General features: G+C 37.0%; 4 protein-coding genes across 4 annotated transcripts; 1 reads left to right on the forward strand and 3 right to left on the reverse strand.

Moving 5' to 3' along the window:
* Window positions 1–20,187: 20,187 nt before the first annotated feature.
* On the forward strand, window positions 20,188–23,108 carry LOC145224902 (uncharacterized). The gene has a single exon (XM_080091514.1). The coding sequence runs from the start codon at window positions 20,742–20,744 to the stop codon at window positions 22,266–22,268; it is 1,527 nt and encodes a 508-aa protein (XP_079947640.1). The 5' UTR covers window positions 20,188–20,741; the 3' UTR covers window positions 22,269–23,108.
* Window positions 23,109–26,067: 2,959 nt separating this feature from the next.
* Window positions 26,068–38,030, reverse strand: LOC145223692 (NACHT, LRR and PYD domains-containing protein 12-like). Its single transcript, XM_080090088.1, has 12 exons — window positions 37,884–38,030; window positions 37,669–37,827; window positions 37,437–37,578; window positions 36,735–37,316; window positions 35,632–36,659; window positions 34,712–34,873; window positions 33,182–33,343; window positions 31,738–31,899; window positions 30,294–30,455; window positions 28,851–29,012; window positions 27,407–27,568; window positions 26,068–26,244 (listed from the first exon to the last, which is right to left on the reverse strand). Exons 1-12 carry the CDS (start codon window positions 38,028–38,030, stop codon window positions 26,068–26,070), a joined length of 3,207 nt encoding a protein of 1,068 aa, XP_079946214.1.
* Window positions 38,031–46,781: 8,751 nt separating this feature from the next.
* Window positions 46,782–52,689, reverse strand: LOC145223693 (ribonuclease inhibitor-like). The gene is made up of 4 exons (XM_080090089.1): window positions 52,621–52,689; window positions 52,081–52,242; window positions 49,744–49,905; window positions 46,782–47,396 (listed from the first exon to the last, which is right to left on the reverse strand). The coding sequence occupies exons 1-4, from the start codon at window positions 52,687–52,689 to the stop codon at window positions 47,229–47,231; spliced, it is 561 nt and encodes a 186-aa protein (XP_079946215.1). The 3' UTR covers window positions 46,782–47,228.
* A 334-nt stretch (window positions 52,690–53,023) lies between these two features.
* On the reverse strand, window positions 53,024–55,412 carry LOC145224431 (protein NLRC5-like). The gene is made up of 3 exons (XM_080090920.1): window positions 55,167–55,412; window positions 54,862–55,111; window positions 53,024–54,748 (listed from the first exon to the last, which is right to left on the reverse strand). Exons 1-3 carry the CDS (start codon window positions 55,278–55,280, stop codon window positions 53,025–53,027), a joined length of 2,088 nt encoding a protein of 695 aa, XP_079947046.1. The 5' UTR covers window positions 55,281–55,412; the 3' UTR covers window position 53,024.
* Window positions 55,413–72,089: the final 16,677 nt, after the last annotated feature.

A 72,089-nucleotide genomic window follows, 5' to 3' on the forward strand; every position in this document is an offset into this window, starting at 1 on the left:
TAAAGTAAGTATAAGAAAACCGCTCCCGTACTGCACAAAGTACGTTTGCAGCCTTGTGGATATTTAAATGTTGATCGCTTGTTACATTTAAATTGTTGCGATGTCGGACAATGTGGGGGAAAATACTAGTCTGCTAGCTACATGTGCTTTAGTGCTCTTCAACCGGTGTGCACGGTGCACCCTAGGTTGCACCAAAATATGCATGTGGTGCACCAGTACGAAAGGGTATACAAGGGTGCATCACAAACTTTTAATAAACCATTAATATTTGACTGCCAGGATATTAGAAAAAAGATGTAGGTTTCAAATGATGTGAACCAAGGTAAACTTTTTTAATGTTTTATCCCCTTGTCAAGTTTGATAGTGTGTGAGTTAGAGTCGGGTTATATTAGGACATCGAGTTTTGGCTTTTTCTCCGGTGTTTCACAGAAAAATGTTAACAAACAGGTTTTTCTGCGCCCGTACACACACTGCGACCAAAAACAGTCGCATCATGACGTGTTTATCTGCGCACCGTCAGTTTGCCACTTATGTTTTATGATAGAGTTTCTCAAAATTTCCATGCATGGGACGCAATGACAAAGTTTTATTCCGCGGCACACCAGGCAGGTAAACACAAACTTGTAAAAAAAGCAATTTGCAACTTTATTGTGTTAGATAAGATTGCTTTTTATGACAACTCAAAACGAATAACATTTTAACGTTGTACTGCACGCTTGTATTCAAATATAAGTCTTATATACCACCAGATAATGTTTGCACTTTAGAATAGCAAATTTTGAAATTTCTCAGTGGGCACCAATGTGCTGCGACCAAGGATATCAGTATGGTATGGTACGATACGCAGAAGATATCATGAAACAGTACGATACGTAGGCCCGGTACGCAAAGAAAGCAGAGGTACTGGTACGGAACAATGGTACGCCTCTTCACCTGAGCGTACCACCGTGATGGTACACATAATAAATGCAGATTTAAAGGTTTTTTTTCAATCGTTACCATTAGCAGATAATATTGAAATTGCCAGAATGTTGAATTTTAATTGTTTGTGACATGATTTCATCACAATGTCACTGTACCAAAAGAGGAATAAAGCAGTTGATGACGTCACTGCATAATATTTTGTCCTTACAGGGCTGACTGCTATGCAATAGGAGATTTACACGCACTGTAGGTCGAATGTTAAAACGCGCACATGACAATAACATAGTAAATCTCGTAGTCTTTTTTGCACCAATGATTTGGCATTAAAATATATGCTGTTGATCAACCCTTAATTTCGAATGCGCGGGTTATGCAGTGGGTTAAATGGGGCAGGCCTCCTTATTAAATGGGGCAGGTTGTTAAATGGGGCAGGCCTCCGTTAAGCGCCATCTTGGTATCACTCTCCGTAGCGAGGTACGTGGTACGGTCAACACCAAACTTACCGTACCGTACTGCCATCCTTGGCCCCGACACACAGTTTAAGAATCAATGTTAGGTATTGACGGGGCTGTAGCTATAACTACTGGAACTCTGTAAGGTCATATGTTAATGCATTACACTTTTTTTTCGACTTTTGTGATCTGCATAATGGGTCGCAATTGGATATTGTAAATACAAAAACCGAGCAGCATTAGAGGTATCGAAGAGTCACATGCGTCTCCGGGACGTAGATTTGCAAACCCTTGTATACCAGAAAAAACTCATAACATCACAAAAATATTGAACCATTTAAAAATCCACACTGTGAACTGAGTATTAATCGCCTTGCATTACGTTCACCTTTCGTAAGGTGTATTTGACTTGCGATACAGAATCGCAGATTGGACTGACTACTTAGCATAAAAATATGCTTAGAAAATAAGTGTGGTAAACATGAATGTTTTATATGTACCAAACAGTTTCAACAAATGTGGGTTTAATTAGGGGTTATTCACAGCGATAAACATTTGAGTGGCGTTATTGTAGTACAACTCAACTAGCAAAGGCTTTGAAAAGTCAGATTGCTGCCCTCTAACAGAGTTGCTCAACCTTTTTGGCTTTTGGATATCAAGAAAAAACAAAAATCGTTCGGCACCCCAGCGTACGCTCGACATGGAATAAATAACTGATGTTACTACTTTCCTTTAGGTAATTAGATAAAAATGTTGGCAAATATTATCTTAACAAACAATACCGGAGTAGTGAAACATTTCAAAAATGGTTGTCAGCAATTCTAAGACAAACAAATGGCAACCCAGAGAGAAACATAAAACACTGTTCGCCTACATACGAAAGCCTAAATTACCTACAGGTGTTTTCAGTTGCAGTACAGCACAACAGAGTTGTCTGATTCCTTCACTTCCGATGTCACATCCACAAAGCACCAGCTTTTCGATTTTGTGAAGACAACGAGCCAACGAAATTGCACCCAGATCACCGATTTTGTTGTCGGAGAGGTCGAGTATCTGCAGCTGATGTTGAATTAACAACAAGCACATGTTAATTTGCGACTCTATTGTGGTATTGTGGTTGGTTTTAATGACAACTAAAAAAGAACAAGTTTTTAAACGTTGTAATGGACGCACGTTTTTCGTTATAAGTCTTATATAACACCACAATAACAAGCTATTGCTGCCAGTCATAGTTTGTAGAGCTTTTTTTGGCAAATGTGATTGTATTCCGACGTTTCGACGTCCTATACAGGTCGTCTTCATAAGGATAAATAACACTAAATGCGACTAGTGCAATGCACGCTGAACACCACAATGTTTGCACTTTAGAAGAGCTAATTTTTGGCAACACATTTGGAAATATCTCGCGGCGCACCAGTGTGCCGCGACACACAGTTTAAGAATCACTGTTTGATCGTATAGAAGTGGCTGTAGCTGTACTACTGGAAATCACATTTGTAATCGCATTGCAAGCTTCATTTTCGACATTTGTGATATGCATATTTGTCGCAACTGAATATTGTAAATATGTTGTAATGACAAAAACTGAGCCGCATTAGAGTGATCGAAGAGGAAACGCACTCTGAAGCCGCCATGATATGTGTAAAAGTTAAAAAATCAAAAGTTTTAAAAAAATATTGAAGCACACAACAACCCAAACTGCTGTCAGTAGAGTATTTGTCGCCTTGCTTTACGTTCACCTTTCGTAAGGTTTATTTGAGTTGCAATTCAGAATCGCAGATTGGTCTGACTACCTTACACAAAACAGTGCTTAGAAAATAAGAGTGGTAAACATGAATGTTTTATGTGCAACAAACAGTTCAAAGAAAATTTAAATATAGCGACTATCTGACACAGTAGTGTGCAACTGTCGACTGTGGCTATTTAATATAATTTGTTAATTTCACAGCAATAAACATTTGTGTCGTGTTTTTGTATTATAACTCAAATAGCAAAGGTTTTGAAATTACGTAAACTAATAAAAATAACTTTCTAGAAACTGTGCACGTATAGATGGATATATTACTTACAGGCGTCTTTAGTTGCAGTATGGTTTCGCAGAGATGCCTGACTCCTTCACTTCCGATGTCGCATCTCCACAGGACCAGATACTCGATTTTGTGAAGGCAACGAGCCAACAAAGATGCACCCAGATCACCGATACTGTTGTCGGAGAGGTCGAGTTTTTTCAGCTAATGTTGTAGTTAAAATAAACAAATGTTAACACATGACAAAGCAGATTTTGAAACACCACCAACAGAGTGAACAATTCTAAACTTCAAACAATAGGTGCTTCCATTTATCTTTTTGTTGGTTTGTAACATGTATAATAAGCCACAGCTAAAAGTCTCTTTTTCAAACTTATACCACAAGTCAAAACTTGCAGTTCGACAATTTGAGTCGTTGAATTGAAAAACATCGCAAAACTTGGGAGCAGAATTATTTTTTTACTATGCGCAATTTATTTGCCTTTTGATGCCAGCATAAGCTGCCCATAATGTCATGCGTTACACGCAACGTAACCTTACCAACTCCCTAAAATAAAGCATGAGAATCATATTCTCCACATGTCAAAGTAGTAATTAATTTCGCGCTGTAAAATGCCAACACTGTTATTTGGTGACGGTGGCATGTTTTAATATACTGGATAAAACCAACAGTACCACCATTTAAAATGCCATTTACTGACAATGGCAGTTGTTGACATTTTCAATAAAAGTAGCGCAAGCTGCCAGGAAAAAAAGCTTTCCAACGTTTCAAAAAATTACTGTAAAAAGTTGTAAAACAGTACCCTGTGACGTCACACATCCTTTTTTTCGGTCACAACAAAACGAAAAAGTAGAGATACTGCCTTATTAGCAGCAGCCGAAAATTGTCTTGGTGTTCATAATCAGTACTTTTTACGTTATATTTATTTTGTTTGAACAAAATCATGTTGTTAAATTTTATATTCTCCTCATAGGAACATTGTTTTGGCAGCGGAATTTAAACCACAGTATTACCGGGTTTGTTCTGTGTTGAAGCACGAAAAAAAGGTTCTCGAAGTCATCGGGCAGAAAAAATGTATCGCTGCAGTGTAGCTCATCAGGAAGTAGGGGAGCAACAGAGAAAGCAATTTCTACATCATTGGACTCATGAGCCCAGCTGCAAACTCGCTTGATGTCATTTAGGCAAAGATTTCTGTTCGACGTAGTGAGCTCGAACATCAAAAACTTTTTAAGTGACCAATTCTGACTGAATCTGGTTGGAATTAGAGCTTTGAGTCCATTAACAACCGAAGGATTGCAAATCCCGAAGGCAAATTTGGAAACAACTTCCAATCTATCGTCAAACAATTGCATGTAAACATCCACAAACTCGTCACTGGGCATGATCATCATCAGGTAGAAGGCGGAAAAAAACTCTTGCCAGGTGAGGTGAGAAAAGTATCTTACTTTGTGTCCATCTAATATCGTCAGCTTGAGATTTACTTGCTTTGTTATTGATGTGGTGAGGAAGGCGTCGGCTGCGGAAGGTTTTATTCCAGCTCTTTCAAAGTCCTCGGCATCAAACATAATCTTACCCTTTCGAAATGCATTCCAAGCCATTTTAGCCAGTTTGTCTAATTCGAATTCTTGGCCCTTTAGATGATCTGTTGTTAAGTATTGGCTACAAGTGAAAGCAAGAATTTGGGTAAGCGAAACAAACTGAATATCTCCTTCGTAATTCACCAAGTAATTAAGTGTCAATATGAAATTGACAGGAACATAACAGTAAGCATATACATTAGGGTTTTGAACAAGTTTTTGATGTATGATATGATATTTGTTCCCACATATCTGACGTCCGAGTTCATTCTGTGATGTTGGAGTTAACCCATGTATCTGGACTATAAACTTGGGTCGGTATGAAGGATTGAGCTTGTATAGTTGAGCTGGTCGTGATGTAAAAATCTTTCGAGCTCTAGGAAGCAAGTTTCCTCCCGCTAAATGCTTCAAGTAACATTCTGCAGTATTTTTTCCATGTAGCGTTGGTTTTGAAACCAAACTGGAAAATGACTTAAATGCTGCCTCATCTAAGCCATCACAAATTATTAATACATGAGGGTCACTACAAATGGCAGCGAGTATCATGGTTGCCTCTTCAGGTGTGCAAATCCAATCCGATAACATGGTGGAAATGAGAAACTGGAGGAGTGTCATCTCTGCCATAAAATTAAGCAGCCTGATCACTATGTAAAATACAAACGTTAATCGTCCACACAGTAGTCCATCTACCGCTCGGAGGGCCCACTTTTTGGCTGAGGTGGTTTTTCCTATTCCAGCTTGTCCAACCACAGCGACTACATTTCCATGTTTTTCGATGTAGTTTTGTTTTGCTTCTATTTCATGAGCTTTGAATTTTTTCTCAGCTTCTTGTTGTGCAGTTTGTTTTGCACGAGGGAACATTTCTTCACTGATAATGTGACTTTCTGGTCTTTTGTAAAGTTCGTCTCTGCGGTTGTGATGTCCTTCTGCTAGAAACTCGTCGTCAATTTGTTGTGGTTTGTTGATCATGGCAACTGGAACGGTTTCTATTGCTCTGTCTAAAAACTCAGCTAGTGACGATTCTTCACTGGCAGTGGCTTTGACTTCTCTCTTTAGTCGAGACTTCAGTTGTTCACCTAAACAAGAAAAACTATGTGAAACACAAATCTCATCACGCCAGTATACACTACGCAGTGTTATTGAGTGGTAAGTTTAAGTTGATTTGTATTTTAAATGAACAAACAAACTGTTCATACATATTTCATTTTCTGTGACTTGTGTTGTTTGTTCATGTTGATTTGCTGAAGACTGGGCTAATGTAGATTGGCTTCCCGGTGTCCCTGGTTGTGTTGCAGTAGCACAGAGGTTTTCTGGTGCCGTTTCGAGTAATGAAGTCGACTGGTTGCGGCTTGTACACGGTTGATGTGATTCGGACGGATTTTCAGCAAATTTTGGCGAGGTTTCTTCCTCCAAAGCAACTGGTGCAGGTGGTTTTGTTGAAGTGTGGGGTTGTTCATGGCTATGCTGAGCGGTTTGTTGTTGCTGAACAAGGGTATAATAATTGTGTTGATGAAGTTCCACTGGTGCGTTGTACACTGGTCCAGTTGTATGGATGTTTGTGTCTCCAAACTGAGGCGCTTCTGCTTTATCCTGCAAATTCACTCACGTAATTAAAATAAACAAACACTTTTGTTTTTGTTTTTATTTCTTACAATATTTATAACTTTGTTTTCTTGACCGATTGGACACATTTGACTGGAGCGTGTTTGGGGTACAACTTCCCTTGATTGTTCGAATGGGCTGGACTGGGGTAGAACTTCACCCAAGCTTGGGGACAGGGGTTCAGCATTTTCAGATTCAGGCGTATTTGACACATCTTCGTCCATTTTTGAAAATAATAAAAACAGTTGCCTATTCCCTGCATGACAAACACAACAATTATGCTGTATTGCTGCGTTAAAAATCGAGTGATGATGTTATTTTCAAACGAGTTGTGAGACACTTGGTCTGTTTGATGGACAGCAACAAATCCGCTTAGGAATTAAAACTAAACTCTCAAAACTACACACTAGTTCGTAACGCGTATTGTTGCATTGCATCTCCCTGAAAAGGTTACAGAACTTAACAATAACCAATATTTTCCTCGTATTTTTGTAAAAATCGCAAACAACATGACCAACAATAAAAAACGAGCAATGACATTTTTAACAACATTTGTTATCGCTATATTCCTGTCGCGCGGTTTCTTCACCCTAAGTTTTGCAGTTTTACCATAGCTAACATTATACAGTTGATCTCAACCGTAACAAGCTACAGAAATATGTGCTCGACTGCCACATGACTTTCATGGTCATTTATCAACGTTAATGTCAAAAAAATTTAGTATTTCAAAGATAATTAAAACAGAGCGATTATTTCGATTATTATTGTACGATTTAAACTGCATTTTTGGCATTTCTCTTGTTGTGGCTTAATTTTTTTCTTGCTATAAATATCTATGTCAAATCTCAATTTTTTTGCAAAACTTAAACCGCTACAAAATTTTCAAGTTAATTGTCAAAAAGGTTCAGTCATTCTGCCTCGGCAGACAAGACCTGGGTTGGGGTTTTTGGAGCACGCAGCAGACCTTCCCAGCAAATTTTCAGATTGGAGTTAGCGCAAAATTTTGTACGTTTAACACATTTACTGTAATTTAGATCAATTCTCTTGAAACGAAAAGTTGACAAATAAAGTGTTTTTATTGAACCATTGTAGTGACCCCTTGACCGGTGTACTTTCGTGTTTATGATTGCCATTAGCCTATACCACGAGCTGTATTCTGGGGGGCCACAGGAGTAGGCTCACTATAAACACCCACCAAAAATCAGTGAGCCATTTTCTTTAATACTGCTCAGAATTAAGTATGTGTTGCAAATGATTTAATTTCCATATTTAATCGAATATTGTCCACACTATTTGTCCATTTTGAAATTTATTTTTAGCAAAAAAATTGTCCAGATAGATCATGGACTTTACAGTTTAGTTGAGTTTGCTACATACCTTTTTGGTAGGGGGCCACAGGCCTTACAGGGTTACTTAGGGGGCCACGAGACCCGAAAGTTACTTTTAGGGAGCCATGTTGCATGAAAGGTTGAGAACCACTGGCCTATACAATGGCATGCTGCGCGCAATCAGTCAATGTAATCTAGAAAAGCACGGAATCTGCTTAATTTGGTTTCGGCCGATTTAAACGAATCATTTTTGACTTCATGCGAAGTTGTAAGCTACGCGTTTGACATAAAATCTTTTAAGTTGTAGTTGTTTTTCTGCCAGGCAGTTGTATGGGGTTTAAGGTTGCCTCCGCCGTGGTTTAACCAACAAATTATTTGAACGTAACCAAATCTTTGATTAAATTCGCCAACCGAACATTCGGTACATCTCTACTGCAAACATTGCGAGATCGCTTTTTATGTACATTGCGTAAACTTAATCAGTGGTGTGCATTTGGGCTGTACAGTTGTGAAGAGATTGCAATTTAACACCACGAGAAAATGAAAGTTAGTATGTGTCTAAGTTTACTTTCAGAAAATGCGTCATTTATTTCTCATCTTTATATAGTTAAGCAATCTTTGTATTAGAAGGTCCCAAACTTTCCATAAGGAAGTGGGAACAAAGGTTTCAGCAACTTCATCAATAATCAGCGGAGTTTCCCTGCGTTCTGCATGATATCGCATTTTATCGATTCTATTGAAGTAAGGTTGAGTTGGCGAAATGACTGATGAGCGTTACTTCCTGCTTTCGTGCATTCAAACCATGGGTAAAATAAGCTTCAAATTTCTTTGAAACTCAAACTTTCCTGGATCCAATACGAAACTTCGTCAGAACATACTTTTTTGCGGCATGGCTATTTTGTTTGGTTTGTAACCAAAAGAAAGAATGTAGAATCGGAAATTATCGAACATTTATCGACGACGAAGGACATCAAAGTTTAATAGTTTTTCGAATGTCACTTTGTTTTGACGTTCGTATTCGGTCACATCCTGCGCGTCGTAAGAAAGTTTTACGTTAATACGTGGATTATTATTGAGGTCCAGGGACGAGAAATTGTAAGGAACGCGCAAAACAATATGTAGGGTAGGCAATAGGTGGTATGTTGGAGAAATTTTGTTTCGTATGCCGCCAACGTTAACAACAGCTAGCGCAAACCATACAGCGTGCGTTCCAACCGCAAGAGAAGGAAGTTAAGGCTTATTAAGGCAACTCGACACCTCATTATGTCGACCCGACACCTTCCTTCCTTGCGCCAGAAAACGCAAATACGGTAACTTACGTACGGACTTTGGGATTTGAAAAAAATCATCGTTATTCAATTTTAATCCAATTTGCCCCGGCACAAAGTTATGTATTTTTTATAAATCGTCATGCAATTCAGTTATTGGAAGGAATGGAGCAACGATTGTTCATAGTTACCACAAGTTGCAAGAAACATGCTCCAAAACAATAACAATGAAAAAAGTGTTCGGGCAATGCATTCCAATATCGTTGAGATGTGTCATAGCGTATGAAACAAAATAATGAAATAATTACCCATGTGAACATATCAAATCAACAATAACAAAAACGCAATAATTAGTCATAAGTGTAGGCAAATATGGCTCCATCAACTATCCTTTGAACATTCGTTGCCTTAACAATAGCAATAGCAACAAAAAACACTAGATAACAATAACAGCAACAAACACTAGATCTGCTGCGTCATCTGGTCATAAAATATCGCACAATTGTGACCAAACCGTTAGACCTCAATCCCATGTACTTTGCACAAAAATATGCTGAAGGGACGTTTTAAACCAGTAGTTCTTAACCTTTTTGGTGTGGTTTCCCACTAAAAGTTAACCACCTCGAATTTCCCATTTGTTATTTTAATAATGATGTTTTGTGCCCCACGTTAACAAAAAAAAAAACAATTTTAAATGAAATAATCTCGTAAAGCGATTTGGTCTTGACCTTTAAGGTATACTGCAATCTTATTTAGTTTAAACAGTGCTTCTGTGAGAGATTAAACATTTTGGAATATTAAGTAGTCTCTTCTGCTTGTATTGGTCATTTATTGCATCACAATCAACCAAGGAAAGGCTTTTATTAGCAAAATAGCAAAGTCATTAATACTAAGTCTTGTCTGTGATGTAACAAACCCGGCCTTTAGATTTCTATGTGTCTTGTAAGCCTTGGTGAAATTAATCTTACATGTTGTTGCGGAAAATTTTTTGCAAAATAACTTTCAACGGTTAATTAAAAGCCGGATTCGACCGTCGGACCCGAGTTTGGTTACCCGACTTACATATTTTCCCCCTGAAAACATTCAAATTTCACACTAGTGGGAAATTTCCCACCGGTTAAGAACCACTGTTTCAAACAGTATTATTTCCCAGTGCTACTGCAGCATAAAAATTGCATTGCGCATAAAACACGACAGATCAAATACATTTTTATCCCATTGACGGCTATGTTGACAAACAAAAAAGTAACTGGTAACCAAGTGGTTGCAAAAAGACCATCCGCAAAAATAATAAAACACTGTTATATAGCAATGACTTACCTTGTCATCGTAAATGACGCACTTCTTTAATTACGACTCGTATTGCAAATAAAAGCTAAACACGAACCAAATAGTTTTGACATAATAAAATCTAGAACAGCATAGAATAAACCAGCATATACACAGCTCTCGTTATGGAACGGACATATAATCTTATATATTGAAAAGCCAAGGATGAAGTAAAAACTATATTTAAAATACGCCCTAGCAAGTTCAGACGTGACTATAAACCTTGTCAAATAATCGAATTGGTATTGAAATTCATACCAATTTAACTTTGCAAACAAACTGCCGCAAGAACATTGATAATGACTTAAAGCACTAAAGCATCTTATATTATACGCAGCATCGGTAGTCTATCTAAAAAACGCGTACCTTGTTGCTGACTATTTCATCGTATACATAAAATGTAGAAACATTCAACTGCAGTAATTACTACTCAACCAAGCTAGCACAAATAGTGCACCAACACAAGCACCTAACAAACGGACGATGAAACGATCATCTAGGCGGCAGGCGCCAACGATTTGGCTGATTTCAATTAAAAAAATGGCGTTCTGTTGAGCTACCGTGGCAACTTAGGTAAATTACTGAAAGAAACAATAAAAGATCAGATTAAGTAGAAATTAAAATGATAAACTAAGCATGATGTAGTTATAGTATGTCATCGGAAGTACCTTATAAAAAAGTAATTGTCAAATTCATTTAGAATTTACCGCGATGTAAAGAAATATTTCTAAACGTTTGAATTTTCACTTGTTTGCAACAATAATAAATCGTTGGTCCCAATATTTTTGACAGAAATAACAGTAGAAAATCAAACAATCATATTGCGACAGATTTCCTTGTAAGGAAACAACTACGCCACAAACGTTTCAAATAATTTCAATTCTACTGCTGAACTAAATTCCTCACAACCTGTGCTAAGAATCTGACATAAAATTAAACTACAGCCATCACAAAAACCACAACTGCACACAAATACATAAACGTAACTATAGCCTACTATTTCAAAAAGTGCCTGCAACAAAACATCTATAGGGAAAAAGGCATTTGGCAGTAAGTGCCCGAGCGGCAGGTTGGTAATCGCTGGCAAAAGATGACTGCAAGAAACGCGGCAAGTTTTGAAGCAAGAGAGCAAACACATTTAACTATCAATAACTAATTGGGCACACAGAAAACCGAATTTTTGAGTGTTTTATGGTTGGGGAATATCATCATATTTATAACGAAGCTTGCAATCTGGTCTGCAGGAAAATGCAAGGCAGTAGACGAAACCCAACGACAACAATCTATTTAAGGAAAACATGTTTAAAAAACTTGTTTGGGTCTGCAAAAACATTGTGATTTTTATGCTTGCTTATGTTGACCACTTTTGCTAAACAGTCTTCAGTTTAAATAGCAAAATAAACTTTTTGAACTCATAAAATGTTTGACGAAAAGCCTATTACTCGCTATTTCGATTTCGTAGCCGCATTGCAATGGTTCCCAAACAAAAAGTTAATCCCACATGCTTTAGGGGAGAATAGAAGCAAAAATGTTTCAAACATGTAGAATTGTTGTCGATGAAACTGTCTTTAAAAAAACTCATAAACCCTATCTTTAAAATCTGCCAAACTTTTAACATGAAAAAACGGTTAAGAAGACTGCGCTTTAGTTCCATCAAGCGGTAAAACTTGAATGCAAATGAGGTCACGCTTCGTGATAAGCTCAGCGGCGGCGTCGTTACGCATCACGACGTACGCGGATGTGAAAACGCACTCAAGCGCGTCAAGTAGCGCCTATATTTTAGACTCATCGTGATTTTGCCTTTGGAAGCAAAATAAAAAAGAACTTCCAATCATTTTGGCTTAATTATTAAAATTGCAAATAAAACTGTTACGTTTTTTACCATTTAAAACACACGTTAAATGTAAGCATCTTAAAAATATATTTCAAACCACAAAACCGAATGGAATAATATTTGTTTAACGGAACAAAAGACAAAAAAACAAGCACATGGAAGTTCCAACAAGTCGGGTGCCAAAAAAAAATTTGTGACAAACTATATCCGTAATCGCTTTGTAATATCGTAACCTTGACATTACGGGCACCACTTCACATTTTTGACTCCCTATCGACACCAAGCGATAGAAACATGTGATTAACAAAAATGGACAGCCGTGACTTGTTTTGCTTAAGCAAGAATTTTACGTCCAAAAATGCACTTGAAATTTGTTTGTGACCATTTTTTGACGAAAACATTCTGCTTGCACAAAATAGAAATCTGCATGTCCGTCGCCTGAATTGTTTTTCGGCCCACGTGAATGTGGGTTTGTGTATAATATTACCTAAATGTAGTTTGCTGCCCAGCGAGATTTTACCAACCTTCCACCGCGTTAACCAGCAACTGAAAAAGCAATTAATATTCTTACTAAGATACAAGAATCACAATTCCAATTAAACAACATGACATAATTGCCACTGTTACATAATACAAAGACATACCGCAAACAACAACAAACCTTATTGGTCTATCTACTGGAGTTAAAAATTTGGAACAATCCAAATTTGTTTGAAAAGATCGAAACATTTATTCTGGATGGTTATATTTGAGCATGCTTTAACTATCCGTTTTTTTTTTTTTGTAATTTCCTCTCTTTACCCAAGTTCAGAACTGAAAAAGGGGAATAAACTTGATGTAAAAATCTGACGCATACCTGAATCACGAATACAATGAGACCCAACAAAATTATAGTTAGCTCAGTGCTACGTGACAAACAAACCGCTTTTGTGTTTCTCTTTACCTTCCATTAAATATATGGAAGATGCAAATGATTGTAAGGCGGGTGCAAGTAAACAAAACGCCATAAATAAAACGTCCACTTGCTTCGATTCCATTCATTCACTTTTGCTGGGGTGTCTGGACTTTAACAATGAGTTATTGCCATATTAACTGTGTGGCGCCCAATTTAATGGTTGCCAAAAGCCTTCGAACACTGCACTAACGGCTAGCCACGTAAAAACCTAGTTTAGACGCGTTCGAGCACTGCTGTCTTTATTTAAAACACTATACAAAACAATCTCTGCAATATTGGCAAAGTCAATGCGCTGCACAAAAATCAACACAACTGAACAGTACGACAGCCGGGGAAGAACTCCTCGTAACAACACGTGGCCCGCAAAAGGACTGAAAAACACACGAAAAAAGGATAGCGACGAAACTAGTAAAAGAAACAAGGAAACCAACAATTTACGTGGTCGAAACGCCCCGGTCAAATATGATCGCCCTAGCGGCCTACTTTAGAATGTAACACCTGAAATTGTAGCCGGAATGCTGCGAAAAGCAACGACAGGGGAGGAGTTAAATCAGGTGCAGTGAACACCATGTGTGCCGTGGGTTAAATTCCCGTATAATGATAAACAATGCACTGGAAAGCAAAACGAACAGTTAAATGGTAAACGTGAACGTACAAAAAGATGTGAAGCGGAATTAAAGTGAAAAACATGAAAAACACATCGTGAAATTAAGGTAACTACGTTTTAGGAAAATAAGCGTAGGCTATACAGAAACCAACTCTTGATAAACAAACTTAGTGAACTAAAGATAACACAAGACACAGGTGACTAACGCGAAACAAGGTGACAACGTAACGACGCAAAATTATGGTAACAAGTCAAATAAGTGCTTGCGATATATGTTTTAGTTGCCTGATGACTGTAGTATTCAACAATTGTAAACAATACAATTACATAAAAAAGTTATAATATGCCATTGAAAAAAATATACCCTAAACAAAAACGATCAAAACACTAACAAAAACATGGTATTTACTAATATGGAGGTCCCTGTTTAATCTTAAAAAAATACTTTATTATCTGTTTTTTTTTGCTCTGCTGCTTTATTTCGAGAGAGAAATGGCAGAAATTTAAATTATACCAAACAATAGCGACTGTTTTTTTTTAATTTTGGAATTATTGTCTGGAAAAGTATAATCTAGTTACTAGTAACATCGCTTCCCAAATCGAACATCAATCATCAAAAACATACTTGTTGCAACCTCTGTTGAGTATCCGACATGGCGACATTCATTTCGACCAACAGCTATCGCAAAAATCTAAACAAAACTAAGTTATTTAGTACATAATTTTGTACACGGAGCACAACGTCTAAGGGAATGAAGGCAGTTTGGTGTTCGCCGCAAAAATTTAACACACTTTGCTACAACAGAGCACACACAACTACACCATTTCAAATCATCTGGGCATATAACCGCTACATTTAACCTGGTGTAAAGGCAAATGTAAGGCAATCAATAAAATCCGTCATTATTTTTAAATACTCTCTTGTGAGTCACGGTACTACCTTTATGCTTAGGACAGCACAATACGTGATAGGTCAGCACAATAAAGTAAAAGTATCTGATTTCATGACATAAACGCCAAGCGGCATTGGCGATTGAATAAATGCCAAGAGCAGTTATATGTTCATTAGGTTTGTCATTAATCTGTTGACAAATTACCTCTGATTTGACATGCTTCACTGCAAATTTAGGCAAGGTTAAGGATTAGATACAGCATTAGTGTTTTGTCTATTATTTTCAAGCGGTGGTACTAAATACCGCATGTGGCCGCATGTTACCGCATGTGGCCGCATGTGGCCGCATATGACCGCATGGTATACCGCATGCTACCGCATGTGACCGCATGTTATCACACGGCAGGAATCTTTGAAGGACTTAAGTTTGCTTTCACGAAAAAATAATTTTGCGGACTTTTGAAAGCGCTTACGGTTAGAGCTATTAGGGTTGGGTGAAGGTTTGAAATTAAAATCAATCTAGAATCTGGTCTATTTTACCCCTGAATTCTTACATTTCACATAACATAGTGCACTTTAAGAGGAATCACATGCGGTCACATGCGGCCACATGCGGTCACATGCGGTCACATGCGGTATTTAGTACTACCCATTTTCAAGCCGTGGGTAAAGCTTGGCTTAAAACTACACACTTTATCCTGGTGTAAAGGCAAATGCAAAACAGGAAATAAATTCTAACAAGTGATACAAACTAATTTGTTTTAGGCTAAATACGCATGTGAGCAACAAAATAGAAACCCTTAAAATATGTTCGTGTCTGTGACGTCATTATTTTTTAATACTCTGTTGTAAATAACGAGACAGTTTTAACGCTTAGTACAGCACAATACTTGACATAAAAGTATCAGATTTTGTGACATAAAAACGAAGTGGCGTTGGCAATTGAATAAATGAAATAGCAGTTATATGTTTGTTAGGTTTGTCATTAAGTTCTTGACAAATTATCTCTGATCTAACATGATTTACTGTAAATTTAGACATGGGAAAGTATTAGACGCGACATTCTTGTTTTGTCAATTATTTTCAAAATAGTAATCTTTTTCTTCGTATTCTTCAGAAAGGTAAACCAGTAGCTAAACGGTTAAGAGGTTACCCTATCAATTAAAATATAACTTAAAATTGAGACAACTACGCTTTAGTCCCACCAAGCGGTAAAACTTAAATGCAAATGAGGCCACAGCTCGTGATAAGCGATACGACGGCGTCGGTTCACATCACGAACCACGAGGAAGTTGGCCGAATGGTCTGGCGCGCCTGACCCATATACAGACATAAAAAACCTTGATCGCGATTCGTCCCCTTGAGAGCCCTGGGTTCGAACCCCGAGAAGAAGAAAAAAGATCTTGATACTTAACATTGTAGATTAAACTGTAGCTAATTTAATTTCAGCAAATATCAAACATACATGTCTTAAATAAACAACGAATAAAAATACCAAACATGTAGATTTAAACGTAGACATTTTACCACTTCGACAAAAACAATTGTGATCACTGGTGAAAACGTCGACAAGCATACTTATTACAATCATGCATTTGATAAAAAATATCGTAACCTAAACGTAATTGCCACATCACCATTTAACCCATACGCTCGCTACTGACACTAAACGACAAAAAATGAGACGCAAAATAGCGTAAATTATTTACATGCATTAAATACATGACGTATCAAGAAAGGTATTAAAAATGACTGTACGCCATTCGTGTAACAAACAAAAAATCGCTTGAGTATGGCTTCACAAGTGCAAAAACGAGGTACAGTCTGCAACTTTACATGTTCGAGGTTTATACAAAGTTTTATGAACTGTGTACATCGATTAGTGTAAGATGTCTACAGTCACTATGCGGGGTCGTAATTCTAAACACTCGTCTTTGATGCCGTGGCAAAACACTGAGGGCAAAAAACGAGGGCGACACAGACGGTTGGTGGCGGTAGAGAGCATATCAACAACAGATCAGTAGAAATGCATAAACATGACAACAGCAGAAATGCCGACGAAGGCGATAGCGTGTCCAAAAAGATACGGATTTGACAAGCACATTTTCTCTCCAAAACTAATGATTGTTGCAACTGATGGCTTGCGGTTAGCCAGTATTAAAGCCAAGTTGCAAAAAAACACAAGTGATCCATCAACAACCTCGATTTGAACTAAATGAAAAAAATTAAAACATAGAAAAGCAATATAAATCTGACCCCATTTAGTGAATTTCAGCAATCCTTCTTTTTTGGTGTTTATTAAATTAAGTGCTGACTGTCATTGAAACATTTGATACTGTAATAGTAACAAATCTAAAACCACACAAAAAAAATTAAAAATCAAACTCTGAAACCAAGTATACAACAACGTAAGTAACGCTCTAAAAAGGGACATATTAACAGCATTGTAGGTTTAAACAAGTCAAACATAACAGCTAAATGATAACAACAAGGAAATACTTATACATCCATTTAATCTTGAAAGTTTTTCCGTGATAAATATAAATACATCATAAACAATGAGCTAACAATAAAATGTACCGAAGTTTATGCTCATGAGTGTATTCGCATTTTATGTAAATTTGTCAAAGACAAACTGCTTGTGAATTGACTAATATCACTTATAAGCGATATGGCCGCAAAGTTTATTTCTGCGGAAACTTTGACATTGCTACAAGAGCAGTCGGATTTAAAATAACTTTGCAAAATTAGTTAATTTGAATGTACTCTTACGTTCGTAAAAAGGTTTAAAGGTTAAATTTGTTCAACTGCAAATAAACCTGAACTTGAATTTACTAAATTAAAAAATTTAGACGAAAAGGTAGCGTAAACGACACACAGTGAGAGTCGACTTGCTGACCAAAACGAAGAGCAGATAGCTCATCTAAGATTTAAATTGGACGTGTGTCGACTTTGAACTGAGGAAGAGCCGAAAGTCACAGAAGAGCAAACATGAAAACATGGGTAAAGGAAGCACATCCAGTGTCTTTTTAAACGGCCACGTTTAGGCAAAACCTTTTTTTCCACAAGCAGAAACGCAAAATTTGATGTTTAAACTAGTGATGTACCGAATATTCAGTTTTCCGAATTTATTTGGCCAAATCGTCCATTTTTACAAAGATTCGCTTTCGGTCGAATAATCTGTTGCGAAACCGAATGTTTTGCGAACACAAGTTTGAAGCGTAAAACGTGTCATTTGTGTTTAACAAGGCTCCACACAATCTTTCAAACTACACCGTAAGAAATATCGCGTCAAGTATTATGATTACACCGAAACCGAATATTCGGTACATTTCTAGTATAACAACATAATCATATACGTTCTTCAGTTAAACTCAACAAATTAAATCAGAATACAAGAAGCCGAACATAAATCTGAATCCACAAACTACATGTTGCGTTTCATCAGATATAATGTTCACGATACTGAGCGCTGACAATGAAAAGTAACAAATGCACAGAAAAAGGATAAATATACGTAACAATAAAACTTTGTATACTTCTGTCTAAGACACAAGATTTTGACTCTGTAATAGTAAAAGCCAAAGAGCACAACGAAATTTTCAAAACGTGCAAGAATTAAATACAATTTTAAACGGTATAGAGTCATTTATCGCTAAGCTTAAGTTTAAAACCAAATCACTGCTACGAAAAACACAGCAACGTTTTTAGTGAAACTTTGAAATAGAAAAGATTTACAGTATTTCAGTTTACAGCACGAGATAATATCAAAAGCATACAAGCACAGCAAAATATTTACATAATTTAACTATGATTTACATTCGAAGGTACGTTTAATAAATACAAGTCACAATAAATAAATACGTCACAACAAAATGATCGGAACGTGCGAAAAATATCAATTTGAAATTGGTCAGATTAAGCAGGAACTCGAATAATAATCGGCATTGTGACGAATTTATTAAATAACAATCGGAAAATGAAAAGACGTCAAAGCCAACATACTGACCAATAGTGTCACCAGTGGTGGCGCTAGATGAACAGGTTTGTAATGCTAAGAAAGTTACGTGTAATGCGTAAGGCCTTGCAAGAGCGAGAGTGCCACAATAAAGCAATATAGACGGATATACTGAGAAACTGAAAAAAAAAAAACTGTTTTGTAAGTAATATGAAAAAATGATTTATAAGAACGTTTAAGATCGTGTCCTGCATGCACAGTACCCCTTAATTAAGGCACAAGAACCAGAGCAAGTAATCAACGCAGCATTTATGTTTTTGTTGGGTTTGTTTGAAGTAAAAAGGTTTTTATACTTTAAAACATTACGTTTCCTCGCGACTTTGATCTGATGAGATTCTTCCCTGCTTTTGTGAAGTCGTTTCCCCAAACACGCAAATGGCTAAATTTGTGAACACATCGAGCCAATGACTCAGCACTTTCATCTGTCAGGTGGTTGTAAGACAGATTAAGAGATTTCATCTGAATAAAACAACTGTTAAGTGAATTCAAAAGAGTTCAAAAAGGTTGATTATTGTATTTTTACGGAAGCCAATCGAAAACTTATGATGGCATTTTATTACGTAACAGTTTGGTAGCAGCATGATTAGAAGACATTAAAGCAAAAAATTAAAAAAATGTTCTTTGTTTGACATTCAAACTAATCTAGGTTTTATTCCGTAGAATACACATAGTAATGGTGCGTACATATGTTCGAGAATTGTGTTTATTACATAGGTCGTATTTAAACATCAGGTTTTACATTGACCAAATTGAGCTGCGATTGTTTGTTCTAACGCAGGAGTCTGTAACTTTAAATTTGTTCTTGGTCAATTTTTAGACCTGTCTAGAAGCCGCATTCCCAGAAGAATATCTGATCACTGATCACATTACTATGGAATTAACACTCTATGCCAGCTGTTTCAAACTAGATGTCCTGGTCTCTGAATGGTTAACGGCGCTGTTTCCGTTGGACCTTCAAGAGCTCATGGCTTTACAATCTTACTTAAGTGTGGCAAAAATATCTCACGTGTCCGCCGCTGCACATTTTCTGGTGGATTGGTTTTAAACAACACGTTTCTTTCATCTGTTTATGTTAATTGGGTTTATGTTATTCGTGTTCACTTATGTATATTCGTTTCACTTATGTTCACGTTTCACTTATTTGTATTATATGTCTCACTTATGTTCACCTTTAAATGTATTTCTTACATGTTCTACTGTAAAGTCACTTACATATTTTCTTAGTTTTCACTTAATTCCTTATTTCCACTTAATGCTGTTTTTCATTTGCCTTATTTTTCTTTGTTCTAGTGGCACGCCGTTTCCACGCACTGTATTTTCCTCGCCGCATTTCCCGCATCGTTAATTAACGTTCCCGGATGTGCCGGGAAACCTTGTGATATTGCGCGAGTCGGTGATTGGTCAACGGCCCGCAAACCTAGTCTCGTTTTGCACGTGTTGAACAAGAACGTGGCAGTCTTCTCTTGGGCGTCTCGTTAACGGTTGTTGTAGTGCCTTGCTTTTATGTTTATGTGTCGTTGTTGGTTTTACGTGCAGAGGTTTTGCGTGCTACAGTTTTAGTAACGCCGCTGGAGTATTGCAATAATATATAATATAATAAACTGTGAGACGCCCTTTTAGCAAAACCAGTGTTAGGTAGATCCGGCTTCCGTGGTGAGCCGTTACTGCAGGGTTCTGGACCGTTTACAGAATTGGGGAGACAGTCTCGGGGAATAGATCAGATTGGCAGGGCTTTTGGGACTTATTTGGCAAAGATAATACCGCCACCCGAAATCGCTAGACCCAATTCCGGGCTGTCAAAACAATTCGGTAACAAATTGGCGAGCACGCCAGGACCCTGCCACCACGACCCGCTGGTTTTGTTAGGAAGACTGTGCTTTTTTATTGTGTTTTATTAACATTTTATTTCTTTTTACCATTTTTTATCATGTCTTTTAACCTTATGATGCAACCTCCAACACTGAGGCCTGGAGACGATCTAGCTCAGTATTTTATTGTTTTTGAGTCCTACTGCTCCAGTGTTAAGGCCTCTGATCAAGTAAAGCGACATTTGTTGCTTTCGGCCATAGATAATGACCTGAAATGGGCCCTGCAAGACAAGGACTGCAACCTGTATGAAGCCGAGTACGAAGTGTTGAAGGAACGCGCTTTGCGCCATGAGGACAGTGGGCAACACGTTGAGCGCCGCAGGGATGAACTGATTGGGCGCGTGCAACTGCCCGGTGAATCCAGTCGCGAGTTTGTTTACGCACTCCATGCTCTAGGAAACGTCGCCTATCGCAATGGTTCCGATGCCGCGTTAAGGAACGAAATGTTGTATGTGACTTTGTTGCGAGGTTTACACGACCGTCGCTTGGCCAACGCAATACCACCTCTTATCAAATACTCGCGCGATTTTAAAAGTGCGGGTCAAATGGTTATTGACCACACGAGCTCTCCTGTTATTGAAGTAGCCGCGGTGGAAGCAAATACTCCGGCTATGGAAAAGATTCTTAAAAAGATCGAAGCTATGGAAATCCGGACCCTGCAAAGGACCGACGAACTGGCGAGGACCATTTGCGCCATGGAAGCAGAAATTTTGACGCTAAAGAGGACGAACGAACAATTACGGTACAGTCTCGTACATTCGGGTGAGCGCAGATGCTTCGAATGCGATAGACCCGGTCACTTAAAACGTGAATGTCCATTTCTTGGTACGGCCAGCGCAGGGGCGCGTGGCCCAAAGGGGCAAAGATCAATTACTTCGTGCATTTCTAGACGCGCGGATCTTACGCAAAGTGAACCACAGAGAACGACAACATCTCTGGCCCGGAAGCAACAGATTCGGCCAGTTGACGTGAACAAACCTGTCAACTCCCGTTCGTCTTCAATGGTCCAAAGTGCTTCGGATCGCACATCCGAAGAGGTCAACGTCGTCGATTTCCGTGCGTCAATCGGATACAACAAGCGACAGTACGGCCGGCCGCATAAGGTGGGAAAGTATGCTTTACTTGCAAATCCGGCAATCCCACAGGGCCAATGTAAGAAGTTGCAAACCCCATACAAGGGACCATACCACGTAGTAGAAACCCAGCGTCCGGTAAATTATGTGATAGAAGAGAGAGATGGAAATCGGCAAACAGTACATTACAACCGAATGAAGGCAACGACGGACAGGTTTCATCAATGCAGCAGCAGCGAGGAAGACGAACAGGAAAAGGCGAGCCCTGTACCGAACAAGTATTACCACGTCTATTGTCCAGGTACACCCAAAATATCGTCACGTGCCAACGGGGCGTTGGATAACATGCCGGAAGCGATTGGTAACGGGGCAGGATCGCCCGAAAGCGATGCTCGCAATGGGCCGGAAGAATCACCCGCGGTGGTAGAAGAGAACAGAGACGATGTTAGGCCAAACACGCACGCGAAAACAAACAAGGTTTTATCCGGAATCCGAGTAGTCCAACAGGAGTAGGACAATTCTGGGATGGGGGGAATGTGGCAAAAATATCTCACGTGTCCGCCGCTGCACATTTTCTGGTGGATTGGTTTTAAACAACACGTTTCTTTCATCTGTTTATGTTAATTGGGTTTATGTTATTCGTGTTCACTTATGTATATTCGTTTCACTTATGTTCACGTTTCACTTATTTGTTTTATATGTCTCACTTATGTTCACCTTTAAATGTATTTCTTACATGTTCTACTGTAAAGTCACTTACATATTTTCTTAGTTTTCACTTAATTCCTTATTTCCACTTAATGCTGTTTTTCATTTGCCTTATTTTTCTTTGTTCTAGTGGCACGCCGTTTCCACGCACTGTATTTTCCTCGCCGCATTTCCCGCATCGTTAATTAGCGTTCCCGGATGTGCCGGGAAACCTTGTGATATTGCGCGAGTCGGTGATTGGTCAACGGCCCGCAAACCTAGTCTCGTTTTGCACGTGTTGAACAAGAACGTGGCAGTCTTCTCTTGGGCGTCTCGTTAACGGTTGTTGTAGTGCCTTGCTTTTATGTTTATGTGTCGTTGTTGGTTTTACGTGCAGAGGTTTTGCGTGCTGGAGTTTTAGTAACGCCGCTGGAGTATTGCAATAATATATAATATAATAAACTGTGAGACGCCCTTTTAGCAAAACCAGTGTTAGGTAGATCCGGCTTCCGTGGTGAGCCGTTACTGCAGGGTTCTGGACCGTTTACAGAATTGGGGAGACAGTCTCGGGGAATAGATCAGATTGGCAGGGCTTTTGGGACTTATTTGGCAAAGATAATACCGCCACCCGAAATCGCTAGACCCAATTCCGGGCTGTCAAAACAATTCGGTAACATAAGTAACAATGAAGGCATCTGTTTACGCATAATTTCATATCTTAGTTTGGTCTGTGGTGTCACAAACCGCTCTTAGACCATTGTTATGCTTAACCAAGTAAATAATATTTGAGTGAAATGAATCCTAAAGCGGCACTGGTAAAATATAAATTAAATACCTAAACAACGTAGGGTGTTTATTGACTTTGGCCTTGTATTTATGTTGGACCAAAACGTCTGCTTTGTTAAAGTTTACACTTAGTGATATGGTGTCGGTTAAAATTTCATTAATTTTCTTATTAATTTTCTCATTTGCTAATAACGCCGCGGGCCACGGAAAATTGCCTCGCCGGCCACGTGTTGGAGACCCCTGTTCTAACTCATTTAAAGACGGAAAATATTTGACTGAACATAGAAAAATGTGCATTTTGTGCCTATTTCAATTATTCACACAGAAATTTTTCGTTTCACTGTCCCACTGTGACAAGATTAAATCTGCGTCACAGGTTTCTGGGATCAACCGAACTCTTTAACATAAATCCCGGTTGTTTCCCTGCGTGTGTTAAACATTTTATTTTGCCATGTTGTATCTTACTGTGCAATGTTATTAATTTAATCAATTTGCTAAATCCTGGAGAAAAGAACACACAATGTATCTGTGTAAAATGTACTGTAAATAAAAATTGTGTCATCTCGAGGATACAAAACCCATTACAACAGCGGTTCTCAAACTTTTTAATTTTTTTTTGTCATTACGGTCCCTTCGCAACTTTTTCGAGCACCCGTGGTTCAAGTTAAATATATTTATAAAACTAAAAGATTCTTGGCAAAATCAGCTTTCGAGTTACGTAATAAAGGCAAAATATTCCTTTCGAAAGTATTCCCACAACAACATGCAGAATGAATTTAGTTCAGTTTCTTAAGATGCGAAATGTTTTAAGGGCAATTTATTATACGTCACAAACCAGAAAATACCAAAACCTGTTAATCACGCTGAGCAGTTAACCACGCATGGGCAAAATTAGTTTTAAATTTACAATAATTATACGATAATGCCTGTTTACAGTGAAACTGACACCAGGGTAATTGCTCCTGGTTTAATTCAGTTTAAAACTCACTGCCAAACAATAAAGCTCAGTTGAAAAACATCAAAAATATGTAAGGAGTTCCTATTTTCGGACGCAAGAAAAGATATTGAGATATTTTATAGGGAAATTACTGGTAGGCAAGAGCAGATCAATGAGAAGTGTTACCACATTAACACTATTTTCGTCATAGGTAAAACAACTTAAAGGCTGCTACATGACATTGCATAGCATTTGTCACTTGTCACAGTGTAAAATAAAGTAAAATTCTCCAATGAAGAAAGGTTATTGTTTACAAATGCGCATGCATTTTTGTGCTTATTTTTGTCGTTGGTTAGCGTAAAAAATGCACTAAATACTAGAACAAAGTGCAAACAAAATCTATATTTGTTAAATGTACTGGATTGCATCTCGCTTGGAATTTATTGGATCCTGAAATAAGATGTCATAAACGACACTAGCGTACTGACAAACATGAAAAACACTCAACTACTTGGGGTCAACTGCGAAGTTGCTAATGCAATCATTGTAATAGAAGATATTTATGATTTCATTATTAGATAGTTTATTTCCTATTTAACGTTTAATGTGAAATCTTTTTTTTGTGAAATCATTTATACTCACGTAATCACGCCCAATGGCAAACTAAATGTTCCTTATAGTTGTTCACGTGCATAAATAAAAATTTCTTACAAAACAAACGTGGGAAATCAACAATGTGAGGTTTGTTAGGTTAAGTTTCAAATATTCCTGTAAACTATAGTGGTGGGTAATTAATTTTGAAAAGGAGCAACCCAAAATAACTGACTTGTGTTGGAGGGCCGAACCAACACAAACTTGAACTTAATTCTGCTCAAAATAAATTTCCCCAATTGCTTGCAACATTACGCTTAAATGCTAAAATCCGAATTGTTTATTCAATTTGGTCAATCAAATCCGCGTTTAGGCGGTCGGGTTAAAATCAAACAATCAATGTATTTTTCCTCCTATACCTGCTGCATAATTTTGGACACAAAATGGCTCATGGGCTTTATTCCGTAATATTGGTTTTGTAAACTTGTGTTTTATGTAGACTTTGACCAACATCACATGTGGATGTTCGCTTACGCATGTGATTCACTGCGTAAATATATTTTAAAATAAAAAGCAATGGCAGTTTTTTCAAGGTGAAAGCACCACTACCGTATTCGACGCAAATCATAAAAACTCTATTTTTCAAAAATTTACTTGACCCCACGCGGGCAAAACAGGTACAGCCAACGGACCGGATGTGGCTCGTGGGCCGTAATATTGGTTGCGGTATTACGTTTGTTTATGACTTTTGTTTGTAATATTTCTGACAAGGAATGCGATAATCTTCCGGGCCATTTGCGTCAACTTTGAACAGGAGTTAAGGAATGTTACATGCAAAATTATGTCGCATATCATGTTGTTTTATAATCATGTGAGCAGTAAAAAGTTAACATCACAAAACTTGTATGGGACGTCGAAATTTATTCTACTTTAAAAATTTGCTAGAAGAGAATTAACTTATTTCTTAAAACAGCTGACTTTTTGGAACACAAATCATATAATCAAATTAAAATCACTCGAATGTGGTAAATCTTTTTTTCTATTTTAATATCTCGACAGACACCAGGGGGCACCATGCGCGAAAAAAATATTTATGTCATAACACGCCCAAAGCAAGCGCTAGAGTTTTGGAAAACCAAAATAACAGTCAACGATCTTGGGTCAAGGTGAAGTTGCTAATGCATTTGTTCTTATTTTAAGTCGCTTATATTATTTTATGCGTATTGTCTTTATGGAATCAGGATGCTCTGACCCACGTAATCACTAAAAATCATAAACAAAATGTTCCATATCATTGTTTACATTTATACGTTAAATGTTTCTTACAGGTTTTTCCAGTTGCAGTACAGAATCGAAGAGGTGTCTCACTCCTTCGCTTCCGATGTTACACCAATTCAGGTCCAGCTTTTCGATATTGTGAAGGCAACGAGCCAAATAAGATACACTTATATAACCGAACTTGTTGTAGGAGAGGTCCAGTCTCTTCAGCTGATGTTAAAGTAAAGTATCACATATCAATTAACGATTGTCAGGTTAATGCAGGTAACGTTACTAAATATTTCTGCAAACCAGGGGTGGGGAAAAAGCTTTTAAAAGATGCCACCCAAAATAACTGACTTGAGTTTCAGGGCCGAACAAACACAAACTTAATTCTGCTCAGTATTAATTTTCCCTATTTCTTGCAATATTACGCTGAAATGTTAAAATGCAAAATTTTGATAGAATTTGACCAGTCATATTCGAGTTTAAGCTCTTCAGCTTGAAAAACTGAGACTATATATTTGTTTCCCCCTATTCCTGCAGTGTTATTTTGGACACAAATGGCTTCACAGGCTTACATAAAAATAAGCAAACACTGGCAGTTTTTTTAAAAAATTTAAAAATAAAAAAACTGACATAAAAATGTGTCAACACACTGTTAATTACGTTACACAAAGTTTCTTTTCTATCATTTTAATGGAAATGTGCAAATCAAACTTTACTATAATGATATAAATTTACACGAAAATTTAAAAATATTGCTCGAGTTTTATCATCGGACGCATTTCATGTCGCAAAACAACAACACTGGGAGCAACAAAGCACTTTTGAAAGGAAATGGCACAGCACTTAATGATTGTTTCCTTGCTAATTTTGTTTTATGTTGTTACACAAATGTTAACAATATCTGAGTAAAACCAAAAACAATGCGGCACCCAAGCGGTTCACAACCGATCCCAGAAAACGTTGAAACGCTGTATAATAAATAACTAATATTGATTGTTTCATTTAATAAACCAGAGTAAAATGTTGCTGAACATTGTCTTGACCAGGGGTCACCAATCTACGGCCCACGACCATATTTTTTTCTTATTAGGTCACAGACAAGAGACGAAACTATGCGGTCCGCGCGAATCATTTTTACGTGTTCGGCCCGCAGTGAAAAAAGTTTGGTGACCTCTGGTCTTGACGAACGAAACCGAATTAATAACCTTTTGTAAAAATTGTTGGGAACGCTTCTAAATATACAAATGGCACCCAGGGAAAAAATGAAACTAAAACACTTAATATGTATCCTGTATTTATTAGTAGTATTATGGCCCACGCAATCACTCAAAATTGTAACTAAAACTTTCTTGTAATTTTTCACATCATAGAATAAATTACTTACAGGCGTTTTCAGTTGCAGTACAGAATCGCTGAGTTGTCTGACTCCTTCACTTCCGATGTCGCATCCAGAAAGCACTAGCTCTTCGAATTTTTGAAGACAACGAGCCAAGGAAGATGCACCCAGATCACCGATCTTGTTGAACGAGAGATTGAGTGACTTGAGCTGATGTTTAAATAACAACAAACACATGTTAACACAGCAGATATACAAACACAACGCAGTGTCACAATGGCCAATTCTGTCATTTAAACTATAGAGGCTTCCAGTTTTCTTTCAAATTGTTTGTAACGTTTTTGAAAGGCCATAGCTGACATTCTCTTAGGCAGGTTAATGCAGGTTACGTTACTAAATATTTCTGCAAACCAGGGGTGGGCAAAAAGCTTTTAAAAGATGCCACCCAAAATAACTGACTTGAGTTTCAGGGCCGAACAAACACAAACTTATTTCTGCTCAGTATTAATTTTCCCTATTTCTTGCAATATTACGCTGAAATGTTAAAATGCAAAATTTTGATAGAATTTGACCAGTCATATTCGAGTTTAAGCTCTTCAGCTTGAAAAACTGAGACTATATATTTGTTTCCCCCTATTCCTGCAGTGTTATTTTGAACACAAATGGCTTCACAGGCTTACATAAAAATAAGCAAACACTGGCAGTTTTTTTAAAAAATTTAAAAATAAAAAAACTGACATAAAAATGTGTCAACACACTGTTAATTACGTTACACAAAGTTTCTTTTCTATCATTTTAATGGAAATGTGCAAATCAAACTTTACTATAATGATATAAATTTACACGAAAATTTAAAAATATTGCTCGAGTTTTATCATCGGACGCATTTCATGTCGCAAAACAACAACACTGGGAGCAACAAAGCACTTTTGAAAGGAAATGGCACAGCACTTAATGATTGTTTCCTTGCTAATTTTGTTTTATGTTGTTACACAAATGTTAACAATATCTGAGTAAAACCAAAAACAATGCGGCACCCAAGCGGTTCACAACCGATCCCAGAAAACGTTGAAACGCTGTATAATAAATAACTAATATTGATTGTTTCATTTAATAAACCAGAGTAAAATGTTGCTGAACATTGTCTTGACCAGGGGTCACCAATCTACGGCCCACGACCATATTTTTTTCTTATTAGGTCACAGACAAGAGACGAAACTATGCGGTCCGCGCGAATCATTTTTACGTGTTCGGCCCGCAGTGAAAAAAGTTTGGTGACCTCTGGTCTTGACGAACGAAACCGAATTAATAACCTTTTGTAAAAATTGTTGGGAACGCTTCTAAATATACAAATGGCACCCAGGGAAAAAATGAAACTAAAACACTTAATATGTATCCTGTATTTATTAGTAGTATTATGGCCCACGCAATCACTCAAAATTGTAACTAAAACTTTCTTGTAATTTTTCACATCATAGAATAAATTACTTACAGGCGTTTTCAGTTGCAGTACAGAATCGCTGAGTTGTCTGACTCCTTCACTTCCGATGTCGCATCCAGAAAGCACTAGCTCTTCGAATTTTTGAAGACAACGAGCCAAGGAAGATGCACCCAGATCACCGATCTTGTTGAACGAGAGATTGAGTGACTTGAGCTGATGTTTAAATAACAACAAACACATGTTAACACAGCAGATATACAAACACAACGCAGTGTCACAATGGCCAATTCTGTCATTTAAACTATAGAGGCTTCCAGTTTTCTTTCAAATTGTTTGTAACGTTTTTGAAAGGCCATAGCTGACATTCTCTTAGGCAGGTTAATGCAGGTTACGTTACTAAATATTTCTGCAAACCAGGGGTGGGCAAAAAGCTTTTAAAAGATGCCACCCAAAATAACTGACTTGAGTTTCAGGGCCGAACAAACACAAACTTATTTCTGCTCAGTATTAATTTTCCCTATTTCTTGCAATATTACGCTGAAATGTTAAAATGCAAAATTTTGATAGAATTTGACCAGTCATATTCGAGTTTAAGCTCTTCAGCTTGAAAAACTGAGACTATATATTTGTTTCCCCCTATTCCTGCAGTGTTATTTTGAACACAAATGGCTTCACAGGCTTACATAAAAATAAGCAAACACTGGCAGTTTTTTTAAAAAATTTAAAAATAAAAAAACTGACATAAAAATGTGTCAACACACTGTTAATTACGTTACACAAAGTTTCTTTTCTATCATTTTAATGGAAATGTGCAAATCAAACTTTACTATAATGATATAAATTTACACGAAAATTTAAAAATATTGCTCGAGTTTTATCATCGGACGCATTTCATGTCGCAAAACAACAACACTGGGAGCAACAAAGCACTTTTGAAAGAAATGGCACAGCACTTAATGATTGTTTCCTTGCTAATTTTGTTTTATGTTGTTACACAAATGTTAACAATATCTGAGTAAAACCAAAAACAATGCGGCACCCAAGCGGTTCACAACCGATCCCAGAAAACGTTGAAACGCTGTATAATAAATAACTAATATTGATTGTTTCATTTAATAAACCAGAGTAAAATGTTGCTGAACATTGTCTTGACCAGGGGTCACCAATCTACGGCCCACGACCATATTTTTTTCTTATTAGGTCACAGACAAGAGACGAAACTATGCGGTCCGCGCGAATCATTTTTACGTGTTCGGCCCGCAGTGAAAAAAGTTTGGTGACCTCTGGTCTTGACGAACGAAACCGAATTAATAACCTTTTGTAAAAATTGTTGGGAACGCTTCTAAATATACAAATGGCACCCAGGGAAAAAATGAAACTAAAACACTTAATATGTATCCTGTATTTATTAGTAGTATTATGGCCCACGCAATCACTCAAAATTGTAACTAAAACTTTCTTGTAATTTTTCACATCATAGAATAAATTACTTACAGGCGTTTTCAGTTGCAGTACAGAATCGCTGAGTTGTCTGACTCCTTCACTTCCGATGTCGCATCCAGAAAGCACTAGCTCTTCGAATTTTTGAAGACAACGAGCCAAGGAAGATGCACCCAGATCACCGATCTTGTTGAACGAGAGATTGAGTGACTTGAGCTGATGTTTAAATAACAACAAACACATGTTAACACAGCAGATATACAAACACAACGCAGTGTCACAATGGCCAATTCTGTCATTTAAACTATAGAGGCTTCCAGTTTTCTTTCAAATTGTTTGTAACGTTTTTGAAAGGCCATAGCTGACATTCTCTTAGGCAGGTTAATGCAGGTTACGTTACTAAATATTTCTGCAAACCAGGGGTGGGCAAAAAGCTTTTAAAAGATGCCACCCAAAATAACTGACTTGAGTTTCAGGGCCGAACAAACACAAACTTATTTCTGCTCAGTATTAATTTTCCCTATTTCTTGCAATATTACGCTGAAATGTTAAAATGCAAAATTTTGATAGAATTTGACCAGTCATATTCGAGTTTAAGCTCTTCAGCTTGAAAAACTGAGACTATATATTTGTTTCCCCCTATTCCTGCAGTGTTATTTTGAACACAAATGGCTTCACAGGCTTACATAAAAATAAGCAAACACTGGCAGTTTTTTTAAAAAAATTAAAAATAAAAAAACTGACATAAAAATGTGTCAACACACTGTTAATTACGTTACACAAAGTTTCTTTTCTATCATTTTAATGGAAATGTGCAAATCAAACTTTACTATAATGATATAAATTTACACGAAAATTTAAAAATATTGCTCGAGTTTTATCATCGGACGCATTTCATGTCGCAAAACAACAACACTGGGAGCAACAAAGCACTTTTAAAAGGAAATGGCACAGCACTTAATGATTGTTTCCTTGCTAATTTTGTTTTATGTTGTTACACAAATGTTAACAATATCTGAGTAAAACCAAAAACAATGCGGCACCCAAGCGGTTCACAACCGATCCCAGAAAACGTTGAAACGCTGTATAATAAATAACTAATATTGATTGTTTCATTTAATAAACCAGAGTAAAATGTTGCTGAACATTGTCTTGACCAGGGGTCACCAATCTACGGCCCACGACCATATTTTTTTCTTATTAGGTCACAGACAAGAGACGAAACTATGCGGTCCGCGCGAATCATTTTTACGTGTTCGGCCCGCAGTGAAAAAAGTTTGGTGACCTCTGGTCTTGACGAACGAAACCGAATTAATAACCTTTTGTAAAAATTGTTGGGAACGCTTCTAAATATACAAATGGCACCCAGGGAAAAAATGAAACTAAAACACTTAATATGTATCCTGTATTTATTAGTAGTATTATGGCCCACGCAATCACTCAAAATTGTAACTAAAACTTTCTTGTAATTTTTCACATCATAGAATAAATTACTTACAGGCGTTTTCAGTTGCAGTACAGAATCGCTGAGTTGTCTGACTCCTTCACTTCCGATGTCGCATCCAGAAAGCACTAGCTCTTCGAATTTTTGAAGACAACGAGCCAAGGAAGATGCACCCAGATCACCGATCTTGTTGAACGAGAGATTGAGTGACTTGAGCTGATGTTTAAATAACAACAAACACATGTTAACACAGCAGATATACAAACACAACGCAGTGTCACAATGGCCAATTCTGTCATTTAAACTATAGAGGCTTCCAGTTTTCTTTCAAATTGTTTGTAACGTTTTTGAAAGGCCATAGCTGACATTCTCTTAGGCAGGTTAATGCAGGTTACGTTACTAAATATTTCTGCAAACCAGGGGTGGGCAAAAAGCTTTTAAAAGATGCCACCCAAAATAACTGACTTGAGTTTCAGGGCCGAACAAACACAAACTTATTTCTGCTCAGTATTAATTTTCCCTATTTCTTGCAATATTACGCTGAAATGTTAAAATGCAAAATTTTGATAGAATTTGACCAGTCATATTCGAGTTTAAGCTCTTCAGCTTGAAAAACTGAGACTATATATTTGTTTCCCCCTATTCCTGCAGTGTTATTTTGAACACAAATGGCTTCACAGGCTTACATAAAAATAAGCAAACACTGGCAGTTTTTTTAAAAAATTTAAAAATAAAAAAACTGACATAAAAATGTGTCAACACACTGTTAATTACGTTACACAAAGTTTCTTTTCTATCATTTTAATGGAAATGTGCAAATCAAACTTTACTATAATGATATAAATTTACACGAAAATTTAAAAATATTGCTTGAGTTTTATCATCGGACGCATTTCATGTCGCAAAACAACAACACTGGGAGCAACAAAGCACTTTTGAAAGGAAATGGCACAGCACTTAATGATTGTTTCCTTGCTAATTTTGTTTTATGTTGTTACACAAATGTTAACAATATCTGAGTAAAACCAAAAACAATGCGGCACCCAAGCGGTTCACAACCGATCCCAGAAAACGTTGAAACGCTGTATAATAAATAACTAATATTGATTGTTTCATTTAATAAACCAGAGTAAAATGTTGCTGAACATTGTCTTGACCAGGGGTCACCAATCTACGGCCCACGACCATATTTTTTTCTTATTAGGTCACAGACAAGAGACGAAACTATGCGGTCCGCGCGAATCATTTTTACGTGTTCGGCCCGCAGTGAAAAAAGTTTGGTGACCTCTGGTCTTGACGAACGAAACCGAATTAATAACCTTTTGTAAAAATTGTTGGGAACGCTTCTAAATATACAAATGGCACCCAGGGAAAAAATGAAACTAAAACACTTAATATGTATCCTGTATTTATTAGTAGTATTATGGCCCACGCAATCACTCAAAATTGTAACTAAAACTTTCTTGTAATTTTTCACATCATAGAATAAATTACTTACAGGCGTTTTCAGTTGCAGTACAGAATCGCTGAGTTGTCTGACTCCTTCACTTCCGATGTCGCATCCAGAAAGCACTAGCTCTTCGAATTTTTGAAGACAACGAGCCAAGGAAGATGCACCCAGATCACCGATCTTGTTGAACGAGAGATTGAGTGACTTGAGCTGATGTTTAAATAACAACAAACACATGTTAACACAGCAGATATACAAACACAACGCAGTGTCACAATGGCCAATTCTGTCATTTAAACTATAGAGGCTTCCAGTTTTCTTTCAAATTGTTTGTAACGTTTTTGAAAGGCCATAGCTGACATTTTCTTAGGCAGGTTAATGCAGGTTACGTTACTAAATATTTCTGCAAACCAGGGGTGGGCAAAAAGCTTTTAAAAGATGCCACCCAAAATAACTGACTTGAGTTTCAGGGCCGAACAAACACAAACTTATTTCTGCTCAGTATTAATTTTCCCTATTTCTTGCAATATTACGCTGAAATGTTAAAATGCAAAATTTTGATAGAATTTGACCAGTCATATTCGAGTTTAAGCTCTTCAGCTTACTGAGACTATATATTTGTTTCCCCCTATTCCTGCAGTGTTATTTTGAACACAAATGGCTTCACAGGCTTACATAAAAATAAGCAAACACTGGCAGTTTTTTTAAAAAATTTAAAAATAAAAAAACTGACATAAAAATGTGTCAACACACTGTTAATTACGTTACACAAAGTTTCTTTTCTATCATTTTAATGGAAATGTGCAAATCAAACTTTACTATAATGATATAAATTTACACGAAAATTTAAAAATATTGCTCGAGTTTTATCATCGGACGCATTTCATGTCGCAAAACAACAACACTGGGAGCAACAAAGCACTTTTGAAAGGAAATGGCACAGCACTTAATGATTGTTTCCTTGCTAATTTTGTTTTATGTTGTTACACAAATGTTAACAATATCTGAGTAAAACCAAAAACAATGCGGCACCCAAGCGGTTCACAACCGATCCCAGAAAACGGTGAAACGCTGTATAATAAATAACTAATATTGATTGTTTCATTTAATAAACCAGAGTAAAATGTTGCTGAACATTGTCTTGACCAGGGGTCACCAATCTACGGCCCACGACCATATTTTTTGATTTGCCAAATCGTTTAATTTAAAATATAATTTACTCCTCACGAAAGTTTTCCTGTCAGGATATGGAGAATAATATTACCTAGTTCCATTACAACGCCCCGAATTGATCCTAAGCCAGCTTATTAGGTCACAGACAAGAGACGAAACTATGCGGTCCGCGCGAATCATTTTTACGTGTTCGGCCCGCAGTGAAAAAAGTTTGGTGACCTCTGGGCTTGACGAACGAAACCGAATTAATAACACTTTGTAAAAATTGTTGGGAACGCTTCTAAATATACAAATGGCACCCATATATATCCTGTATTCAGTAGTAGTATTATGGCCCACGCAATCACTCAAAATTGTAACTAAAACTTTCTTGTAACTTTTCACATCAAAGAATCAATTACTTACAGGCGTTTTCAGTTGCAGTACAGAATCGCCGAGTTGTCTGACTCCTTCACTTCCGATGTCGCATCCACGAAGCACCAACTCTTCGAATTTTTGAAGACAACGAGCCAAGGAAGATGCACCCAGATCACCGATCTTGTTGAAGGAGAGATCGAGTGACTTGAGCTGATGTTTAAATAACAACAAACACATGTTAACACAGCAGATATACAAACACAACGCAGTGTCACAATGGCCAATTCTGTCATTTAAACTCTAAGGGCTTCCAGTTTTCTTTCAAATTGTTTGTAACGTTTTTAAAAGGCCATAGCTGACATTCTCTTAGGCAACACGCATCATTGAAATAAAACGCATTACCACAAGTTAAAACTTGCATGCGCATCTATTAAGCAATATAGCGTGACATTTTATGTCGTTGAATTAAAAGACATTATAAACTTGGAGCAGAATTAGTTTGCTACTGGAAATTTATTTTGGGTTTTGATGCCAACGTAAGATGTCTATACGGTCATGCATTACACAAAAATAACTTTCCGAACATGTCAAAGTAGCAATTGGTTTCGCATTGCAAAATGCAAAACACTTTTATTTTCTGACGGTGACATGTGTTGACAAATTAACAAAACTACGTAACGCAAGCTGTCACAATTAATACTTTCCAATGTTTCAAAAAGCTACTGTAAACAAATCGAAACACAATAGCCTTTTTTATCGTCATAACAAAATGAACAATTAGAGATATTGCCTCATTAGCAATTACCGAAATTTGGGCTATTTTTAGTAATTATTTACAAATACTTCTTGTTTAAGCGTTAAAAGTAACTAGACAGTTATATTCATTTTATTTGAACAAAATCATGTTGTCAACATGTTTATTCTCCTCATGATTACATTGCCTTGGCGAATTTAAACGACAGTAATACCGGGTTGGCTCTGTGTTGAAGCACAAACGAAAGGTTTTCGACGTCATCAGGAAAGAGAGATGAATCACTGAGGTCAAGCATATCAGGAAGTATCGAAGCAACAAACGAAGTAATATCTGGATCATTCATCTCATGAGCCCAGGTGCAAACTTGCAAAAGAGTCTTTTGGCTGAGTTTTTTGGAGGAGTTAACGAGTTTGTTGAGCAAAGACTTCTTTGGGTTCATATTCGCAGTAAGCAATTCGGCCAAACAGATTTTCTTGAGTGACCAATCTTCACTTGAATATGTAGAGACAAGGGTTTTAAGTTGATAAAAAACCTTAGTATCACAGATTCCAAAAACAAACTTGGAAACAACTTCCCATTTGTCCTCGGTTAGTTGCTTTTGTTGTTTCCGAAATTCCTTCAAGGGCATGATCACCATCATGTAGAAGGCGGCAAAAAACTCCTGCCAGGTGAGGTGAGAAAAGTATCTTACTTTGTGCCCGTCTAATATCGTCAGCTTAAGATTCACTTGCTTCGTTACTGATGTGGTAAGGAAGGCGTCGGATGTGGAAGTTTTAATTCCAGCTTTTTTAAAGTCCTTGTCTTTAAATACCAACTTGCCCTCAAGAAATGCATCCCAAGCCATTTTGGCCAGTTTGTCCAATTCGCATTCGTGGCCCTTCAAATGGTCTGTTGTGACGTATTGACTACAGGTGAAAGCAAGTACACGTGTAAGTGAAACAAATTGAATATCTCCATCGTAATTCACAAGGTAATTGAGTGTCAATATGAAATTGACAGGAACATAACAGTACGCGAATACATTAGGATTTTGAGTCAGTTTTTGATGTATCTCATTATATTTTTCGCCACATAGTTGACGTCCGAGTTCATTCTGTGATGTTGGAGTTAAACCAAGTATCTGGACTATAAACCTGGGTCGGTATGAAGGATGGAGCTTGTATAGTTGAGCTGGTCGTGATGTAAAAATCTTTCGAGCACGTGGAAGCAAGTTTCCTCCCGCTAAATATTTCAAGTAACTTTCTGCAGTGTTTTTTTCATGTAATAGTGGTTTTGAAACTAAAGTGGAAAATGATTTAAATGCTGCCTCATCTAAACCATCAAAAATGATCAAAACATGAGGATCACTGCAAATGGAAGTGATTATAATGTTTGCCTCGTCAGGTGTGCAGTTCCAATCCGATAACATGGTGGAAATGAGAAACTGAAGAAACGTCATCTTATCTGTGAAGTTGAGAAGCCTGACCACAATGTAAAAGATAAACGATACTCTTCCACACAATTGTCCATCTAAAGCTTGAAGGGCCCACCTTTTGGCTGATGTGGTTTTTCCTATTCCAGCTTGTCCAACCACACCAACTACATTTCCATGTTTTTCGATGTAGTTTTGTTTTGCTTCCATTTCATTCGCTTTGAATTTTCTCTCCGCTTTTTGTTTTGCAGTTTGTTTTGCTCGACCAAACATTGCCTCACCGGTAATGTCACTTTCTGGAATATTGTAAAGTTCCTCTTTGCAATGATAATGTCCCTTTGCTTGAAACTCGTCGTCAATTTGTTTTGGTTTGTTGATTAAGGCAACGGGGACGGGTTCGGTGGCTCGGTCTAAAAACGCAGCTAGTGCCGATTCTTCACTGGCTGCGGCTTTCACTTCTCTCCTTAGTCGAGACTTCAATTCTTCACCTTAACAAGAAAAATCTGTTAAACTCAAATCGCATCACGTCAGTATGTGTTATGTTATTGAGTTGCAAATTTAGTGAGCTTTGTATTTTTTTGTTTGCACCAAACAAAATAGGGCCTTACATTTTTCACATATAGGCGCTTGATTTGCTTGCTGATGTTGACTTGCTGAAGACTGAGCTGATGTAGATTGGCTTGTCGGTGTCCTAGGCTGTGTTGTAGTAGCACTATGCTTTTCTGGTTCCGGATCCAGTGATGAAGTCGGCTGTTTGTGGCATGTATGTGGTTGATGTGGTATGGGTCGGTTTTGATCAAATGACTTTGGAGAGGTTTCTTACTCCAAAGCAACTGGTACGGGTGGTTGTGTCGAAGTGTGGGGTTGTTCGTGTATAAGCTGAACCGTTTGTTGTTGCTGAACAGAGTAGAAATGTTGATGAAGTTCTACTGGTGCGTAAAACACTGGTCCAGTGGTGTGGATGTTTGTGTCTCCGAACTGTGGGTCTTGTACTTTATCCTGCAAAACAAGAATTCTTTAAAATCCCAATTATGATTTTGTTTCTTATCTCTCACAATATTTATGACTTTGTTCTTTGAATTGACTGGACACATTTGAGCAGTGTCTTGTTGGGGTAATATCTCTCTTGTTTGTGGGGTTGAAATGGATTGAGGTTCAACATCTCTTGATTGTTGGTGTGTATTGGAGCCTTCTTCTGTCATTTTTAGGGCTAAGAAACACGTTTGCTTAAATTCTAAAAAAGCAAATATTAAAAAAACAAGTGCAAATAAAAAAAATGAGTGAGGATTGTGCAACTGATACAAAAAGCTACATACAGAACTAAGACACAAACTCAAACGTTCTCCTATTTGAAGCAAGCACAGTTTTTTCAATTATGCAATACCATTATTTTTTTACCAGGTGTGAAGCACAAAACATCAAAATGCAGCTTGTCAGCAATAATGAGCAATATGCGTCAATTTCCGTATGTTTAACGTAGAATAAAACCTCTTGTCGTAGTTTTTTTACATTGTGTTAGGACAGTTATTTTACCACCAATCACGTACTAAAACCACAATGTAATTTCATTTTAGTTTCAATGGCAATCAAGGGTTCATAGCATGTTACCTAGTACGCGTTTGAAAACATATCGCTACAGACAAAAACCGAAACGCGAATGTATAATTTTGGCCACCACAGAACATTCTTCTACACATAACAAAATCTTTTTTAGGTATCAAATTAAATGCACAACGACTTGGCTAACTAACAATTCCAGTTTTTTAGAAAGTGAATTATTTAAATGCACTTCCGTACAACTTATTTGAGAAATGGCGAAAAACACACAGCTTACAGAATAGCTTTTTTACTACACAGTCGGGCAACTCTAATACTGCAACACAAGCTCTATGACATCACAACAATAAGAATTAAAACAAATCAATCACATCGAGCACCAGGCCATTACTGTTAGACAGGAAGCATAAAAACGTCACGGGGATTCGCCGGTAATTGGCACCAACCCACCCGAAAAGCAACGAACCTGGCGCTAACTGACATCAGTAAGGTTAGTGAGACAAAATGATTAATGAAAAACGAATTATTTAATGCCAATCATTAATTGCATCATAACTATAACGTCTTATCAATTGTGACGTAATTGATTTCTCCTCTTTTATTTCGAGTATATTAACGGACTGGTTGTGCATTATTTCAATAATGATGACAAGGGTTTTTATCAAACTTCGGAGTAATTAAAAATATACATTTTTCTCTACACATTTGGCAGTCTTGTTTTCATGTAAAATAACATAACGGTCTTCACTTAACTCGTTTAGATTTGCAACTCATGTTCCTATAATACCGTATTTCGAATATTATAGTTCACAATGGGCAACAGGTTTACTTTTCACAACATTAGGTCATATGGATACGAAACGTTTGTGCAAACTTTTAAACTCGCGCAGTTGGGTTTGTAAACAGGAAATCAATCTGCAATCATAATTAAGGCAACCCTAAACCGCGATACGTCGTTAAGCTTCTGTTGGTTAACATTTGGACTGAATCTTTGTTAGTGGTTTGTGATCGAACATATCCCAGTAGCTGAAACGAGATTAAGTGCAACGTTCAAAAAAGTGCTGCATTAACTAAGAAAGCAACATAAACGAAAGAACTAAAATTTAAGAATCAAAACATTGATCACGACTAAAACCCGTTACATGTAAATCCACATTTAAATTTCGAGGTGAGCAATTTTTTATTACAAACGTTCACGTAAGTAACCACAACTGTAGAGATTGTTGTTTCACAACTACTACAAGTCTAAATTTCGAGTAAAACTCGTTGTTTATGTTGTTTATGCATGTTCAATAATCACGGTAAAACACCTGTTCATCTTAGTTTCTAAATAAAAAACACGATATATCCAAGATACTAAAGAATATGTTGTGTTATAGAATATGTTAAAAATTGCAGCTGTAAACATTTTTACCTAAATGTTATCCAACCCAAATATTTCGCCCGTTTCCGTCGCTTTTTACCATTTTTTTTATTGTTGTTGTTTTACAGTATTTACAACCGCTTCGTATCGAGCTTATGTCACGTGTGTTAAATGTGTGATAATTATCACTACATGTTATTGAGTTTATTCTGTCGCTGTGCAAGTAAACAAAATTCCCCAAAGATACCGTCTGCTGTTTACACTCGTTAACATTATTGCGTAACAAAAAAGTCACAATGGGCTGTCAATAAAGATTCTTATTATTTGTTTTTCTACAAAAACATTTGTTAACAAGAAAGATGACTTTTCTTTATATTGCCGCCTTGTATGTTCTATAAAGGGTAATAATTAGGAGCAGCACCTCCAGAAATTCAGGGCACGAGCCGCTACTGATTTTAGGTATCAACACCTTAAATGCACGAAGGACTTAGTTAACAGCGTAAACACCCACTATTACATACTTGGTTTGCAACAAAATCTGCTTACTGCAGTCCAGCTCTTTAAGCAGCAAATCATACACACGCACCTCAGTACAGCTTTTTAAAACCAAAAACTGTACTATTTTCTAAAATTTCTCATAAAAAAAACAACTAAAATGGCTCCGTTGCTATGCCAACTGTATGCCTAAACGCAAAGCTAAGATCACAAAACACACAGTATTTAGAAAGGTAAATTATCTACAAAGCCGCGCAACTCTAATACTGTGCTTCACCACATCACAATAATGAGAATTAAAACAAATCAATCACATCGAGACTCAGGTCATATCAGTTAGACAAGAAGCATTAAAACGTCACGTGGATTAGCAATTAATTAGCACCTACCGCCCGAATAGAAAAGAACCTGACGCTAACTAATGCCATTAAGGTAAATGTGATAAAAAAATAACAAAAAACGAAATATTTTATGTCAATCGTCAGTTGCATCCTAGCTGCAACGTCTTATCACTTGTGACGTAATTGATGTCTCCTCTTTCTTTCCGAGTATATTAACGGACTAGCTGTTCATTATTTTAATGGCAATGACAAGCGTTTCAATCAAACGTTCGGAGTAATAAATTATATTCTAAATCGTTGGCGCACTTGATTTTATGTAAAATAACATAAAGTCTTCAATTCACTACCCGTTTGGGTTTGCAACTCATTTTTCTACAGTACCCTTTTTCGAATAGTTTAGTTTGCAATGGGCAACAGCATAGGCGCCGAGTGGGCGGTGGCGGGGTGGCGCCGCCACCTTGTGTTTGTAAAGCACGGTGGCGGCCACGGTGGATATTTTGATTTGTTTGTAGCGGTATAGTACGAAACATCGCGAAATCCGAAGATATTTGGGAATAATTTTGATTTAAACAAGCATGCTGGCATTAGTGCTTTGTTTATGACGTCAAACACGCAATTTTTGGCAGTGAATGTATGGCCATCATTGTGTGCAATAAGATTGTACTCTAAAAAATGGTTATTTTAGGTGATACAAGAGCAACAACTTGACGAAACATTATTCAAACATTGCTAAGTTAATAATAACGTTAAAGCAAAGTGTTTCAAATGAACATTGGTTTAAAAAAAACATTATTTTAGAATTTGACGAACGTTGCATTCTATTGAAAGTTTATTGTGCTTGTAATTGGAGCTTATGTGGTTGCACGCATCAGTGACGTCATAATTTACGTCCGCCACCTTGCATTTTTGTAAAACTCGGCGCCTATGGGCAACAGCTTTACTTTTCACAACGTTTGGTGTAAGGGATGCAAAAAGTATGGCCAAACCTTTGCGCAGTCAGGCTTGCAAACAGAGATAAAGGCTGCCTGCCTAATCACGCCAACCCGTACGTCAAAATCTTTAAAAACTTGCACAAGCCTAAACAGCGTGTTAATTATGTTGATATGCATGTTTAATAAACACGGTCGCAAATCTGTTCACCTTATTTTCTGAATCAGATTAAAACATGGATAATTGTAATGCACTGGCTTTTTTACAGTGGACACAACTTTGCAACGATGGCATTAATCCTCAACAATAAGTCTTAATTTTGCGCTTACAGCGTTAGAGCTAGAGCACAATATTTATTTCCAAGACACATTTTAACCTGATTTTTTTGAAAAATCTGTATGAAAACCCGGCGCAACCCAACTCTTAATAGCAGCATGCCATAAACTGACTTAATACAAGTACAAATCATGCAACGTACATTCCAATCGCACAAGAACAAATGATTACACTTAGATCAAATCACAAACAGGAAATTAAGGCTCACTGATGCAATCAGACACCTGAATACGGAGGTATATGGAAACTAGGAAGAAGCCGCTATAGATAACCGTTTTGTTGCAACATTCACAGCGACAAACGCTATGCGTTTTGAAAATATTGCATTATTTCTTTGAATATTATTGGCAATGTTCAGAAAATCTTTGCTTAGCTATACACGACGGGTTTATTATTTTTTGTGCTTTAGACCATACTGCGGACCGGGTTTGAAACTGAAATGTTATCGCGTACCGGCCTTAAAAAAACTGCAAATATTTAGCAATGAAAACGCTTAAATTAGTTTATCATCCCCGGGGTACATGGGCAAAATGTGTTAAAGCATTTGTAAAGTTCCTTCTAAAGTTATATATTAGGCTTCACATCGGCGGCAAAAAAATATAAAGGCTATGCCTTTCCGCTGATGGTATTCGCGAAAGAAATATTCAACCACCGTATTTACTCTACAACCAAGCTCTCAAAAACACTCTACCAACCCACCGGGCACAAACAACTGAGTAAAGTAAAAATCAACACGACACCGTCCAAAACATCCAATTTTATCAAAGAGGAACGCGTGCTTTTTTGGCTACAAAGCAAATCACTAATCAAAAGCGTTTTCCTAAGGCCACATGGTTATTGTTTGACCGAAATGATGAAAAAGGCAATGCAATTACAACCGATTGCTTTGATAAGCCTGAAGTCATCCACTGATAGTTTTCAGCTTGTCGCCTCTTAACAATACACTACACACAATAACAATTTGATGACTCTAACTAATAGTAAACTAAAAACCAAAATACTACTTCAGTCAAATAAGTGCTTGCAATATTAATTTATATGCCTGATGGCTGTAGTATTCAACAATTGTAAACATGAAAGTCAAATACAAAAGTTACCATGTAAAAAAAGATAAACACTAAACAAAAATTATCAAAACACTAACCGAAACCATGATGTTTGTCTATTGCACAAACACTATGGACAAATAGCGACCGTTATTTTTTTTCATCTTAGAGTTATTGTTCTGCAGAAGTATTATCTAGTAATATCCCTTCCCAAATCGATTTGGTCGATAAAAACATACTTGTAGCAACCTGTGTTGCCGACACACAATTTCGATCATAGCTATGGCAAAAAAAAACCTACACGTATGTATCGAAACCAAACTAAGATTTCTGTAGATGCCTTTTTACGTGGATGGAGCACACCGTCCAAGGTGAGGAAGGCATTTTGGAGTTCGCTGAATTAAATGCGTGCAAGAACCGCGACACACTTTGCAACAACAGAAGACACACAATTTCACCTTTACAAATCATCTGGGCATAAAAAACGCCACACATTTGAGTGTGTTTGTTTTTTGGGATATCACAATTTGAGCCGTTGGTAAAGCTTAGCTTAAAACTGCACACCTTACCCTGGTGTAAAGGCAAATGCAAGGCAAGGAATAAAATCCAACAAGTGAAATAAACTAATTTGTTTTAGGCTGAATACGCATATGAGCAACAAAATTGAAACCGTAAAATATGTTTGGATCTGTGACGTCATTATTTTTTAATACTCTGCTATGAATCACGGGACAGTTTTAACGCTTAGTAAAGCACAATACTTCACATAAAAGTATCAGATTTTGTGACATAAAAGCCAAGCGGCGTTGGCGATTGAATAAACGTCAACAGCAGTTATATGCTTGTTGGGCTTGTCATTATGTTCTTGACAAATTATCTCTAACATGCTTTACTGTAAATTTAGGCAAGGTTAAGGATTAGATGCAGCATTAGTGTTTTGTCGAATATTTTCAAAATAGTAATATTTTTTTCGTATTCTGCAACAGAACAAACCAGTAGCAAAAAGCTTAAGAGGTTATGCTTTCTAGTAAAATATGACCTCAAATTGATGAAACCACGCTTTAGTCACACCAAGCGGTGAAACTAAAATTCTAATGAGGCTATTGTTCGTGATAAGCAATGCGACGGCGTCGGTCCGCGTCAGGAAGCACGAGGATTTGAAAACGCAATGAAGGGCATCAAGCAGCGCCAAACATTTTACACGGATCGTATTTTTGGTGTTGAAAGTAAAAATATAACCTCCACCTCAACTTTGCTTTCTTGATTGTTCACATTGCTGATTAAACTGTAATAATTTTAATACATTTTAGCAAATATCAAACAAATAACTAAACACAAAAACACCAAAGATGTAGATTAATCGTAGACATTTTATCACTCAGACGTTTCGACAAAAACAATTGTGATCATAGTGCAAAAGTAAACAAGCATAATTATCTTAATTATGCATTTGTTAATAAATTATTGCTTGTTTTAACCCACGATTTAACCCAAAGGCTAGCATCTGACACTAAACGGCAGAAAAATGAGACGCACAAATGGGGAAAACAACAGTTAATTACTTACATGCAACATAAAATACATGACGTATCACAAACATAATGTTTGAATAACTTAAATATTTCGACAATAAACATGCAATATATCATATAAATACCATTTTGTATGCAGATAACATTGCATGTTACAGCTAAACTAATTTTTACAAGCACAGAGTAAAACAATAAACGATTAGCAAAAAGGGTATTAAAAATGACTGCAGATCATTCGTGTGACAAACTCAAAATCGCATCGGTAAAGCTCCACAAGTGCAAAAACAAGGTACAGTCTGCAACTTTACATGTTCGCGCATAGTTCTTTTATGCAGTTTTTACAAAGTTTAATGTATTGTGTACATCGATTGTTGTAGGATGTCTACACTCACTATACGGGGTCGTAATTATAAGGACTCGTCTTTGATGCCGTGGCAAAACACAGAGGTCAAAATACATAAAGCGAGGGCGATACAGACGGTTGGTGGCGGTAGAGAGCACATCAACAACTGATCAGTAGAAGCGCATAAACATGACAACAGCACAAATGCTGGCTAAGGCGATAGCGTGTTCAAAGAGATACGGATTTGACAAGCACATTTTTTCTCCAAAACTAATGATTGTTGCAACTGATGGCTTGCGGTTAGCCAGTATTAAAGCCAAGTTGCACAAAACACAAATGATCCATCAACAATTTCGATTTGAACAAAACGAAGAAAATTAAAACATAGAAAAGCAATCCAAATCTGACCCCATTTAGTGAATTTCAGCAATCCTTTTTATTTGGTGTTTATTAAATTAAGTGCTGACTGTCATTGAAACATTTGATACTGTAATATCAACAAATCTAAAACCACACAAAAAAATAATAAATCAAACTCTGAAACCAAGTATACAACAACGTAAGTAACGTTCTAAAAAGGGACATATTAACAGCATTGTAGGTTTAAACAAGTTAAACATAACAGCTAAATGATCACAAATTACATCAAGGAAATACTTTCGACTATACATCCATTTAATCTTGAAAGTTTTTCCGTGATAAATATAAATACATCATAAACAATGATCTAACAATAAAATGTACCGAAGTTTATGCCGAGAAGAATTTTCGCTTTCCATTAAACCTAGTCAAAGACAAACTGATTGCGAATCGACAAACGTCACTCATAAGCGTTCTGGCCACAAAGTTTATTTTTAACATTGCTACATGAGCAGTCGGATTCAAAATAACTTTGCGAGATTATTTAATTCACTCTTCATTTTGCAAAAAAAAGGTTTAAAGGTTAAATTTGTTTAACTGCAAATAAACCTGAACTTGAATTTACTCAATAAAAAAATTTAGACGAAAAGGTAGCGAAAACGACACACCGCCAGGGTTAATTTAGTGACCAAAACGAAGAGCAGATACCTCATCTAAGATTTAAATTAGAAGTGTGTCGACTTTGAACTGAGGAAGAGTCGAAAGTCACAGAGGAGCAAACATGGAAACATGGGCACAGGAAGCACATCCAGTGTCTGTTTAAACGGCCACGTTTAGGCAAACCCTGTTGCCACGAGCAGAAACGCAAAATTTGGTGTTTAAAATAGTGATGTACCGAATATTCAATTTTCCGAATTTATTCGGCCAAATCGTCCATTTTTACAAAGATTCGCTTTCGGCCGAATAATTTGTTACGGTTAGGCTGAAACCGAATGTTTTGCGAACACAAATTTGAAGCGTTAAACGTGTCATTTGTGTTTGATAAGGCTCCACACAATCTTTCAAACTACACCGTAACAAATATCGCGTCAATTATTATTATTAAACCGAAACCGAATATTCGGTACATTTCTAGTATAAGAACATAATCATATACGTTCTTCAGTTAAATTCAACAAATTAAATCAGAATACAAGAAGCCGAACATAAATCTGAATCCACAAACAACATGTTGCGTTTCATCTGATATAATGTTCACGATACTGAGCGCTGACAATGAAAAGTAACAAATGCACAGAAAAAGGATAAATATACGTAACAATAAAACTTTGTATACTTCTGTCTAAGACACAAGATTTTGACTGTAATAGTAAAGCCAAACAGCACAACGAAATTTTCAAAACGTGCAAGAATTAAATACAATTTTAAACGGTATAGAATCATTCATCGCTAAGCTTAAGTTTAAAACCAAATCACTGCTACGAAAAACACAGCAACGTTTTTAGTGAAACTTTGAAATAGAAAAGATTTACAGTATTTCAATTTACAGCACGTGATAATATCAAAAGCATACAAGCACAGCAAAATATTTACATAGTTTAACTATTATTTACATTCGAAGGGTCGTTTAATAAATACAAGTTACAATAAATGAATTCGTCACAACAAAATGATCAGAATGTGCGAAAAATATCAATTTGAAATTGGTCAGATTAAGCAGGAACTCGAATAATAATCGGCATTGTGACGAATTTATTAAATAACAATCGGAAAATTACATGACGTCAAAGCCATACTGACCAATAGTGTCACCAGTGGTGGCGCTAGATGAACAGGGTTGTGATGCTAAGAAAGTTACGTGTAATGCGTAAGGCCTTGCAAGAGCGAGAGTGCCACAATAAAGCAATATAGACGGATATACTGAGAAACTGAAAAAAACTGTTTTGTAAGTAATATGAAAAAATGATTTATAAGAACGTTTAAGATCGTGTCCTGCATGCACATGCATGCACTTAATTAAGGCACAAGAACCAGAGCAAGTGATCAACGCAGCATTTATGTTTTTGTTTAGGTTTGTTTGAAGTAAAAAGGTTTGTATTATTTAAACATAACTTTTCCTCGCGACTTTGATCTGATGAGATTCTCCCCTGCTTCTGAGAAGTAGTTTCCCCAAACACGCAAATCGCTAATGTTGTGAACACATCGAGCCAATGACTCAGCACTTTCATCTGTCAGGTGGTTGTAAGACAGATCAAGAGATTTCATCTGAATAAAACAACTGTTAAGTGAATTCAAAAGAGTTCAAAAAGGTTGATTATTATATTTTTACGGAAGCCAATCAAAAACTTATGATGGCATTTTATTACGTAACACTTTGGTAGCAGCATGATGAGAAGACATTAAAGCAAAAAATGTAAAAAATGTTCTTGTTTGACATTCAAACTAATCTAGGTATTATTCCGTAGAATACACATAGTAATGGTGCGTACATATGTTCGAGAATTGTGTTTATTACGTAGGATCGTATTTAAACATCAGGTTTTACATTGACCAAATTGAGCTGCGATTGTTTGTTCTACCGCAGGAGTCTGTAACTTTAAATTTGTCCTGGGCCAATTTTTAGACCTGTCTAGAAGCCGCATTCCCAGAAGAATATCTGATCACATTACTATGGAATTAACACTCTATGCCAGCTGTTTTCAAACTGGATTTCGTGGTCTCTAAATGGTTAACGGCGCTGTTTCCCTTGGACCTTCAAGAGCTCATGGCTTTACAATCTTACTTAAGTAACAATGAAGGCATCTGTTTACGCATAATTTCATATCTTAGTTTGATCTGTGGTGTCACAAACCGCTCTTAGATCATTGTTATGCTTAACCAAGTAAATAATATTTAAGTGAAATGAATCCTAAAGCGGTACTGCTAAAATATAAATTAAATACTTAAATATCCTTAGGTGTTTATTGACTTTGGTCTTGTATTTATGTTGGACCGAAACGTCTGTTTTGTTAAAGTTTACACTTAGTGATATGGTGTCGGTTAGAATTTCATTGATTTTTCTTTGAACACTAGAGTGGGTAAAACAAAAATATGGTATTAATATTTTATTCATTTGCTAATAACGCCGCAGGCCATGGAAAATTGCCTCGCCGGCCACGTGTTGACCCCTGTTCTAACGCAATTTGTTCTAACGCATTTAAAGACGGAAAATACTTGACTGAAAATAGAAAAATGTGCATTTTGAGCCTATTTCAATTATTCACACAGAATTTTTTCGTTTCACTGTCCCACTTTCCACGTGACAAGATTTAATCTGTGTCACAGGTTTCTGGAATCAACCAAAATCTTTAACATAAATCCCGTTTGTTTTCCTGCTTGTGTTAAACATTTTATTTTGCCATGTTTTATCTAACTGTGTAATGTTATTAACTTACTCAATTTGCTAAATCCTGGAGAGAAGAATACACAACGTATCCTTGTAAAATGTACTGTTAATAAATATCTCGAGGATACAAAACCCATTACAACAGCGGTTCTCAAACTTTTTCAATTTTTTGTCATAACGGTCCCTTCGCAATTTTTTCGAGCAATTTTTTTTCGAGCACCCGTGGTCCAAGTTAAATATATTTATAAAACTAAAAGTTTCTTGGCAAAATCAGCTTTCGAGTTACGTAATAAAGGCAATATATTCCTTTCGGAAGTATTCCCACAACAACATGCAGAATGAATTTAGTTCAGTTTCTTAAGATGCGAAATGTTTTAAGGGCAATTTATTATACGACACAAACCAGAAAATACCAAAACCTGTTAATCACGCTGAGCAGTTAACCACGCAGGGCAAAATTAGTTTTAAATTAACAATAAATGATACGATAATGCCTGTTTACAGTGAAACTGACACCAGGGTAACTGCTCCTGGTTTAATTCAGTTTAAAACTCACTGCCAAACGATAAAGTTTAGTTGAAAAACATCAAAAAAATGTAAGTAGTTCCTATTTTCGGACGCAAGAAAAGATACTGAGATATTTTATAGGGAAATTACTAGTATGTAAGAGCAACTCAATGAGAAGTGTTACAAGCACATTAACCCTATTTTCGTCGTTAGGTAAAACAACTTAAGGGCTGCTACATGAAATTGCATAGCATTTGTTACTTGTCACAGTGTAAAATAAAGTAAAATTCTCCAATGAAGAAAGGTTATTGTTTACAAATGCGCATGCAGTGATAAGATTTGCTCATTTTTGTCGTTGGTTAGCGTAAAAAATGTACTAAATACTAGAACAAAGTGTAAACAAAATATATATTTGTAAAATGTACTGGATTGCATCTCGCTTGGAATTTAATGGATCCTGAAATAAGATGTCATAAACGACACTATAGCGTACTGACAAACTTGGGGTCAACTTAACTACTTGGGGTCAACTGCGAAGTTGCTAATGCAATCATTGTAATAGAAGATATTTATGATTTCATTATTAGATGGTTTATTTCCTATTTAACGTTTAATGTGCAATAATTTTTGTGTGAAATCATTTATACTCACGTAATCACGCCCAATGGCAAACTAAATGTTCCTTATAGTTGTTCACGTGCATAAATAAAAAATTCTTACAGGTTTTTCTAGTTGCTGCACAGAATCGCATAGTGGTCTCAACCCTTCGTTTCCGATCCTGCATCCCAACAGCACAAGCTCGTCGATATTGTGAAGATAGCAAGCCAACAAAGATGCACCCACATCACCGATCTTGTTCATTGAGAGGTCGAGTCCCTTCAGCTGATGTTAAAGCAAAATATCTCCATTCAATTTATAACAAAACAAAACAAACGTGGGAAATCAACAATGTGAGGTTTGTTAGGTTAATGCAGGTTAAGTTTCAAATATTCCTGTAAATTATAGAGGTGGGTAATTAATTTTGAAAAGGAGCCACCCAAAATAACTGACTTGTGTTGGAGGGCCGAACCAACACAAACTTGAACTTAATTCTGCTCAAAATAACTTTCCCCAATTGCTTGCAATATTACGCTGAAATGCTAAAATCCAAATTTTGTATTGGACAATCAAATTCGCGTTTAGGCGGTCGGGTATGTACAAATCAAACAATCAATGTGTTTTTCCTTCAAAACCTGATGTATTATTTTGGACACAAAATGGCTCCATGGGCTTTATTCCGTAATATTGGTTTTGTAACTTGTGTTTTATGTAGACTTTGACCAGCATCACATTTGGATGTTCGCTTACGCATGTGATTCACTGCGTAAATATTTTTTGAAACAAACAGCTATGGCAGTTTTTTCAAGGTGAAAGCACCACTACCGTATTCGATGCAAATCATAAACTTTGTTGCGGTATTACGTTTGTTTATGACTTTTGTTTGTAATATTTCTGATAAGGAATGCGATAACCTTCTGGGCCATGCTTTAAGTAGCTATTTTGTGTCAACTTTGAACAGGAGTTAAGTAATGTTACATGCAAAATTATGTCGCGTCCATGTTGTTTTATAATCATTTGACCAGTGAAGAGTTGACATTTGAAAACTCGTGTGGAACGTCGAATTTAATTTACTCGAATGTGCTTGACCTTTCTTTCTATTTTATATACCAGAGGATACCAGGGGGCACCTGCGCAAAAAATATTCATGTCATAACACACCCAAAGCTACCGCTTGAGTTTTAGCAAACAAAAATAACAGTCAACGATCTGGGGTCAAGGTTAAGTTGCTAATGCATTTGTTCTTATTTTAAGTCGCCTAATGTTTTTTATGCGTATTCTCTTTATGGAATTAGGATGACCTGACCCACTTTCAAATGATGCCACCCAAAATAACTGACTTGAGTTTCAGGGCCGAACAAACACAAACTTAATTCTACTCCGTAATAATTTTGCCCATTTCTTGAAATATTGCGAAATTTTGATATAATTTGACCAGTCATATTCGTGTTTAAGCTCTTCAGCTTGAAAAACTGAGACTATATATTTGTTTCTCCCTATTCCTGCCACAAATGGCTTCACAGGCTTACATAAAAATAAGCAAACACTGGCAGTTTCTTTTTTAAATTTATGTGTCAACACACTGTTAATGACGTTATACAAAGTTTCTTTTTTATCATTTTAATGAAAATGTGCAAATCAAACTTTACTATAATGATATAAATTTACACGAAAATTTTAAAAATTGCTCGAGTTTTATCCTCGGACGAATTTCATGTCGCAAAACAACAACATTGGGAGCAACAAAGCACTTTTGAAACGAAATGGCACGGCACTTAATCATTGTTTCCTTGCTAATTTTGTTTTATTGTTTTATGTTGTTACACAAATGTTAACAATATCTGAGTAAAACCAAAAACTATGCGGCACCCAAGCGGCTAACTCACAGCCGATTCGAGAAAACGGTGAAACGCTGTATAATAAATAACTAATATTGATTGTTTCATTTAATAAACCAGAGTAAAATGTCGCTTTACATTGTCTTGACCAGGGGTCACCAAACTACGGCACACGAGCATATTTTTTGATTTGCCAAATCGTATTGATAACTTTGTAACATTTAAAATATAATTTACTCATCACGAAAGTTTTCCTGTCACGATATGTAGAATAATATTACCTAGTTTCATTACAACGCCCAGGATTAATCTTAAGCTAGTTTATCAGGTCACAGACAAGAGACGAAACTATGCGGTCCGCGCGAATCATTTTTACTTATTCGGCCCGCAGTGAAAAAAGTTTGGTGACCTCTGGTCTTGACGAATGAAACCGAATTAATAGCACTTTGTAAAAATTGTTGGGAACGCTTCTAAATATACAAATGGCACCCAGGGAAAATATGAAACTAAAACACTTAATATGTATCCTGTATTTAATAGTAGTATTATGGCCCACGCAATCACTCAAAACTGTAACTAAAACTTTCTTGTAATTTTTCACATCATAGAATAAATTACTTACAGGCGTTTTCAGTTGCAGTACAGAATCGCCGAGTTGTCTGACTCCTTCACTTCCGATGTCGCATTCCAAAAGCTCCAGCTTTTCGAATTTGTGAAGACAACGAGCCAAGGAAGATGCACCCAGATCACCGATCTTGTTGAAGAAGAGACAGAGTGACTTGAGCTGATGTTTAAATAAGAACAAACACATGTTAACACAGCAGATATACAAACACAACGCAGTGTCACAATGGCCAATTCTGTAATTTAAACTATAGAGGCTTCCATTTTTCTTTCAAATTGTTTGTAACAACGTAACATTTTTAAAGGGCCATAGCTGACATTCTCTTAGGCAACACGCATTATTGAAATAAAACGCATTACCACAAGTCAAAACTTGCATGCGCATCTTTTAAGCAATATAGCGTGACATTTTATGTCGTTGAATTAAAAGACATTGTAAACTTGAAGCAAAATTAGTTTGCTACTGGAAATTTATTTTGGGTTTTGATGCCAACGTATAATGTCTATAAGGTCATGCATTACACAAAAATAACTTTACGTGCTCGTCAAAGTAGTAATTGGTTTCGCATTGCAAAATGCCAACACTTTCATTTTCTGACGGTGACATGTTTTGACATATTAGCAAAACTACGCAACGAGGCTGTCATCAAAATTTCAGATCTTCCGGCAGTTTTTATTTTAGGCTGTCATGATTAATACTTTCCAATGTTTCAAAAAGTTAGAGTAAACAAATCGAAGCACAGTAGCCTGTGACGTCAGACAATCTTTTTTATCGTCATAACAAAATAAACAATTAGAGATATTGCCTAATTAGCAATTGCCGTAGTTTGTGTTATTTTTGGTAAATATTTACAAATACTTTTTGTTTAAGCATTAAAAATACCTAGACAGTTATATTAATTTTATTTGAACAAAATCATGTTGTCAACATATTCATTCTCCTCATGAGAACATTGCCTTGGCGAATTTAAACCACAGTAATACCGGGTTGGCTCTGTGTTGAAGCACAAAGGAAAGGTTTTCGACGTCATCAGGAAAGAGAGATGAATTACTGAGGCGAAGACAATCAGGAAGTATCGAAGCAACAGACGAAGCAATATCTGGATCATTTGACTCATGAGCCCAGGTGCAAACTTTTAAAAGTCGTTTCTTGTCGTTCTTTCCTGATTTGAAGATTTTATTCAGCCAAGACTTCTTGGGGTTTATATTCTCAGTAAGAAACTCGGTCATCCAGAACTTCTTCACTGACCAGGCTTCACTGGAATGTGTAGAGACAAGGGTTTCCAGTTGATTGAAAACCCAAGAATCACAAATTCCAAAAACAAATTTGGAAACAACTTCCCATTTGTCTTCAGTTAGTTGTTTCTGCTGCTTTCTAAATTCATTTACGGACATGATCATCATCATGTAGAAAGCCGCAAAAAACTCTTGCCAAGTAAGGTGAGAAAAGTATCTTACTTTGTGTCCTTCTAATATCGTCAGCTTAAGATTCACTTGCTTTGTTACTGATGTGTTAAGGAAAGCGTCGGCTGTAGCAGATTCGATTCTAGCTTTTCTGAAGTCCTTGTCTTTAAATACCAGCTTGCTCTCAAGAAATGCATCCCAAGCCATTTTGGCCAGTTTGTCCAATTCGCATTCTTGGACCTGTAGATGATCTGTCGTTACGTATTGGCTACAAGTGAAAGCAAGAACTCGTGTGAGCGAAACAAACTGAATATCTCCATCGTAATTCACCAGGTAGTTGAGTGTCAATATGAAATTGACAGGAACATAACAGTATGCAAATACATTAGGGTTTTGGACAAGTTTTTGATGTATGGCATCATATTTGTTGCCACATATCTGACGTCCGAGTTCATTCTGTGATGTTGGAGTTAAACCAAGTATCTGGACTATAAACTTGGGTCGGTATGATGGATGGAGCTTGTATAGTTGAGCTGGTCGTGATGTAAACATCTTTCGAGAATGTGGAAGCAAGTTTCCTCCCGCCAAATGCTTCAAGTAACTTTCCGCAGTGTTTTTATCATGTAAAAGTGGTTTTGAAACTGAAGCGGAAAAAGATTTAATAGCTGCCTCATCCAAACCATCGAAAATTATCAAAACATTAGGGTCACTGCAAATGGTAGCGAGTATGATGGTTGCCTCATCAGGTGTGTAGATCCAGTTTGATAACATGGTGGAAATGAGAAACTGAAGAAGTGTCATCTCTGCCGTGAAATTAAGAAGTCTTATCGCAATGTAAAAGATAAACGATACTCTTCCACACAATTGTCCATCTAATGCTTGAAGAGCCCACTTTTTGGCTGAGGTGGTTTTTCCAATTCCAGCTTGTCCAACCACACCTACTACGTTCCCATGTTTTTCGATGTAGTTTTGTTTTGCTTCGATTTCATGCGCTTTGAATTTCTTCTCAGCTTCTTGTCGTGCCGTTTGTTTAGCAAGAGCAAACATTTTCTCACCGGTAACGTCACTTTCTGGTATTTTGTAAAGCTCCTCACTGCGGTGATAATGTCCTTTTTCTTGAAACTCGTCGCCAATTTGTTGTGGTTTGTTGATTATAGCAACGGGGACGGGTTCTATAGCTCCGTCTAAAAACTCAACTAGTGACGATTCTTCACTGACGATGGCTTTGACTTCTCTCTTTAACAGAGATTTCAGTTGTTCACCTAAACAAAAAACTGTCTTTGAAACAATAATAGCATCGTACGTCGGTTAATACTACGCTGTGTTATAGAGTTTATCTTTGCATTTTAAATAAAATAAGCAAAATTGTCCGTACATTTTTCATTTCTAGTTTCTTTTAACGTATGCTGATGTTGTCCTGCTAAAGGTGAAGATGTTTCTTTCTCCAGAGCAACTGGTGAAGTTGGTTGTGTTGAAGTGTGGGGTTGTTCTTGTGTTTGTTGAACTGTTTGTCGTTGATGAACAAGGGTATAATAGTTGTGTTGATGAACTTCCACTGGTGCGTTGTACACTGCTCCAGTTGTGTTGATGTTTGTGTCTCCGAACTGTGGCGTTTGTGCTTCAGCCTGTAAAACAAAAACCATTTAAAACCAAAATTATTGTTTTTTTCAAATTTCTTACGATATTTATAACTTGGTTCTCTGGGTTGACAGTAGACATTTGATCAGAATGTGGTCGAGGTACAACATCTCTTGTTTGATGGGGTGAGCTGGCTCGGGGCACAGCATCACCCATGTTGTTGGTCTAAGTTGGGTTAAGTGTCAGATTCCTTCGGTTCTTTGGGCAAGTTGGTGTAAGAATTTTCTTTCATTAGATTAGGTGATCCGAGTTGGGCAAAACATTTCTAGGTTTACGGAGGTAGGACAATAAAACCTTGGACACAAAAACACGAATTGCTGTTTTAGTTATGCAATCAGCTGTCGCAATTGCATTGTCTTTTTTACCTTACTTTCAGCTAACATAAAAGCGCCTAAACATGCCAGTCAGAAGCTACGTTGTAGTTTAAGTAACACACCACAATCGTTACACCACGTTAAATTGTTTTAGAATAATGCATTTGTATAAACAACGACAATAGTTTTGTCCTTCATTGTTTTTAATGTGATAAAACAACCAACTTAGGTTGATGTTACAGATGTTTGTTAAAATCGACTAAATCTAACCGATTATTAACAAAATAATGTACATTCAAGTGATAAACATATTCATACTGGGATCAGCCCTGAAGCGTCGATGCAGACCAGCGATCACGGCATACATATCGATAAGTCATAGTACGCAAGGCCTATTGAAGGCGTGTACCCAATCAGATGGTTTTCCAAGCATTTCCCATATGGCAAGGCACATGCTAGAAAAATCAAGCCTGCGGTGGGATTCCAACCCACGACAGGAGTCTATCCGGGACTCGCGCTCTACCAAGTGAGCTACACAGGCTCAGTGGAGAATCCGCCGAAGGTCGAATCACAATCACCATTGCCTACCTTGTGTGCTGCACATGTCAACTTCGTAGTAGGGGATCGCCACTTCGACCATATCAGCTAAGATAAACATATTCATACTGGGATCAGCCCTGACTTAAAACTTAAAAAAATCCCAACCCATCGTGTCAAACGTTCTTTAGCGAACAAGAGATGGGGTCACAATCTCAAACAAAAGTTTCCCGCAAAAAAACAACTGACGTAAGAGGTGTCCCTTCCACCCCAATGTTTCATCTATTCATTTGTATTATGTTACCTGTTACCCCGCTCAGTGCTGGATTAAGGGTCTGCTGGCCTGTAGGCACATTTTACAAGTGGCCTGAAAATCAGGGTTGCCAGCTAAAAAATTATAATTATCAGTGTTGTCAAATCATTGTCACAAAGTTAACTGATTTTAAAGTGGACTGGAATTTTGACTGGCCTGTAGGCACGTGCGTACTTTGCCTAATGGTTAATCCGACACTGACCTCGCTGTCTGTGCCTACGGATCCCAATTTTACAAGCCACAAACTTCTGCGCCAAGTAACTACTCAAATTATGTACCCGGAAGGTGTCGAGTATAAAATAATCATTTGTATTAATCTTCTCGTTCGGACAAAAACTGGCAACATACATCATCATGATTTGACGCCACATTTTTTTATTAGTCTATCGAAATCTTCGCGCAAAACGACTAGAAGGTGGTCATCTCGCACACTTGGAGAAGAAACCATGAAAAAGATAATATCGGAGGCTAGTAGGGAAACTGGTAGTTCTATAGCGTAAGAGTGACACAACATTTTATCCCTTAAAATGAAACATTATACAAATGATACATAGTTCAACCAACTAAAACGTAGCTAAAAATACCATCTAAACTCGAGGGTTGATCAAGTAAATGAGGGAGCTATACAGCGAAACACACATCCCACACCCACAATGTCACAAACAGTCCAGATTTTAGATGAGTGGTTTCCCAAGTTACTTTACAAACATAAGCCCACGCCTGGAACAAAAACACGAATTTGGTTCTAAAACGAACAAGAGGCAAGCCACGCTGACCTCAAACAAAAGTTTATCAACCAAATCAAGTGAGGTGGAACGCTTTTCATCCACCTAACCACATTGTGTTATCGTTATGTCACATGCGGCCTGGTCTACAAACGCCAGCTTTAACACACCACAAACGTATATGCACGTTTAGACTCATACCATGTTACGTATTTTTGACAAGGAAGACTTCGAGTACGATTAAATCAGTTATTTCAGTCATCTCGTCCAGACGAAATCTTTAGTTTATATCACCGCGTCTGGTTGACACTTAAGAAAAGGTTTCACGCAAATAAATACAACACTAAGCCACATTTACGAACACAACAAAGCGTTTTGTCTCTTGAAAGGTTCAAAACTATCCCTCGACTGTATCGAATTTTCCAGGTTAGGTTTTTTTGTCTATCTGACGTACAAAAAAACCTGAATTATTGCAACTATTCGAAAACCCCATTGTTGATTTGTGCAGACAACCACTGCTATAACTGACCAATAGAAATGTGACAGCAATGAGCAATTTGTGATAAAGTTGGGCCTTAAGGACAAGACAGGAACTTCTAACAAGAAACAAACAAACCAGTATATTTGTACAAAACATGACGTTTCAAAAGCAACAAAAATTTTGAGAATGACACAAGGTGCTGTCGAAATGTCATAGTTTTACAAATATACTGGTTTGTTTGTTTCAAAAGAGAGCTGATTACTTAGACATGTTACCCTCTTTGTGCAGTTCAAAATCGGGTTGGGCAAAATGATCCACCAACTCACTCATAATATTATGTATGCAAAAAATATTTATACCAGTGTTCAGGTCTCTATAGACCAAAAAATTTGCGTCTGCAGTAAAGTGATTTTGCCATTATCAACTAGGTCAATGACGTCGCTACTAGAAAATGCGCTTGGGTGTCAAAGGCAGATGGATAGGCTAAGAATTGCTCACACTTACAACTGCGCAAATCGCAACCAGCATCAATTCGTGGTTAGAGGTAGTTTAAAACATAACTGATGTTGTTACGACCAAAACAAGACACATGCTTGAGTCGCCTATGCGTAAAAAAGCGCACTGAGCAAACCTACTGAGGCAGTTTGTAGCAACCAACCACCCGCCCAACCGCTTTGTTCTATTGATCGTATTATGTTACCTGTTACCAGGAAGCTTAACGTAAGCACGCCGGCTTGCGAACGCCACATCGTACCGTTTTATTGTTCTCAAACCTTCGCCAATTGAAAAAAGTTCGAAACACAAAGACCACTTGGTTGTTTCCGACATTTTTGTTCTGTCTGAAGCTTGTCAACGGCAACTTAACTTTAATCTACCACGTCAGTTTGACACCAAAGATTTTATACGGAGCAAAAGCTTCACACAAATCTTCGAAACAACATGTTTTAATCAACGACCGGTCAATGAGCGAAACTTAGACATAATTAAAGTTATTGGAAGTATCAAACCATCAGCAAATAAGGATGGTTCAACAACAGCAGGTAGCAAATCACTTGTATTATTATCGATCAGTAAAATCGCGCCAAAGGCAACGATTCTTGGTTGGTCGAAAATACGTGTGTGACGTCATTACTCCAAGTGAAGCGAATTGAGCACAAAATAAAATATTTAGTCGTTACTACCAACCAATCAACCCACAAACAAATAAAAACAAAGTATGAGGCAGTAATAATGCTGAAACTATAAATATGCGATGAAACTTGTTGTAAATGGCGTTTGTAAAACTATACAAGCATGCTACTTAAAAAATGGACTTAATCTGCTTCTGGCGTAAAAATAATCGTCGTGATTAAAAATGACATTTGCTTCAAATTTGTTGTTTCGATATCTTTGGAAGGTCACAACAATAACTCACCAGGGAAACAAAAGCAGGAATGTTGTTCTAAAGCGAACAAGATTCACCTTCCCAAACAAAAGTTCGTTGAACAAAACAACTGACGTACAAGGCTTTTCACGCAACCACTTTTCTCCATTCATTTGTATTATTTACTTGTCGCCAAGCACTCTGGATCTACAGGCGCCAGTTTTTATTCATCGTAAATCTTCGCACCAATTGACCACTTGTATCAGTTTGCGTGATTTTGTCGCCGAAAGTAAAACTTAGGGGGGAGGGGGGATTTGCAGCATTCACACTTGCGGAATGTACGCACTTGGCAACATACGATGCAATCCTGAGATAGGAAACATAGGCATGATCTAAAGTCAATTAAACACCTTAGCAAACATAAGTTTTCGCATTTGTTTCCAATTTTAACGCCAGTTTTGACAGTTTGGTGCCTAGACAAATACTTATAAAGCAGATTATTTTCGTTAGATTGACAGCAAAACTCTTTGATTGAACTACAAAAGACATATCGCAAAACAATATAACTCAAGCCAATATATACAACACCAGGATCCATGAACAGTACCGTGTTCATCCTATTAAATTTCGTGCACAATAGGTCAAACCAATCAAGTAGCGATTTCATTAATACCTAAGAAGCGCGTAAATATTTTTAACACAAAAGCAATACATTTATTGCAACAACTAAAACACAATGTCTACGCAGTGGTTCTTGGAAGTTTTTGCATATGTACGATTTAAAAGTTTGTTAAATTTCTTCGCTACAACTGACAAAAAATATGTGCAATTGTATTATTTATATTAAATTCTAAAGCAAATTAAACGCAGTAGTTGTTAGACTTTCTTGTTTGCAATTTACGGTTTATAAATAGACTTTAACAAGCTTTGCTTTGCTTCACTTTATGTGACGTCACTAACGCGTGTAACCACAAGAACTCAAATTCAAAGCCAAACAAACTTCCCATAGAATGCAAGGTTCGTCAAAATCAGAAAAAAAAGAAATAATATTTAGTTAACAATTGCGACACGTTGCTGTAACGTTTATCATTGGCTTTGCAATTTTTAAAAAATGCCATCAGGTTTACCTATTTATTACACACATATGCATTGTATACAACAAAGGTCCAACATTCACTGGCATACAATTGTGTGTTTGGCGTCATAAACAAGGAACTAAGTCACGTTTTGTAGCTGGATCGCCAGCACGCTTGTTTAAAAGCAAAATTGTTCCCAATTGACGATATTTCGTACGATACCGCTATAAACTTACCACAAAATCCAAGGTGGCCGTCACCGTGCTTTAAAAACCTAAGGAGGCGCCGCCACCCCGCCACCTACATGTGCAGCGTTTACCTCGACGGCGTCTATATTTACTCCAAACGCTACAAGAAATAACCAGTGAGAACACTGAACCAGAGAGATCACACTCTCTCTTCTCAAAACTATCTCCCTCCTTTAATGGCGGAAAACAGCGATTTTTATACTCCCACAATGACACAGTAAACTTCTTCTCTTGGACATAATTACGTTTGTTAATGTGACTTTCAACTGGGCAAAGTCAACATTAGCCTTTTTCGGTTGCCAGAATATTCTTGAAAACAGGCACGTTAATGGCAGTCGGAATGAACATGTATAACTGCGAATTACAAGGCAAAATGTCTAAAAATAGTTCATCGATACAAGCAAAAACATGTACATGAAAACCGTGTGAAATGTGCGTTTTATTGACTATTTGCGTATGTTCTTTTCATTGGCAGCAAACGCTGCTCTAATGCAGCGTGCAAAAGTATGACGTGAAATTCGTGTGAAATATAGCATTTTATCTTCTTGGTCTGCTATACATGTGCCCCTGGTATAGGGTGAAATCACAAAACAAAACAATTTGCTGAAACAGATTGTCACTTAGAGTTTATACATAGTTCACTCATCAAGCAGTGAACTAGTTGCCAACTGTCCACAACTATATTCCTCCACCGCTTTTTTTCAAAGATGCCCGAGTAGTGAAAAAAAATTCCAAATCATCTCAGGTAAACTATGATATACACAAATCATATGTGTTTGCTCAACCGTATAAGATAAGGTTTCGCGGATGCGCTGTGATACAAACTTCATTTTCTAAACACCATGAAGAGTCTCATGTAGAGTGGAATAAAATATGCTTATTTACGAAATTGTGTTAAATCATACTTTAAATGTGCCAATTTGATGCCAAAGGAATGGACAGCGCACCGAGCTCAACCCTGTTTATTTGTGTTTTTTCTCTCACCGACTAAAATCGAGCCACCGTATTCGCACAAATCTATTTTTACTTGCACATTTTTACCCTCATATACCATAATTTGCTATTCCTGTAAGATAACATCTTTGAAGTAGAGCTTACTGTTTGCGAAATGCAAAAACCTGGGATTTTTCAAAACTGACCAAAGGCTCTTTTAGCTTACTGTTCCCTCAAAAACTGAACTTATCTTACATGAACAGCAAAAATTGTACAAATTTTGGCCGAATCTCGTTAAAGAGCATAAAGCTCCAAGAGCAGAATGTAAAAACTTTAAAAAAAACTTGATAACCACCCAGGCATAAACACGCTTTATTGTTGCAATTTAAACGAATAAACCGCAGCAATAAGACAAAAATTTTGATTTCAATTTACAAGCAGTCTTAATAGCTACTATCAAACAATTAACGGACATTCAACTCATAAATAAAAATAAAACATTTAGCAGTAACAATGCTGATGCTATAAATATACAATAACAATTGTGGTGATCGGCATACAAACTACTAAAGTGTGCTACTCAGTTCAAAAATGAATCGGGCTGGATAATGTTCAGATATGGCTGCCCAAAATTTAGACCAAAAATTTGATCAAATTCTGTTTTGTGTGAAAAGAATCGTTGGTATAAAAAAACATTCGTTGTGTTTTGTTGTAACAACAAGTTTGCAAGGTCAACTACCCAACCTACGCCGGAACATTTATGAAGCATTTATTGATTAGGTTTTGTGGCGTCTAAAACTGGCGTCCGTAAAGTCAGCTGCTTGGCAACATATGAACAGAACAACGCGGTTTGGACCCGACCCACGCCGGTTCTGAAGTGAACAAAACTCGAGCTGAGATAAAAAAAAGGCGTGGAAGGCTTCCCACCCCCCATCCGCGTTGTTCTATTCATTTGTATTATGTAACCTGTTGCCAAGCAGCTGGCTTTACGGACGCCAGTTTTAGACGCCACAAACCTTATCAAATACATGCTGCATCACGTTATGATGCCACCAAGGCTTGTTGATTAAACTTTGCTCTATTGATCCCATTGTGTCAACGATTGTTTTACCGTTTGTTAGTTTTTTTTTGGAGGAAAAAGCTTCTGTTTGGCAGAAAGCCGCTTTTGTGCGAAGCAGTGGAAATGGTACAAAGTTGAGCCGGGCTAAAATGTTTCATCAAGTCACTCACAAAATTGCAGGCGAAACAAATTTACAAAAATTTCGTGCTTTTTATGCTTAAGTTACAAACATCACATCATACTGGTGGTGAGGTTAACCACAAATCTCAAATGATGCGACATATTGGGTATATGCCTGCTTTATGTTAATTAGCAGGAAGTTTAAATAGGAGTTGAGTTTGTTACGTTGAAAACAATCCGTCCAAATTGCTAATTAGCGGAGCAAGACCAAAGTGAAAAATGGTCAGATCACCACAAATGTAAATTTACAATGCTTTAGTTTAGATGGAAAGCGTTTTGATAAAATCAACACTAATTTTGACCCGAAGGGCATACGATTTGTGCCTAAATCACCTTTGCTTGAACGGTTTACTGAACAAAGGCGTCTGAAGTGATTGGAAAGCTTCCCAACCGCTTTGTTTCGTTGTATTATGTTACCAGTTGCCCTGCAAACGGGTGTACGGACGCCGCTTGTGTACGCCACATCGTCTAGTCACATTGTTAGTAAAACCTTCGCTATTTGACGAAAGTTCCGAACATAAGGAACACTCAGTTGTTTCGACCTTTCGTGTTGGAAGAACCTTTCTAATGACAATTGTACCCTTATGTTAGGTTGACACCAAAGACTTTACGTAAAGCAAACACTTAACACAAACGAGTAGGCAACGATTTGTTTTCGTGATGGTTAAAATTGAGTTGAGAGCGACGTTATTCAAACGGTCTATTCAAACACAAAACCTTAAAACGCAACCTTGTGTCAAATGTATGAGCGAAACTTTGAGCACAAACTAAAAAATTAATATGAGTATTAAAACCATCGACAAACAAACGCTGCTGCACTTTGCAGCATCTGATGTGACTGATCAATAAATTTGCTTCAAAAGCAACCTGAATCTACTTATCGAAAAACAGGTGCGTGACCTCAAAACACACCGCCCAAAAAACATCCCAAACAATTTAGGCGAAATTATGCCAAACAAACATCCTCAACGGTACCAACTACTGTACCCTGTACTGAGGTGACAATAATGGCTGCGAAATATAAACGGTAAAACCTGCGATAAAAATGTGTAAAACAGATTTTCAAAGCGAAAACATAGGATTTGCCAACGCATAAAAACTACGTTCATATACTACGTTTTTGCCACAACAGAACTTTCTTTTGTACGTAACAAAAAGCTACCAGGCAGCATTCAAGTATTTAAGCAGAGAATCATTCACGTGAAATTCGGATCAGTTTATTTAACACGAACTTTTTGAAACCTAAAACCAACCATTGTTCAGGAGCTTAATCCATAAAATTAACAAATTGCCCTTATAAACGTTTCCATAAACAGAACATGGAAACACAACATTGACAACTTACATGAGATTTCAGACAAACTTCTATGTCGAGAGTATGCCTTACTGCAGAGCTGAGCATACACCAAAGGACCCAAACCACATTGCTTTTGACCGGTCTGTTTACTACACAGTCTCGCAACGCTGAAACTGCAAAACAAGCTTCATATCATTACAACAATGAGAAACAAAACAACACAATCACATCGAGACTCAGGCAAAAGGAAACCTTAACACGTCAAGTTACTTTGCAACCAATCAGCGCCAACCACGCAAGCCCACTAATCAGCAATACACATGACGCTAGGGGACAACAGTTAGTTAAGTGTGACATTCTCTTTAACCTAATGTAAATAATTTGAATAGAACGAAATATGTAATAACTATATCTCAACACAAATTATAACATCATAACCTAATAATCTTCACTTTACGTCTCCTTATGTTGGTTAGCGACGTTGCTTTCAATCAAACAAGACATATGGATGAAAACGTATAGGCAATACCTTTTAAACCACGCAGTTTGTCACACAAAACAAACAGGAAATAACGGCTTACTAAGGCAACCCTAAACCACGACACGTCATTCAGCTTTTGTTGGTAAACACTCGATCAATGATTATATGTTATGGGTTGTGTGATGAAACATACCACTTTATTTCTTACTAGCTATTTGCAACGTTGTAATGACCTAGTATAACATTGAATAGTGTCAAATCAACAAAGTCGGAAAGTTCAACAGGCAAAACCTAAACATTTAGACAAACAAGACTATGTAACACCTGTAACTCCAAGCTAAAATATACTTTTCACTGAAAACGCTCACATAAGCAACTGTTGTTTAGATTTATATATCAACGTTTAAAATAACTGACACAATTAGCCTTTTTCAAAGCAGGATTAAAATGTACAAATATTGTTTATACAAAATCTTCAATCGTTGTCGTTGTTTTCAGCCATAGTCTCAAGCATATCTGTAAAACCTTACCGACTTGGTTTTAATTACCTACAAGCCATGCAGCGTGTCTACCAACCACACGAGAACTAATAATAACAGTTAGATTTGCACAAACAGGAAATTAAGTCTCACTGGAACAATCAGACATCTGAATACGTGATTAAGATATCTCTTTGTTACACTGTAACACTGTAACAGAAGCTGTGTTGTGGGTTGGTATAGCTCAGGATGGTCAAACCCCTGGCACGCGGGCCGTATACCGGCCGCAGGAATATTATGTACGGCCTGCGTACACTTTCTGCATACTGCAGTAGTCACGGCCCCCCAAAATAGCAGATCAATACGGGCTCTATTGTAGGGCAACAACAGTGTTTCTGCGCTTTGTGATGACATAAACACACTCTGTCTGTTGCAAAGAGTAGCGCTATTGAAGAGTACTAGCGGCGAGTACGCTACTGAAGAGTACACGCACTTGAGCTTTACTCCCAACAAAACAAATCATGTACCCTTAACTTTTAGTTCGCAGTGGGCAACCGCTTTACTTTTTACAACATTAGATTATGTGGATACAAAAAGTATGGGCAAATCTTTAAAATCGCGCAGTTAGGCATGCAAACAGGAAATAACGGCTGTAGTCTTAATCATTGTTAAGGCGACCCAAAACCACGGCACGTGGGATAAACTTCTGTTGGTAAACACATCCAACATTTCTCAGTAGCTGATAAAAGATTATAATGATCAAGATTAAACTTAATGTTAAAAGAGTTCCACGTACCCTAACAAAGCAAAAAATAATAAGTTTAACAAACAATACATTGATCACAGGTAACTCGTTAGACATGTAAATCAAGATTAAAATTTCGAGGTGTGTAATTTTTTCATTACAAACGCTTACTTAAGCAAATGCACCTGGAGAATGAGATATGAAGTCTAATCTCAAACGAGAACTGTAATATTGTGTTTTTTTGGGTATGTTAGCAGCATTTCATAAACTTTATTTGAAATAAGTACATATTAGGCAACGTACATTCCAAATCCAATCGCACAAGAACAAATAATGTCAGTTAGATTAAATCACAAACATGAAGTTAAGGCTCACTGAAGCCAACTTCTGAATACGTTGCCATAAAACCGCTTTGTTGCAACATACACAACATACACATCTAGAAACCTATTTTAGGAATCAACTTAGATGTAAAGGACTTGTTTAAATACCTAAAGGCCCACCACTTCGTGACTTGTTTTGCAACAAAATCAGCTAGCTGCAATTCCAGTATTTTAGGCAGCGAATCAGTCATATGTACTTCCGTAACAGCTTATTTGAGACCAAGTGGACTAAAAAGGCAGTTTCCAATTTTCTGAAATTCATTATGAAATAATAATAAAAATATCAAAAATGCTTTCGTTTCTATGTCAACTGTGTGTCTCAACGCAAAGTTAAGATCACACGTGATAGTGAAAAATACACAGCTTTTAGGATAGCATATTAACTACACAACTCTAATACTGCAACACAAGTTTTTTTTCACATCACCACAACGAAAATTAACTCAAATCAATCACATCGATCGCCAGGCCCCAACTGGTAGACAGGAAGCATAAAAACGTCACGTGGATTTCAGAATTCACAAAGTTATAAAATGCCATTGAAAAAAATTGGTATACTCTAACAAAAATTATCAAAACACCAAATGAATCATTATGTTTTACTTTTGCAAAATCACTCCAAAGAGAAGAAGGCATTTTTGTTACGCGTCTAAACGACGGGTCGATATTTGCTTGCTAAAATTAGAACAAGAACCTCAACACACTTTGCAACCATAGAGCACACACAATTACACCTTTACAAATCATCTGGGCATGAAAAACGCCACATAGTTAATTGTGTTGTTTTTTGGGGGGGATATCACAATTTGAGCCGTCTGTAGAGCTTAGTTTAAAACTTCACACTTTATCCTGGTATAAAGTCATTATTTTTAGTAATCTCTTGTGTGTTGCTACTCGACTTGTGGGACTAAATCATCGCTCAACACAGCAAAATTCTTGACATAAAACTAACAAAATTTATGACATAACGATATGTCAACTCTACGCCTGAACGCAGAGTTAATATCACACGTAGTGGTGAAAACACACAGATTTTAGACAGATCTGTAATACTGCAAGACAAGCTTCGCCAAATCACAACAATAAGAATTAAAACAAATCAATCACATCGAGCACGAGATCACAACTGTCAGACAGGAAGCATAAAAACGTCACGGGGATTTGCCGCTAATTAGCACCTACCTGCCCTAATAACAAAGAACCTGACGCTAACTGATATCAGTAAGGTAAGTGTGACAAAATGGACAATAAAAAACGGATTGTTTAATGCCAGCCGTCTATACAACAAAAAATATAATAGCACAGTTTGTTGCATCATAATGTAATGTCTTATCTATTGTGACGTAATTGATTGCTCCTCTTTCTTTCCGAGTATATTAACGCAGCGCTTCCCAACCGGTGGGCCGCGGCCCACTGGTGGTCCGCGACGTTCTTTCAGGTGGGCCGCGAAGCTTTTCAAACTATTACCATACCAAAGTTACACAGTTCAAAAAAGTTACACAGTTTGTGTGAACGTACTTTCAAGTTTAACTATATTTCTCTAAAATAAAATATTAGTTACTTCTGAAAGTCGCTTAAGATTTCACGTTAAACAAAGCTTTATCACACAAACAAACTACAATTGTTACGTCATAGCAGTACCTAAACTGCAATTGTCGCATCACAACACTACTTGTATTAGTAACTACAACGAAATTGAAGACACGAAACAGCACTGATATGTGAGCTTGTCTCCCAATAAATTCCGACTTGATCTCGTCATGTCAAACCAGCAAGCTGAGGCTTCACATTAACAGAAGTATTGCTTGTGCGGTTATTATTTTTCTTTCCTAATTTTAGTTCTTTTTCCAAGTGATTTTATCGCAATATTAAACGGTGATCCGCCAAAAAAATTTTTTTTAAAAGTGGGCCGTGAGCTGGAAAAGGTTGGGAAGCACTGTATTAACGGACTGATTGTGCATTATTTTAATGATGATGACAAACGTTTTTATCAAACTTCGGAGTAATAAAATGCAATAAGAATGAACTCAAATCAATCACATCGAGACTATACGGCCATGAACAGGAAGCATAAAAACGTCACGGGGATTTGCAGGTAATTGACACCAACCCGCCCGAAAAGCAAAAAAACCTGACGTTAACCGATATTAGTAAGGTATGTGTGACATTTCCAGAACGCAGTGTGATAAAATTCACACAAAAATCGGTATTTGTAATGTTAAAAGTCAACACAACTTTGTAAAAAATGTAATAACACGGTTTGTTGCATCATGAATGTCACGTCCTATCAATTGTGACGTAATTGATTTTTTCCAATTTCTTTCCGAGTATATTAACGGACTGGTTGTGCATTATTTCAATGATAATGACAAGCGTTTTTTTTCAAATCTTGGAGTAATAAAATTTTCACATTATATGCTACATCGTTGGCAGACTTGATTTCATGTAAAATAACATAACGGTCTTTACCTAACTCCACATTTGGGCTTAGTTTCCTACGATACCCTTTTTGAATAATTTAGTTTACAGTAAGCAACAGCTTTAATCTTTACAACTTTGGGTCATATGTATACGAATCGTTTGGGCAAACCTTTAACATCGCGCAGTAAGGCTTGCGAACAGGATGTGGACACTGCAATCATGATTAAGGCTACCCTAAACCGCGATACGTCGTTTAGCTTCTGTTGGTTAACACTTAATCGAATTTATGTTATGAGTTTGTGATCAAACATATCCCAGTAGCTGATACAAGGTTATAATGATCAAGATTAAGTTTATCGTTCAAAAAAATGCCCCGACAACTAACAAAGCCACATAAATAAAATAATTAAAGTTTAAGAATCAAAACACGGATCATAAATAACTCGTTACACATGCAAACAAACATTCAGATTTCGAGGTGTGCAATTTTTGCATCATACATGTTCACGTAAGCAGTTGCAACTGGAGAATGAGATATCGTTTGTTTCAGAACTTGAACAAGCCTAAATTTATGTAACTTATGTTTTTGTTGCCGGTTTGACAATCACGGTCACAAACCCGTTCGCCTTTTTTTCTGAATTTAGCATAAAACACGATATATCCTAAAGACATGTTAACCCGTTTCTCTTAATAAAAACATCTGCCCAAACACTTGGCCTATCATACGTCCTCATTCAGGAAGACAATTCCTCCTTTTAAGAAATAGCAAGTTGTCCACAATGGCAAGTAGACACTGCCCAAATGCGTTCTTTCAATTTCACGTACTTGCTAAAGCTATATGAATAACAATTCCACCAGGGGTGTCCAACCTTTTTGGCCTAAGGGCCACATGCGGTTTACAAATGATTGCGGGGGCCACGCGATTGTTACTGCTAATTTGTAATCTTGCAGGGGATTTTAAGTCATATGTCCCCCTTCTTGGAATATTCCGTTAGCGTGACCTGCTTTTCGTTTCCTATTTGGCATAATCTATATCACTTTTCACACGTTTGGTGCGAGTCTCTGATATCAGATGTACCTCAATGAAGCAAGAAATATTGACTTTTGAAGCACGAGTATGATTGTGGACGTAACAATGTGCATTGTGATGCAATAAAAGTAACTTGAACAGTTGCGTATTACTCAATTAACAAAAACTTTAAGCAAAAAATAAATGCTAATTTTTCGATATAAAAGTTCTCCATAAATTACGTAGGAGATTAAGTTAAGAGTATAAGTCGTTTAGAAAAATAGCGCCCGGGCAACTCAGAACCTTCCTGTGGGCCACGGGTTAAGACACCCCTGAATTAGACCTTCCGAAACAGCCATAAAAATACTCTCAGATTAACTGCCTACGTAAGATCTGTGATTTATTGTGATTATTGTTGATTGAAATTAATAATGTCAATTCACGGCACGGAATTCGTCAAATATATTATGCTTGAATTTTCTTTGGCGCCAAAGTAGCTCTTCATATTCGTTGTGAAGATTGTGTCCTCCTTTGAGTTAAAAAAGGTAGGTCTACTGAATACACGTTAAACGAGCAATGTAAGAGTTTCTGTGTTTTCTACTGTATGTGAGCAGCATATCATAAATCACAAGCAGGAAAATTAACGCTCACTAATGCAATCCAACACCTGAATACCGAGATAGGAAACTGCTTGTTGCAACATACATAGCGACAAACGCTATGTGGTGGGCGAGTATAGCATTAGTTTACTAAATATTGGTGGCAATATTTAGCAAATCTAAGTTATGAGTAGCGATACGCTACGGATTAAGTATGATTACTTTTTTTGAGCTTTGTAGTCTAGGACGATTTTCCTCATATGCTGGCATTTTGTTCTGACTATGTTACAGAGTAAATAATAGTAAGGCTGTTCGAAAGTTCCTCCAAAGTTCTACATTAGACTTTTTAACTGTAGTTAATTTAAAAAGGCCATGCACTTTTGCTGATGGTGTTCGAGCATATAAAACGACAGGAATATTCTTCTGCCGTGTTTACTGTACAACCAATCTCTCACAAACACTGTACCAACCACCTGTCCACAAACAAATGACTACAGTAAAGATCATGAAGGCACCGTCGAAAACATCCAACTTTATCAAAGAGGAATGCGCGCTTTTGGCTCCAAGGCAAATCACTAATCCAAGCCGTTTTTCTAAAGCCACTTGGTTACAGTTTGACCGAAATGATGAAAAAGGCAATGAAATTACAACAGATTGCTTTGATAATCCTGAAGTCATCCACCGATAGTTTACAGCTGATCGCTTCATAACAATACATTACACTCAATAACAATTTGATGACTCTAATAATTAGAGCTAATTTCGGCAAATTAGAGTCTAATTAATAGTAAACTAAAAACCAAAATACTACTTCAGTGAAATAAGTTCTTGCAATATTAGTTGATGTGCCTGATGGCTGTAGTATTCAACAATTGTAAACATGAAAGTCAAATACAAAAGTTACCATGCAAAAATAGATAAACACTAAAAAAAATTATCAAAACACCAACCGAAACCATGATGTTTTTCTATTGCACAAACACTAAGGACAAATAGCCACAGTTATTTTTTTCATCTTGGATTTATTGTTCTTCAGAAGTATTATCTAGTAATATCCCTTCCCAAATTGACTTGGTCGATAAAAACATACTTGTAGCAACCTGTGTTGCCGACACACAATTTCGACCACAGCTATGGCAAAAAAAACACCTACACGTAGGTATCGAAACCAAACTAAGATTTCTGTAGATGCCCTTTTTCGTAGATGGAGCACAGGCATTTTGGAGTTCGCTGAATTAAATGCGTGCAAGAACCGCGACACATTTTGCAACAACAGAGGACAAACAATTTCACCTTTACAAATTATATGGGCATAAAAAACGCCACACATTTGAGTGTGTTTGTTTTTCAGGATATCACAATTTGAGCCGTTGGTAAAGCTTTAGCTTAAAACTTTACACCTTACCCTGGTGTAAAGGCAAATGCAAGGCAAGGAATAAAATCCATCAAGTGAAACAAACTAGTTTGTTTTAGGCTGAATACGCATATGAGCAAAGAAATTGAAACCCTAAAATATGTTCGGATCGGTGACGTCATTATTTTTTAATACTCTGCTGTGAATCACGGGACAGTTTTAACGCTTAGTAAAGCACAATACTTCACATAAAAGTATCAGATTTTGTGACATAAAAGCCAAGCGGCATTGGCGATTGAATAAACGTCAACAGCAGTTATATGCTTGTTGGGCTTGTCATTATGTTCTTGACAAATTATCTCTAACATGCTTTACTGTAAAGTTAGGCAAGGTTAAGGATTAGATGCAGCATTAGTGTTTTGTCGAATATTTTCAAAATAGTAATATTTTTTTCGTATTCTGCAACAGAACAAACCAGTAGCAAAAAGCTTAAGAGGTTATGCTTTCTAGTAAAATATGACCTAAAACTAATGAAACCACGCTTTAGTCACACCAAGCGGTGAAACCAAAATGCTAATGAGGCTATTGTTCGTGATAAGCAATGCGACGGCGTCGGTCCGCGTCAGGAAGCACGAGGATTTAAAAAACGCAATAAAGCGCATCAAGCAGCGCCAAACATTTTACACGGATCGTATGTTTGGTGTTGAAACCAAATACAACCTCCACCACAACTTTGCTTTCTTGATTGTTCACATTGCTGATTAAACTGTAATAATTTTAATACATTTTAGCAAATATCAAACAAATAACTAAACACAAAAACACCAAAGATGTAGATTAAATCGTAGACATTTTATCACTCAGACGTTTCGACAAAAACAATTGTGATCATAGTGTAAAAGTAAACAAGCATAATTATCTTAATTATGCATTTGTTAATAAATTATTGCTTGTTTTAACCCACGGT

Source organism: Phallusia mammillata, chromosome 4 (assembly GCF_965637545.1).
Source record: "Phallusia mammillata chromosome 4, kaPhaMamm4.hap1.1, whole genome shotgun sequence".
NCBI lineage: Eukaryota > Metazoa > Chordata > Ascidiacea > Phlebobranchia > Ascidiidae > Phallusia > Phallusia mammillata.

Coding starts and splice junctions, on each gene's coding strand:
- LOC145224902 (XM_080091514.1), top strand. CDS start 20,742: ATGTCTTTTAACCTTATGATGCAACCTCCAACACTGAGGCCTGGAGAC.
- LOC145223692 (XM_080090088.1), bottom strand. CDS start 38,030: ATGACAGAAGAAGGCTCCAATACACACCAACAATCAAGAGATGTTGAA. Junction 33,344..34,711: donor TACTGCAACTGAAAACGCCT/GTAAGTAATTGA, acceptor TTTAAACATCAG/CTCAAGTCACTCAATCTCTC. Junction 29,013..30,293: donor TACTGCAACTGAAAACGCCT/GTAAGTAATTTA, acceptor TTTAAACATCAG/CTCAAGTCACTCAATCTCTC.
- LOC145223693 (XM_080090089.1), bottom strand. CDS start 52,689: ATGTCACCGTCAGAAAATGAAAGTGTTGGCATTTTGCAATGCGAAACC. Junction 49,906..52,080: donor TACTGCAACTGAAAACGCCT/GTAAGTAATTTA, acceptor CTTTAACATCAG/CTGAAGGGACTCGACCTCTC. Junction 47,397..49,743: donor TGCAGCAACTAGAAAAACCT/GTAAGAATTTTT, acceptor TGTTTTATTCAG/ATGAAATCTCTTGATCTGTC.
- LOC145224431 (XM_080090920.1), bottom strand. CDS start 55,280: ATGGGTGATGCTGTGCCCCGAGCCAGCTCACCCCATCAAACAAGAGAT. Junction 55,112..55,166: donor AGAACCAAGTTATAAATATC/GTAAGAAATTTG, acceptor TTTGTTTTACAG/GCTGAAGCACAAACGCCACA. Junction 54,749..54,861: donor AGAAACTAGAAATGAAAAAT/GTACGGACAATT, acceptor TTTTTTGTTTAG/GTGAACAACTGAAATCTCTG.